The following is a 72,089-nucleotide window of genomic DNA, read 5'->3' on the forward strand; positions in this document are numbered from 1 at the left end:
CCAAATTAAGATAATTCTGGGAATTGATATTTTTCAAAAGCCAATTGACTATTTTTACCTATTTCTTTAGAACCGTTACTAACATGGAAAAGTAAATTAGAATAAATCATCTCTATAGATGTCATGACTTTTATAATATTGGTTTTATGCTTCCACAAATTTTTACATTAATATCTCTAACAATAAATTTAAATGGAAAGAGTAGAGTGATGGTATACTTTATCCAAACAGGGTTCACATTTTAAATTATGTAGCCCATTTGATTTGAAAGACCAAAGAAAATAACAACTACCTTAAAGCTATTACCTTGTCCTTGTTCTGGTGAAGGAAAGAACTTCATTTTCTTAGACTATGGATTAAGATAGAAAGAAGGAAGGGAGGGAATGAGGGAGGGAAGAAGTAAGAGAGGAGGAAAGGAAAGGAGAGGAAAGACATACTAGTGATTAGACAAGACGCCAGTTCTTGCCAAATGGTTTTCACAAAGACTAAGAAAGCTCTTCAAATTTGCTGGAATTAAGCATTCACTCACTCACTGAGTTTATGAATAATTTCAAAATGAACGTCTCCTTGAGGTAAAAGAGTAGAATTCAATATTGCATAAAGATATATTAAAGTAGTACATCATGAGAAACACTGGGCTGGATGAAGCACAAGCTGGAATCAAGATTGCCGGGAGAAATATCAATAACCTCAGACATGCAGATGACCACACCCTTATGGCAGAAAGTGAAGAAGAACTGAAGAGCCTCTTGATGAAAGTGAAAGAGGAGAGTGAAAAAGTTGGCTTAAAGCTCAACATTCAGAAAACTAAGATCATGGCATCCAGTCCCATCACTTCATGGCAAATAGATGGGGAAACAGTGGAAACAGTGACAGACTCTATTTTGGTGGGCTCCAAAATCACTGCTGATGGTTACTGCAGCCATGAAATTAAAAGATGCTTGCTCCTTGGAATAAAAGTTATGACCAACCTAAACAGCATATTAAAAAGCAGAGACATTACTTGCCAAAAAAGTTCTGTCTAGTCAAAGCTATGGTTTTTCCAGTAGTCATGTATGCGTGTGAGAGTTGAACTATAAAGAAAGCTGAACACCGAAGAACTGGTGCTTTTGAACTGTGGTATTGGAGAAACTCTTGAGAGTCCCTTGGACTATAAGAAGATCCAACCAGTCAATCCTAAAGGAAATCAGTCCTGAATGTTCATTGGAAGGACTGATGCTGAAGCTGAAACTCCAGTACTTTGGCCACCTGGTGGGAAGAACTGACTCATTTGAAAAGACCTTAATGCTGGAAAAGATTGAAGGTGGGAGAAGAAGGGGATGACAGAAGATGAGATGGTTGGATGGCATCACAGACTCAATGGACATGAGTTTGAGTAAACTCCCGGAGTTGGCGATGGACAGGGAGGCCTGGTGTGCTGCAGTCCATGGGCTCGCAAAGAGTTGGACACAACTGAGTGACTGAACTGAACGGAACTGATATTAAAGTAAATAAATTAAGATAAATATAGAATGGTAGAGTAGAAATGGAAGAAATAAAATTTAGAGACACAATATGTGAACAAATACAGCTTTGAAAGAGCTCCAGAACCAAGTTACCCAAAGGACAACAAACCGTACAAACACTAGAAATAAAGCACTACTACTAAGATTAGAATGATGGTATTAAAAAAAAAGAATGATCGTATCGATACAGTTTGTAAGGTTATCAGCCTTTACTTGAGCACAGAATTTAATCCATGTGATAGACTCCAATTTGAGAAGAATTACAGGAATGTAAAGAGGAGGGGTGGGAATTAAAAGTTGGAGGCTACCATACAGTGGTAGAAAGAACTCAGAATTTGGAATAAAGAATCTGGGTTTAATTAATCCCAGCTCTTCAATTTATTATCTGTGTGCCCTTGAACAAATCACTTCACATCTCTCAACCTCACTTACCCCCCACCCGAAAATGGGGAAAATAATATTTAGGAGGGGAAAAACACAGGCAGAAAGATAAGAACTGCTATTCAATGTGATAATATATGGCAAAGCCTTTTGTAAACTCTAAAGCCCAAATACAAGGCATATATATATATTTTTTTTTTTTTTTAAAGCAACACACACAGACTTAACAGCTCCAGCTAATTCCTCATCAATTGTCAACATTTATGTGCATCCTTATACTCAAGATCCTGCTTCATTAATTGAGTATATAGAAAGGCAGACACCCCTCTCCTCTAGTTTATAATCAAAACTCAAGATGAGATAAGGCACATTATAAAAAATAAAGACAGAGAAAAGAGATAAGTAAATAAATAGCAAAGGGAAGACAATGCAGGCCATATGCTCAATAAAAGGCATGAACACAAGTCACAGGAGGGCAGGATGATTGTGGATTAGGGAAGTCTAAGAGGACTTCAGAAGAAAGGCTGGGCTTCAGTGGGGCTTGAGGGATAGAGGCAGGCCCTTATGTAAGCAGAAAGGAGGAAGGAAAGCATTGCAGGCAGGAGGCATGGTGTAAGCAAAGGCCCTGAGATTGCCAATGGTTTTATGAGGAGGAAGCAGAGTGAACATAACACCAGGAGATAAGGTTGGAAAGGTGGTGTGTTGTAAAGTATGACACTGCGCCCCGCTGGAGCTACATAGGTTGGGCTTAGCCAGGCCCGGTCTGATTGGTTGGTACATGAGCCATCGTCAATATTAAATACCATCACCCTGGGGGTAGGCTGTGTAGACACAGAGGCCAGAGCAAGCTCAAGGCAGAGAATGCCAAGTGAAGGAGCTCAGATCTTACCTTCTCAACATTAGGGAGCCAGTGACGGGATCATAACATATGACTAGTTAGAGTGAGGCTGATCCAGCGGTGAGGTGAGAATGGATGGGGGAGAGACATAGAAGGCAAAATTAGTCAGGGGCCAGTATGGTAGATCATGGTGAAGGCATGATGCTCTAGGAGAAGGTGGGGGCAATAGGACTGGAACAGAGGCTGAAAATGAGCAATAATCATCTAGCAAAAGGCCCTGTCCTTTCTGCAAGCTCACGGCCTTGCAGAGGGCAATAAAAACAAACAGTAGAAATTGTCAGGCGTGTAGAGGTAAAATGGGAGACCTAAGCATTTTGGGGAAAAACAATATTAAAGACTGGAAGCATCTTTCAAGCTCTCTCTTGCAATCTCTGCCTTTTGAAGTTTTAGAATTTGGGGCTCAGAGAAGTTGCTGTCTGCTGTATGTTTGATGAACCTGCCTTGCCCACCTTGTCATCTCATTACTCCAAGAAGCCCCTAAGCGTTATTGTTGTTGTTTTGATTACAATTTCTGTTAATAAAAGCTTGCTATTTTACATTTGTTACACATGTGGGGGAAGTATGGAAAAGAAGCAAGAACTGGTCAAGAATAGATGTGAGAAGAGATGGGAGAAAGATTACTTCTATAAACTGGTTTGGAGGACTTTTCCCTAAAATCTTTGAAAAGGTAGGACTGTCACTTGGGGAAAAGGTAGTGATTCCATAGAGCAGATTTTTCTAAAGCAGAAAGAGGTGAGGCCTTTGTCTTTTCAGCATAGAGCAGGGTACAAAAACAACAGAGAGTCCTTAACCAGGATGTGTTTAGAATAGAATGGAATAGAATGAATAGAATAATTCATTGATCCAAAATGTTTGAAAGTCACTTCCTAATAAATATTTTTTTCTCAAAGTAAAGGAAAACCTTTCAAAATCAGTTGACAAAAAAACAGAATTCTATCATAAAAGAAGAAAAGACAAAAACATTGATTTATATATATATATATATATCTAGAAACTTCCTTTACTTCTCAACAGGTCTCTCCCCCTAGCTCCTACACTGAGTCTCAACCTCATCTTCCAACCTCTTAAATATTCTCTAAAGACTTTTCCTTCCTCTCTCTACAACCACCTATTAGTAAAGCCAGGCTATAGCACAATTATTGTCTTCATGCAGATAACTCTTAAATATGGCATTCATACAGTGTTGCCCTAGTAAACATTTAACAACCAGTTTTCCAAGGTAGGGGAAATCCTTTATTTGTATTTGCCACTTTTTGTGGGGCAAATACTCCAACCAGAGCCAATTTCAAGCTGCTTACATGACTTAGCTGAACACAAAACTGGAAAGAGATGTACATTCACATACATTACATAGTATTTCTGTGATGCAGATATAATAAAGATAAATAACCTCAAGAGCATACCTAGCAGTGAAATGAGGTAAAACAATTAGGAAATGATGAGTTTTGAATATGCATTACCTTTTAAAATCTATTTGATTGTAGGTTTATATAATTCGGGGCTTGATAATGTCTGTGTCTAACAGAAGGCTCCCAGTTTCCTCACAGCACACAACTGTCCCAGCTCAACCTCTCTCCTTCAGGCACAGACACCACACACCTGCTCAACAGTCCTACCCGGATCTCTTCCATGAGAAGCCACAAACTTAACATACTGAAATCTAAACTCACTTTCCTCTTTGAATCTCCTTAGTGCACACTTCTCTTCCCCTCTTGACTTCCCTATTTCTATTAATGGTGCCTCCAATAGCCATCCAATCAGTTGCTAAGTCTCGAAGGTTCTGCCTCTCAATGTTCTTCAAATCCACCCACTCCTTTCCATTCCAAATAGGGTTACTGTCCTAATCCAGCCCAATTAACTGGCCTCTCCTCGTACTCCTTCTCTCTCCAATCTATCTGTGATACTGTTAGGTTAGTCTTCCAAATGCACCACTCCGATAATGTAGATCTTCCATTCAAAACACATACAGTCTGCTCTGGCCTTCAGAGCTTTCCTTGCTCTGGGAAATCTGGCCAGCTCCTTATTCCCTGTGCTTGAAATACATCTTGTGGTTCACAATTGTGTGCTTTTGCTCACGATTCCTATACATTCCTCTGGAATATCCTTCTTTAATCACACAGAAAAACCCCTCACACCTTTTATTCCATCCTCAGTTCAAATGACAATGAAAATATGCAGGTTGGTTGTCATGGGAATACATATATAAGCTTATGAGAATCTGGAGGCTGACAACAAACAGGAAATGAATGACAACAAACAGGAAATCATTTAACAATAAAAATGTTCTGGTGGCCATCCTATATGGAGGCTCTATGAAGCATATTACATTAAGCACTTGCCCCATTGTTCTTACTAGAAGGTTTGTTGTGAACCAACATGAGATTTATCTCAAACCTATGGATTTCAATTATACATGTTACAGCTGTCACTCATTAGCTGAAATGATCAAGAATTGTCTGTACTTTACCATTTGGTGTTTACTGTAATTATTTCCCTCTTAATGCTCTGAACCAAATTGGGTTGAGGGGGTGGGAGAAGGTGGGTGGTTAGAGACACTGGGCCCCTGGGGCCTGGTCTGTCACCACCCTTGATAATCCTCATTCATCTTTGGGACACTGTTCACAAGTACTAAAGATCTACCATGGGCCCAGAGTTTCTTAGCAGTCAGAGCAAAAATGCTAGAATATACATCTTCTGTCAGCCCTTCTCCAATGTTTAGAGTAAAATAAAATGCTTTAAGGATTGGCTTTCTGGAGGCAGAGAATCATAATGATGATCAGTAAGCAATCAAGAGATTCTTTTTCTTTCAAGTTGCAAATATGAGGCTGAAGTTTAATAGCAAAGGAAGAAAGAATAGGATGCCGCAGCCCACTGGCACCAACGTTCCCATGGACCTAAGTCATCTTAGGTTTTCGAGAGTATTCTGATTTCTTAGCCCAGGAGAGGTGAAAGAGAATGAGATAGAGGAAGGCTGTGAGAAGCAATGGGCTGGGGACTGGGGTCGGGGGGTGCCGGGGGGAAAGTGTTTCGAAACAGCCTGCCTTCACTCTAATATTGAAATTGTCAATGACTGATCCAGAGACAGCTTCCATGAAAACAAAAAACAAACAGACAAAAAAACCCTTTGGATGCTTGTTTATTTATTTTTTTTTCTTAATATATATATTTTATTGAAGTATACTTACAATGTTTCAGGTGCACAGCAAGGTGATTCAGTTATACATACATATATACATAATTTTTCAGATTATTTTCCAGTATAGGTTATTAACAAGATATTGACTATATAGTTCCCTGTGCTGGATGCTTGTTTAAAACGAAGCTTCCTGGGCCCTGTCTCAAGCTTACTGAATCATCTGGTCTCTAAGTGGCTTGGCCTGGGACAATCGTTTTTCACGGGTACACACAGTGACTCGGATTCTAAAGGCTGAGGATCACTGGATTAGTAATTGCCAACTATGGTCTGTAGACTGGATATGGCCTTCAAGCTAAAGATGGTTTTTACATTTTTTTAAAGAGTTGTTAAAAAGAAAAAAAGGAAACTGGAAGAATAAGCAACACAACCAACAAAGTCTGAAACATTTATTATCTGGCCCTTTACAGAAAAGTTTGTTGACCCCTGTCTTCTTATTGTTTAGTTACCCAGTTCTGTCTGACTCTGCAACCCCATGGACTGTAGCCCACATTCCTCTGTCCATAGGATTCTCCAGGCAAGAATACTGGAGGGGGTGGCCGTGCCCTCCTCCAGGGGATCTTCCCTACTCAGGGATTGAACCCGCTCCTGCTACATGGGCAGGCAAATTCTTAAGCCGCCAAGGAAGCTCAACCCTTGTTTAGTACATTGCAAAAAAAGTCTGCATCTGAATTTTTAGCTCTAACCCAGGCCTGCCACAATAAAACCACTGATGCAGTACAACTTAAGAAAAAAAAAAAAAAAGACTTTGATACTAATGAAATATATAATGCTCTCATCTAAAAACGCATTTGTAATAAGTGAAGGAAGGAAATGTACAAATATAATTATAGTAAAAATTCTGCAATGTCTTTGAAAATATATTTTCATCCATACAAGAACTTATAACTCCATTTGAGTCCATCCTTTTATATACTTATCAGGTGGCAATATATCCCAAATTAGCCTAGTAAAATCATTGTGTGTATACTTTTTGTCAGACTATACTTGTCCCCATACATATTTTTGTCACACATATGAGGGAAAAAATGTAAACTTCAAAATGTCTGGGAAATGAAAATGTTATAAACTCTCAAAACAACATTTAGGAAAATGATGCACAAAGGGAATAAAGGAAATAAAATTGAATTTGGTGTTTTCATACTTAAGTGGAGTTAAAGAATCATAGAGCACTTCCATCTCCTAAGAATCTTGGAAAAGAGACTATGAGCTGACTTCCAGAAGGGTTCAGACACTCTTACTGTGCCAAAGAGCATTTGGGAATCATGTCAGTTAAATTCATAAAGTAATCCCAAAGACAGATGCAATTACTTTAAGGGTGGTTTCTAGATGTTTGATCTAGATTTTTTTTAATTGTTTATTTTTGATATGGAGAAAGAAATTTTATTATAGAATCTAGAAATGAATATTGTCTTCAAAAATATATTAACTTGTCTTTCAAGATTGTGACCTGAAGTATCTCACAATAATGTTGTTTCAGTGGTTGTTTTTTTCCCCATGGAGAAAGGAATGCTAAAATCTAACTAGAAACTAATACTTTTTGATAAGGTTTTAAACTATATTACAATGTTAAGAAACAATGTGTAAAACACCAGATAAAGTCTTGAAACCAAGCATGCTCACCATTTAATAAAATTATGACTCATATCAGTAAGAAAATGCTTTTTTAGTGAAAAAAAATGCTTTCTGAGCTAAGTTTGAACTGCCAGGGCACATGGGACACCCACAAAACCCAGTCAGCAGAAGTCTCAAACTCCTATAAGATTAAAGGAAAAATAAATTAGTGTGTACAGAGAATGAGAAAAAAAAAAAGTCCCCAATGGTACAAGTGTATAAACGGAAGTAAAACTAAAACTCCCCTAAAATCCCCCAATCATCGATCCTTATAAATTCAGCATTTATCTTCTCCCTTTAATTGTTTGGGAGCCTCTAGTTAAGTGAACACTAGTCTTCTCGTGATTTTTATCTGGTAAAACAAGAGTCCTAAAGTACCCTAAACGTGGGTGCCCATCTCCGTATCACAAACTGTTGAACTTTTAAAACCATGCAAGCACACGTGGGGCTTCCTGAGTTCTGCTGGGGGCTGCTGGGCGGTTTGGAACCCTGTGGATTTTGCAGGTGTGTAGTCCAGGGCGCGCGCGGCATTCTGCAGGGACAGAGGTGTGTGGTGGGCACCGCCTGGGCTGGGCAGGGTGGGTGGGGCCGGGCGTGTGCCCGGGTGAGACTGAGGGCATGTCACAAAGCGAAGGTGGCGAGTCGGCTCCAGGATCTGGGTGGAGAGTGAGAACTCCGCTGGGGTGCCCCATGTGTGAGCGGTGATAGCTCCAACCCCACTCGAACTTAAGTGTCTCTTGTTATCAAGTTAAATTAGAGATGTTATTTAAAAACAGAGCAGAACAACAACAACAAACTCAAAACAGCTAGCCAAACATCCTATGCAAACGTATGCTCCCATCCCCTACTACCGACCCCCCAACCCAACACTCCGCCGTCTCCAGGGAGCTGAGTTTACACCCTGTCTAAATCCGATCTCGAATGCGGGAGGCCCGGTCCCCCGCGACCCCGTTCCTTGCCGCCCCCGCGACCGTGAGGCAGAGGCTGGCGAGCTCAGTTCTGGGGCCCTGGAGCAAGCCGAGTGGGACGACGATAGTGCGGCCGCCGAGAAGGGGAGGCGGCATCAGTGGGACGCGGCGCGAGCCCGCGCAGCCGGCACCAGGGAGCGGGGTCTGCTCGGGGAAAGGCCCGCCGCGGCCCCCGCTCGCCCCTCCCTGGCCCCGGGCTCTCCGCCCGCGCGCCGCCCGGGCCTCGCAGCGCGCCAGGAGCCGCGCCGCGGCGCGAGAGCCGGAGGGGAGCCGCGGCCCCGCGGGCCAGGCAGCCGGGAGGGCGGCAGCCAAGGCGACCGCGGAGGCGGCAGACAGGGCGCGTGCGCACTGCAGGGGCGCCAGATTTGGCGGGAGGGGGAGTGTCCAAAGCTCTTTGTTTGATGGCATCTCTGTTTACAGAGTTTACACTTTAATATCAACCTGTTTCCTCCTCCTCCTTCTCCTCCTCCTCCGCGACCTCCTCCTCCTCCTCCTCCTCTTTCTCCTGAGAAACTTCGCCCCGGCGGTGCGGAGCGCCACTGCGCAGCCGGGGAGGGACGCAGGCGGGCAGCGGGAAGCGCAGCCCCGTGCGGTTCCCGCGGCTCCCAGCGGAGCCCCGCGCCCGCCGCGCCATGGCCCGGAGACCCCGGCACAGGTAACGGGGATCCCCGATGGGCGGCCGTGGGCGGGGGCGCGCTGGGCTCCAGGAGCTTCGGGAGCAGGTGGGAATTCGTTCCCGGATCTTCTGCGGGGCTGTCAGATACTGCGAGGACCCGGAGTCCCTGCCTCGGCAGCAGAAGCCACTCAAGGGACGGATGAATGGAAGAGTCGGTGCTGGAAATCCATTAGGACGTTGGGAAGCACGCCCTGCGGCTCATTTTGCAAGTTGCACGGGGTACCTTCTCTCTAGGGGGGAAAATAGCAGCACGCTCCAGCCAGGGGCAGAGCAGTGCCCACCAGCCCCGGGGAGCCCACTACGTTCCTGGCTTGATGCAGCGGGTGTCGGCGAGCGAGTCGCAGCGTAATTGCTAGATGCCTTGCGATATGTTTGGACATGGACGTGCAGAGCGTATGGCTGATATAGGGGAAATGCCGGATTGTTTAGTAGCTGCAGGTAGTTCATTTAAATTTCATTCATTCTTCATGGAGGCGAAGAAGAATGTCAGCTGACAGGCGGCTAGAGAGACGCTTGTAGGGGAGGAAAGGGTCTCTACCTTTGCAGATTGTTTTAAGTCCTGGTTTTGAAGGTTCGAATCCATATTCTCTGGGAGGCTCTTATTTCTAACGCAAACATTGTACATCCACCCCCACGCGCCCGCGCCGCACATGTCAAGTGCACTTGGGAAGGCTCGCAGGGTGTAGGGAGTGAAGTGCTGTTACATTTTGGCGGATCGAAGGGAAACAGGGAGAGGAGCGGGAAGAGACTGGTCCGAACTGTCACTTGCTGGAGCTCCTGCTTCGACCAGTCTGTGGACTTTCCGGACTGGACGCGGCGGCGCTCCCTGCGAGTGGCCGGGTGCGGGGGCTCGTTCGGCCGCAGCCAGGGTTGCAGCTCAACCGACAGGGACAGAGGCGGGCAGCACCCAAGGCCGCTGCCGCGCAACAGGGACGCAATCCCCGCGGGCGCTTCCCGTGTGCAGGAGGCCCCGGCGCGGCGCGCGCACGTGGACGCAGCCAGGGTCGCCGCTCCTCCCGGCGCCCCGCTTGCGCAGCCTTCGGTCGCCCCGGGCGGAGAAGGGGTCGCGGGGACAGACCCTGGCCGAGATGTTCTGGGGGAAAAAGTCCCCGGAGGCAAAGCGTGGGTTTGTTTTCCTCGGGTTGTTTGATTTTCTTTTACTTATTCGTTTTTGCACCGGAGGTCGCCTATCCTCTCGCAGAGCTAGGAAGTTGCAAAGAGCGTGGGTGTGGGCCCTGCAGCAGCACCCTCGGCCGGGCCTGGCCGGGCCCGGGCGCGGCGCCCAGGCAAGGCCGGGCGCTGGAGAAAAAAAGGGAGACGACTTGGGGGTGCCGCTGGTTCCCTCTGCCTCTCCCAGGTCCGGGCGCGCGGGGCGAGGGTGTTGCCTCTTGAGTGGTTTCACCTTCGCCTTTGGGACTTAACTGTAGAGCAGCCGGGGTCATCTTTTTTTTTTTTTTTTTTTTTCGGGAGCAGAAACTAGGAGGGAGCGGAGGAGGAGAAGGAGGGAGCTGGGAAGCGGTGCTGGGAGGAGGCGCGGGGCAAGCTCCGCGCGCGGAGATCTTGACCTTCCCCGCGGGGCGGGGCCGCGCAGGTTCCCGGCGGCTCCCAGGTCGCGGCGAGGGGAGGTGGCCGGGATGGGCGGGAGCCTTGAACCTGCCTCAGGGGGAAGAGAAACCGGGCTGTGGGCTCGAAGCCGTTTCTTGCGAGGCGAGCATCGACTCGGCAGGGATTATTAACCAGGTCAGCGAAATGAGTCTGAACCCTTTTTCTAGAATCACAGTAGCGGCCACAAGGCACTTCCTCCCGCTCCCCTCCCTTTTTCCCAACCCCCAACACTTCTTTTCTTTTTCGTTTCTTTGCACGGTTTGTTTCCTTGACAGAATGTAACATTCATAGTCGTACTCTTGTAACCACACCAGGTCTAGCAGGTGGGGAGCATCAAGCTTGAAATCAGCCTTTGAAAGTCTTCTGACTGTTGGGTCTGAGATCTTGTCAGAGCAGATAAAGGAAAAGTTATTTCAGGTCCTTAGTAGAAATTAATCATCCTACTTAGACGACCGGGACCATTCAGAGCGAGGAAATCGCATGCAAAGCTCCAAGGCAAGACCCGTGCCTCGCGTGCTAATGGACCCTGGAGCTGATAGTGTGACCAGCCCTGGGCTAGTAGCTCTGCTCCGCTCTGCAGGGGCCTCTTCAGGACCTGCGGAAGTCACACACCAAGTTTTCCCCAAGCCTTTGCTTGTACACATCTCTGATTTTGCACGTTTCTGCTTAATTTTTAGACTCAACGGAAGATCTGGAATGATCCTTTATTAGCACTGGAAAGTACCTTAGAAGTAGAATCCAAGCCCGTCTGTATAGGCGAGGAACTGAGGTCGTGAGAGAGGGGAAGTGATTTGTCCCAGTCACGCAGCGAGGTTGGGGCAGAGCTAGGACTGGCACCTTTCGCTCCAGAAGCCTAGTCCTATTTAGCGTCTGTGCTCGCTCACCTGATGTAGGCTGCCCCCTATGGGCGGCCGAATTTGTTGCTTACTCCTGAGTGTTCAGCTGTTGCCAAGACAGTGGTGTCGGATTACTGGTTTGGAACTGTAGTCCTCAGTTCTGAAAACGTGATCTCCAGATCCAGCGAGACCCCCAAAGTTAAATTCAGCTGAATCTGTTACTCCACTTGCAGATGACTCAGGCTTTCTTGGTATCCCGGATATTTCACAAGGGTGCCACTTCATCCGGGGGGGCTTTCCAAGGAGTTCTCTATGAATCTTTCAGAAGTCCTGGGATTATAATAACGTTTTTTTTTCATCTTAAGATGCTTGTGTTTTTCATTAAAGGAAAGCTACTGTAATTATTAATCAGAAGTTGTTTAGAGCCCTTTGTTGACAGTGTGAAACGGGATCAGGCTCTTCTTTAAAAGAAGGATAGCCCCTAAATGAAAGATGGTTATAGATTATAAATATAGTTAAGTGGTCTTTTTTTGTGTGTGATGGCATTTTAAGTTTGGATCACATCCTGCTTGACACCATGAATCCTGGACCTTAGCGTTGTTTCCCAGAATAATAGTTTTAAATTATAAGAACCTCAAATTCAGAATTTGGGGGAATTAATTTTGCTTGTTTGTAAGGGATGGGTAATATATACTTGTAAATTACTTCTGAAAGACCAGATATGAATATACATTTTATTTTTTAGAATAATGATTTGTATTACGATATTGCTTTATATAATTATTTTTATTCTTAATTTGATGGAATTATCAATATTGCAATGATAAATTTCTAGTAACTCTTTAAAGATAGTATAATTTTTCCTTCTAAATTAAGTTTTTTAAGTAAAATAATAACTAAAAGTAAACTGGCTTAAAATGACATATCTATTATAGGGATACATTCATCATTATATGCTTAATAAATATTAAGTATAGAGTTACTTCAAAGGACATCAAAATTTATAGTTTTGGTCAAGTAGGTAAAAGAAAAAGTTCTTTTGAAAACAGTAATGAGTTCCTTTTAAACTCATCTGGGGAAATCCCTCAGTTTTGAATTAGGTACATTTTAAGATCTTTCAAATACCATTCAGTCTGAGGTAGAAAAAACATGAGTAAGTAAGATTCTGACTATCATGTGGCCTAAATTATTCACTTGGTTACTCTGGAAACTGAGGATTGTAAACATGGCCACAAGTTGGATCAACCTGGCCTGGAGTTTTTAACTGTTTGATATTAATGTTATTTACAATGCAGTTTGATCACTTGATCACTTATCCTTTCTCAGGTTTTTAAATCTTTTCCTTTTAGATTCTCTTAATCTTCTAATCTTTAAGAGATGACTATAATTGTATTGTTGGGTGTATATTACTTCTTGAATTTTTTCCTCCTAATAAAATACCAGTCCCATTAAGATAACACAATTGAGTTGTTTATTGTATTTGGGAAATATCATTTAAACGATGTGACGTATGCCAAGGATTTTGAGTGTACTTATATAAAGGATGTGGGCGCTCGTTCTTTTCATTGTCTTTAACATTAAGTTTTAAACCTAAACCTTCATTGGTTGGAAGGTTGCCAATTGTGTAATTTGTCACTGGTCTAACATTAACAGCAGGTTTAAACATGCAGCACAATAGAAAGTGCCAGGTCCTTTGCCGTATCTGTGGATACCAATAACAGCAAAACTCTTTTACAATCCCAGAGCAACAAAGTGCCAAAAACACTCTTGTGCAACTTTTCAAAGTTTTATCTTTGTAACCTTTGAAATGATTGTTGAGGAGTTTTGGTGCGAGTTTTGGTGTAAGTCTTGCTTGGTGTAGATTGGATCCTCTTGTTTCAGTACACATCTTCCCATTTTTTATTTCTGCAGCATCTACAGTAGTGACGAGGATGATGAAGACATTGAGATGTGTGACCATGATTATGATGGATTGCTTCCCAAGTCTGGAAAGCGTCACTTGGGGAAAACTAGGTGGACCAGGGAAGAGGTAACTAATTATGTAATCAAAACATGGGGAAAAAACATGGAGTGCATCCACTTGTGAAAAACAAAATTTCAGCTAAACGACAGGTGTTCGAACGTATTAGCAGGCTCTCTGATTTCTTACCCTAGCCTGCATGTGCAGTGTGCTTACCCCTCACCACTTCCCTACGTGGACACCGTACCATCCTTTTTCAAACTTTTTGCAGTTGTTTGAATGTTCTTGTCTTCTCACTTTATCTGTTTTTCCTGTTCTGTTCTTCTCATTTTACTCCACAACTACTTCTTCATCACTTATGAGACATGGCTTCTTCTGTGAAGCGGTCCCTGGTTTCCCTAGACACGTTGGATGCATCCTCCAACCACTGGGTACATGTTTATATTTATTATTGCTGTAACATATATGCCTCTGCCTGTAGACTGTGAGTCTGCTCAGGGCAGGGCTAAATGTCTATTCATTTTTGTGTTCCTGAACCCAGAATTGATTTCCACAAGGTGGAATATTAATAAATGTTCCCTGAACCAATGAATGAATTGCTATTTCCAAAAACAAAACCAAAGAATAAAGCAACACCCATAGAACTTGTTGCAACAGGTTCATTTAACATTCTTGGCATATAATGTTACACAGAAAAATATACCTGGGTGTCTGTTCTGAAAGTGTTAGTCGCTCAGTCTGTTCTGAGAGCATTCAGAAATGGATGGAGATGTGTCTGCTTCTCACCTCTCTTTTTCTGTGAGCTCATCAAAAGCTTGATCTTTGTAGGAATGGGAAAATGCCTAGGGGGCAAAGTTATTAATGTAAGAGAAAAGTTGCTTTTTTCTTTAAAGTTCTCAAATTTTGCAACTGATTGTAGAGGATTTCATGTTAGAATAAATGATATTGACTCTTCTTCAGTTCCATTCTGCCCTCCTTTACTTAAACCAGATCTCTCATCGACAGGCAGGCAGGATTTCCAATGAAGTCCATAGGAGATGTACATTTTGCCTGTGGAACTTGTGCACATGGATTATTCTTAGAGATTCAGGAGTTCTGATGGTAACCCTGGTTTCCTGACTCCAATGCCTGTGTTATACCAGGAGAGTCACATCATGTGTGAAAGTTACCTGGGCAGCAACATGGGTATTCTCTTTTGCTTGAATATGTTTAGAAAAACACTTGTGAACAGAAAGATTTCACCCTGATGTCTAGTGTCTCCTGTGTTCGATAAGTTTGGTCTCATTTCAATTGTGAATATATTGATACAAAAACTAAATGATTTTCTTACATCATACCTTCAAGTTTAATTAAGAAAAGTGATCCTCCACTTTTTTAAATGAAGATATTGAACTTAGTAAACATTAGACTAGAACTTGAACTATTTCTTATTGAGATCCTATCTAATGCCATAGTTCAATGTCTATTAAATCAAACAGTGGAGTTCATATTTTTTCCATGAAGTAGGACTTTTCAAAGTTATCAGGTATTAAACATTAAATGTATTAGACATTATGCTAAATGTTTTGCCTAAGTAACTCATATAATTCTCAAATAATCCTGTTGGCAGACACTATCATTCCCATTGTACAGATGACAATATTAAGGCCCTGAAAAGCTAAATGATGTACCCAAGCTTATATAACTCAACAATAGTTGAGTCAAGATTCAAACTCTGATCTGAGTTTACAGTAAATGACTAATATCCTAGGATTACCTTTAAATATCTTAGGATGAAAAACTAAAGAAGCTGGTGGAACAGAATGGAACAGATGACTGGAAAGTTATCGCTAATTATCTCCCGGTAAGTTAGTAATTTTTTCTTTCTGTAAAAGGAAATCTTTTCCCAAAGATTTAAATAAGATATCCTAGGAGATGATATTAAAACATTACACATGTGTTTATATGTAAGAAGTAAGCGAGAAATGCCTTATCCATAACTTATATTTCTATTGTAATGCATATAATTAAGTTTCTAAAGATATTATTAATGGATTTTTTATAGTAGATCTTAAATGCTTCCTTTTTATTTTATCTTTTCATTTTTAGGATAATATAAATTAGCAATTTGATAATTTATTGTATGGTAGATGACTAAACTCATGATATTTCCCCCAAGTCTGCTTTTCTTCAATTTCGTATCTTTTCAATAGCCATAATTTTGGTATCCTGGTTTAAAATTTTGGAGCTGTTTTAGCCTTACCCGGCCTGCCATCCCCTACACAAAGCCGGGATTAAGGGATCTGGGATGCCTTTGTTCATTCTGCTCACTGTTTTACTTGTTCAGCCCCTTTCCCTCTTCTCTGGACAACTGCATTGCCTTCATAACTGGTTTTCCAGCTTGTAGCTTTTCACTTTCTCACATATCCCAGACACCATTGGTAGATGGAGCTTCATAAAATGCAGCTTTACCTTACTTTTCAAAACTAGCAACAGTGACTTCAAGTCTCACACATTAAGTAAACTGCCTAGACCTGGCACATGGAGGCTCTTCCATATGCCTCAACTTAATAGCCACAGTTCTGTTTCCTACTTCCTCTATGTAAGCAGGTTTGGTTGAATTCATTTCTGCTTCCCTCCTGAGAACTTGTGTCCCTGGTGATGCCACCTCTCAAAATGTTCCATCCGTCCTTCAAAGTCTATGCCCAGAGCTTTTTCAGACCTATTTCTAAGGAAACATAATTTCTCCTTCTCAGGAGACACTCCTTTTTTCCACCCCAATATAATTTTGCTGTGGTCTCTTCTTGCCTATGAATCAAATTTCACCTTCTTAGTTAACTACATGTTTGTCTTTTACTACTTACATGATTATAAGCTCTTATAAAATAGGGCTCATTTTTTTTTTTCATCTTTGTTTTTCTGCAATATTAACACTTTGGTCCTAAATTGAAGCACATCTCTTAGCCTGAATGAGAATCAAACTTATGCCATTTAGAGTGGTCCAACGTCAACATAAAGGTCCAACATCAGTATAAAATCTCTAAGAAGTCTTAATCCATGTGGGTACTTCCAAGGCAACACAGTGAGGTTAAGGTTAAGTTAAATGGACAGCCAAGTATGCTGTATGATGGTCCTTTAGATCACATAGCAGGACTGTTTCCCTCAGGAGGGAGAACTTCCAATCTTAGATACAACTTTGATGTATTCTTTTGTATGTTCTTTAGCCATAAGTAGTGGGCTCTCCAAACAGGCCCTAAAATGTTCTTGAATGTTTTCGTGGTGTATTGCCCACGTGGGATTTATATGACAACAGTATTCATGTGCTTATCACATCATGTCTGATGTGTCAGTGCATGCTTCATCTTATTTGCCTAGAATCGAACAGATGTGCAGTGCCAGCACCGATGGCAGAAAGTACTAAACCCTGAGCTCATCAAGGGTCCTTGGACCAAAGAGGAAGATCAGAGAGTAAGTTCTTTACTCGTTGGTATGTGAATCACAATTACGAGTAGCCCCCAACATTGTTGAATGTTTCCCAGCTTGAAGAAACAGGTAAAGTGTGCAAACAGGAAGTTGAGGTCTCCATTCCCATATTTCCCGTGAATGAAAGAAGATTTTTAGAAATTTTCTAAAGATAACATGAAGAATGATTACACTGACTCATTACATAACATTAAAACATAGGTTATTTTTGTGTGTTTATCTGAAGGTGATAGAGCTTGTACAGAAATACGGTCCGAAACGTTGGTCTGTTATTGCCAAGCACTTAAAGGGGAGAATTGGAAAACAATGTAGGGAGAGGTGGCATAACCACTTGAATCCAGAAGTTAAGAAAACCTCCTGGACAGAAGAGGAAGACAGAATTATTTACCAGGCACACAAGAGACTGGGGAACAGATGGGCAGAAATCGCAAAGCTACTGCCTGGACGGTAATAACATGTCAAAAAATACATTGATTGGGAAGAATGAGGGAACGGGTGTGGAACATTCTGTTTTAAAATGTATGGTGAGTGAATTATGTTTTATCGATGGTATATGTTTCACTAGATAGACCAGATCCATAGCTTTTAAAACTGGAAGAGACTTTAGAGGTTATCTGGTTCAGGACTTCCAGAATCCACCCAACCGTGAGCTTGAGCCAAGTTTCCTCAGCCTCAATTGACCCATTTGCAAAATGGGTTATAACCTACTTCTCGGGGCCAATGTTAGTACCAAATGAAATACATCAGGGCACTTTGTAAACTTCAAAACTCTAAACACGTAGAAGGAAACCAAGGGTTAACAGTTTGGTCTGAGTTCATACAGCTGGTTGTGACCAGAAGGAGTTCAGGTATCATTTTCCTGATACCATGTTCATTTCATTATACCACTTGGCTTAATTTTTTTTCTTTTGAATAAAGAAAGGCTGTATCTCTAGAATTATCATACTGCTTCCAGGTTTTTAAATCATGTTGTTATGCTTTCTTTTTCATGAACAAGGCATGAAAATGACCTCATTTTGAGGGATATCTTTGGAAGCTCATTTTTGTCCCACTTTCCCCATTTAAACAGTTTATAACAGATGTTTAGTTGGGGAGCTACTATTTATTATAAATCTTCTTAAAAATATCATAAGATACAAAATATTTTAAATACTTTTATTCTTCAGCTTCGTGACCCAAAGTGGAGAAAGGGTCGTTCAAAGAAGGCCTTGCCTCAGACGCCTTTTCAGTATTCTCCTGTCATGTTCTGAAGCATTTCCTCTCTCCTGGTCCAGTATAAGCTCAGAGAATTCAAGAGGTTGATAAAGGGAGGCCTTTTATCCCATATGGTTTCAGAGGATATGTTGTTGATTCTTTTAAAGTTTTAAGGGGCGATTGAACTTCCTCTTTCTTTAGCATGCATTCCCCCACCCCCACTGAAATAGTAAAAAAGAGGCTTAAAACGGTTGTTTTTTTTTTTTTTTTTGAATTGAGAAACTGTTTTCCTGAGAATTGAAAAACTTTAGTAAAAATGCTTTGCAGTTTAAAAATATATTGGAAGTTAGCCTCTTTCCTTTCTGGATGCCATTTTACAAATATCACCTCTGCCTGCTTTTGGAACAATTTTAGGTGTTTTCTGAAATGTGGGAGGATTTTTTTACTCAAAATCTCTAGCTAATACTGTTCTAGATAAAGAATAGACATTGAGGCAGCAGCAACATCATTATTGCTCACCAAACTTTACTGAGTGCCTATTGTGATGGGTATGTGGGTCCACAACTCAGAGGAGTAATTTTCTAGAACAACCAGGACGTTAAGTTGTATTAGAGTCTTGTACCACAATCAGAATAAGCATGAAAGGGATTGTATTGAAAATACACTTAACAAGGAAACAAATGGCTAAAAGATTTCAAAATTTGTATAAAACTATAGAATTTCCATATTAATGTAATTTAGAGAAAGCTCTGTGTTTTTAATTAGTTAATTGGGGCAGCATGCTTTAAAGAGGTAGAGAAGAGAGGAATACAAAAACACTAGTACTGGACCAAAAGAAAGGTCTCTGTTAGAAACAGTTTTCTGTCAATTAACTGTAATCTGAGTTGAAATTGTTGTTTGTAAAATGAATATGTGATATATTTCTGTGCAGAACTGATAATGCTATCAAGAACCACTGGAATTCTACAATGCGTCGTAAGGTTGAGCAGGAAGGTTATCTGCAGGAGTCTTCTAAAGCCAGCCAGCCACCAGTGACCACAAACTTTCAGAAGAACGGCCATTTGATGGGCTTTACGCATGCTCCACCTTCAGCTCAACTCCCTCCAGCTGGCCAACCCTCAGTTAACAGTGACTGTTCCTATTACCACATTTCTGAAGCACAAAACGTAAGCTGTTCCTGAAAATTCAGTTTAATGAGAGAGATGGTTATTTTGTTACTAGTTCCAGGTAATAATGATAATTTCTAGTGAATATTTAGTTTTCACAAACATGCTCATGATCAGCTGAGAAGGGTAGGTATTGTTATCCCTAATATGAATCCAGAAATGAGGATGTTAAGTGATTTGTCCAGGGTTACACAGCTCATAGAGATTGTCCAGACTAGAATCCAGGTTGTTTGGTTTTAACTTGCTGCTTCAAATCTAATTTGAAGTTAGCTTTTGAATGTAAATTTACTTAACAAGGTGTTGCTGAAGAAGTATAAGGGCATGGAGGTGCAGTTGTATCTAGTTCTTTTCTCTGCCAAAATAAAGAGTGTAATATTACATTTAAAAGGGAAATAGTTTGACATTGAAATTTAACAGATGATTGTAAGTTCAGCTCTGGTAGTGATCTAGCTGAAAGGTCTTAATTTATTCATTCAGTAAGTGTTTACCTTCTTACTGAGAATCCAGAGCAGTTTCATGACTGACATCTGATGTTTTTTATCCTCCTTTGAATCAGTGAGATTCTTTCTTCATTTCTTGATATTTATATTTATGGAAAGACATTTTCATAATGGGGAGGTAAAGAATAAAGAAAAAAATCAAGATTGCAAGACTTGAATCTTAAAATTAACAATAATAAATGGTGAAATTTATCCAAGAATTCAGAGCTCATAAGCAAATTCTATGCAAAACATATTCCCAAGTAGTTTTTACTTTTTCTGTCTAGCCTGTAAATTTGACTGCAGACTTTCCTAAAAAGTCTCAGATGAATGAACTATCCTTAAAGCTGCTGTACTCTTTGCTAAAACTCATAATAATTCACAGAAAAATATTTTTATTTATAAACAGCTAGTGGCAGCCGTTTTTGGCATCAAAACTTCTTTCATACACTCATGAATGTATTTTAGATTATATTTTTCTTCCTGGTTTTCTCTAAGGAATGCTTCCTGTCAGAATTGATGAACATTTTAAATTTGTTTCACTGTGTCGCTTTAATATTATTAAATGTTGCACTAAAATTTCAAATTAGAGTTGGATTTTATTTATTTTGCTTTGTGAATTTTATCAGAAAAGTGCTTTTTTTTCCTTAGTCTTAGAGTGAAACTTGAGGAAGCCACCAAGTCCCCTGAAGCATGTAACCATGAATGACTCGGCCTTTGTTTTCATTTTTGACGTAGGTCTCCAGTCACGTCCCATATCCTGTAGCATTACATGTAAATATAGTCAATGTCCCTCAGCCAGCTGCTGCGGCTATTCAGGTAAGCCCACTGTAAGATCATTTCATAAAGAAGCTCATTAGTTGCTCAAGGCACCGCTCTGGTTCTTTCATCCAAACACTTATTTCCACCTGATCCACTGAAGTTAAAAAAATGGGGGGCAGTGAAAAGACGGGCGGAGTTCTGGCCAGCAGCCTACACTTCCTGATTGAATTATCGCCGGAACCTCTGGTTCTCTGATGTTAGAAGTTGAAACAACCCCTCTGTCAGCATCTCCTTGAGCCTCACGGTTCGCATCGCTCCCTTATGTCTGGGATAACACTCACAGAGATTTCTATAGTGGCCAGATTCGGTTGGCGTTGGTTCCATGCCAGGGTTCTTTGGGTTCTGTGTGGTCCCTTGTGAACCGCAGGCCATGACCATTGTATTTACAGCTACCAACCAGGCCTTTGTGTTTTTTTCTTGCTTAACTTTTCATTTCAGAGACACTATAATGATGAAGACCCTGAGAAAGAAAAGCGAATAAAGGAGTTAGAGTTGCTTCTAATGTCAACTGAGAATGAACTCAAAGGACAGCAGGCTCTTCCAGTAAGCTGTCTCTGCGTGCTTGATCCGAGCGGTGGATAATGGGTTGACCCCAGGGTTCTTCTATATCTTTCCCTTTATCTCTAACTATCACACTAATCAAGACTCCCTATATCGGTATCACAATATGTGTTGACTGACTTGGAAGTCGTCCTTTTGTGTTGCCGTAGAAACTCAATATCCATTTGTGAGTCTCTTACTCAATTTATTTTTTCTTCAGAAGGACTGTAATCAGTTTAGTGAGTAGCAGAGAAAAAACTGAACATTTGCAATTTTTTTTTACAAAGCTGTGTGTCTGGTGCCTATTCATTGAGTTTTTTTCTATTATTTTTCTTAAGCTAGATTTTCATTTTTATCATTTCAAACATGATTTGGTGTATGCCCAGTATATCCATGTAAAATATATGTATATGTATATATCAAATCTCTCCATAAATAAGTGACCCTCTTTTGTTTGCATGCACAAAAGCCGTGTGGACCATTATTGAACTTTGACATCTTTTCTAGTGACTGGACGGCAAACTGGGAAAGCAGCTTGTACTTTGTAACATATGTAGTTAACCAACAAAGAGAATAAAAGATACGATACCCAGTAGGTATCCTCAGGAGTAGATTTCTTTTTGGTTAAATAATAAAATGATTATGTGCCTTTGATAGTTCGACCACTTTTTAACTTTAGTTAATGTTTTGCAATTTCTCCTGTTGCGTGGTCATGCTGAAAGGAGACTTCTGTTAATTTGCTCTTCTGCTTTTGTAACCACGTTGATTTGGCAGCTCTTTACTGCATTGGTGCAATCTGTAGCATTAAAAAGGAATAGAAGCCACAAGGATATACGCAGATAAAAGAAACTCTAACTTTTGAATCTTCCTTCTAGCCCTTGTGTAGGTTAGGGTGAGAAGAATAGCCCACTTAATTCATAACAAACATTCATGGTCCTTTTGGAAATTATGTTCGAGTAGATCTTTAAGACAGTCCATGTGAGAGTTGTTCCTTGTAACAGAGTCCCTCTGTTTGCAGTTTTAACAAAATGATGACAATGAAGGTCGTCCATAGATGACAGCCTATATACCACTACTAAAAAGTGGGGTCTTGCATTGATAAAAGGAAACATCTTGACAACTGTTTCATGGGCGCAAGTTCTGGATGATGCAATGGCTTTTATCTTTCCTCTAACAGCATCTGATACCTTATGCAACTTCATTGCTAAGTTCCTTCTCCCTTTCTTCTCCCCGCTCTTTCTTTATTCCCCCACCCCCCTCCTTAGACACAGAACCACACATGCAACTACACCGGCTGGCACAGCACCACCATTGGCGACCACACCAGACCTCATGGAGACAGTGCACCTGTTTCCTGTTTGGAAGAGCACCACTCCACTCCATCTCTGCCCGCGGATCCCGGCTCCCTACCTGAAGAAAGCGCCTCTCCTGCCAGGTGCATGATCGTCCACCAAGGCACCATCCTGGACAATGTTAAGAACCTCTTAGAATTTGCAGAAACACTTCAATTTATAGATTCTGTAAGTAGAATTTTTAAGCAAGTTAATGTTTTGGGAAGAGGAATTAGGAAACCCACTTCTCAAATCGTGGCCATTTTCTGTAGCGAATATTGTGTTATTAGCATATAGTCATGTAAACGTGTAAGTGTGACTTTAGTTTTCGTGTGTTTCTTCAATATCTGGTTTCTTAGGCTACCCGCATAAAAGGTAGCTTTTCACACATTTCCTTCAAAATGTATTTTTATAAAAATAGTAAAGTCAGTGACCTTTAAGTAGAGCTTGGGCTATAGGAATATTTGGATTATTTTAAACTCTTTTTTTTTAAACTTTGTTTATTCCTTTGTGTTTTCCTAGAACTGTGCTTTGCTTTTGGATAGCTCATTAAGAATTACGTTAAGAAATATTTTGGAGAAGGAAATGGCAACCCACTCCAATATTCTTGCCTGGAGAAATCCCATGGACAGAGGAGCCTGGTGGGCTACGGTCCATGGGGTCACAAAGAGTTGGACACGACTGAGCGACTTCACTTCACTTCACTTCACTTAAGAAATATTTAGAACTTAAAGCAATCTTCCAATGTATTTGAAGTGGTAATAAGTTCTCTGGTGGTACATGGCTTTCTCCACAAACATTGATTACTGATTACTGGTCCCAACTAGCTCACTGACACAAACCATCCCCGGTGAAACAAACTTGAATTCAGCATCAGAAAAGCTGACAATTCGTTTTCTTTGTTTCCCAGTTGATTAAAACGCATTTACTGCATCCCCATCAGACAGAGGATGAACATTGCCAAGAAGTGCCACCCAAGAGGTTTTCTTTTTGCTTTGAACTGCATGCAAATGATAGAGTACTGGGAGCTCCCTGCAGCGCCCGGGAGGGCCAGCCTCGAGGCAGCATGTGGGACACACCATGCTCTGTGCCAGAACAACTGTTTCAATCTCCAGGCTGTTTCACAGGAAGTCTAGCAAGGGGGCCAGGTGTTTTCTTTGCATTCAGCATCTTTCTCAGTGCTGTGTTTCAGGTGATGGCACACACCACGCACACACTGTCTCAAAGTTCTGTGCCTCCCACATTGTTTCAGGATGCTTCATCGTGGGGTGATCTCAGCAGTTTTGAATTCTTTGAAGAAGCAGATTTTTCACCTAGCCAACACGATGCAGGCAAAGCCCTCCAGCTTCAGCAGAGAGAAGGCAGTGTGAATAGACCTGCAGGAGAGCCTAGCGCAAGGGCGAGCAGACGCAAGTTGAGTGAGGGTTCACTTGACCTGCCCAAGCCCTTCCCTCCTGCGAGGCCCAGCACAATTCCACGGGTCATCCTTCAAAAAAAGCGGGGCCAGGCCAGCCCCTTAGCCTCTGGACACTCTAGTTCCTTGGTACTTGCTGACGTCAGCAGTTCAACTCCCAAGCGTTCCCCTGTCAAAAGCCTACCATTCTCCCCCTCGCAGGTAGAGCACAATTTCTGCACAGCTGTTACTAATTTTCAACAGACACCTGAGCCTTAATAATCTAGAAACTAATCCTTTGGAACAAATGACTAATTACTGTTGTCTTCACTGATTTCGTTCCATCGTTGCCTCTAGCTGCTGCTAAGTCATACTGCCTCCGAGAGTTTAGGCTATCTGTAGACTGACTGATGATTTTGTCATAGTTCTCTCTCTGACTTTCTGGTGATTTGAAGGATGGTTAGTTGCATGGAATGTGCGTTTATTTCCTTCCACACTGGAGTTTAACATTTCTATTTCTTCATTGTCTCCCATCCCTTCCCTCCCTTTAAAAGCTTTAACAGATTTTCTGTCTCTTTGTTCACTTATTATTACATGATTCACTGACCCAGGGGAGGAGGGGACCAAATGTTTAGATAACATTTGAAGTGCAACTAGAAAATTTAAAGGTTCCAATCCATCTTCAAGTGAAAAAATTTTGGAAGAAAATGAGGAACAAATGCTTAAGAAAAATAACGTACGTTTTAATTTCACTTTCCCAACATTGGCTCTTCTGAGTCATGCCATAATATTTTATTAGCACATTTTTTTTGCCAATGAATGTTCTTGTTTCATATACATTTTTAAGGCATAGAAATTATAATTCTTATCAAAGATTGTGTTCCTTAACTATGTAAACATTTGAAGTTAATTTGGCACTTTAAAACATTTTTCCAGTTATGTCTGTTGAGTCTGTTTTAAGAACAACTCTAAGTGTGAGCAAATGATATGCCCACTAAAAAACTGATCTTATTTTTCACTTGTATTTTCCAGATTCTGTTCTGGAGTATATTAGTTCTGTAAGACTTTAATGATATTCCAGAAAAATACCTAAATATACAGGTATATAAGTTTGGGAAACACTGAATTGAACAAAATTAAGGCAGTTTCTTTACTGCAGGATCTCTCAAAGTTTTTAATACACTAATGTGCATTGTGAATTTCCAAGAGATTACAATATGTTTTCCAAATTTGTTTTACCTTAAAACCATTTGAGGAACACCTATTACTTTCCCAGAACATCAGTGTTTTGAGAGATACAGGTTATCACTTAAGAATTTTCTACATAATGTCAATTTTATACAATGATGTTTCCTAGATGACTAAAGAGAAAAAAAAGTATGAAAGAAAAACGATTACTTTCCAAAAGAAGTCACTTCAACACTTTTAGCATTAATAAAAAGTGCATCTCATTCTCCTTAATGACAAGTGTCATTTATTGAGAATGTTTTCTTAGGATTTTGGAAGTTTTTTTGCAAATTGTATTCCAAATCTTGGGTGCTAAATTGAAATAAAACGCTATGTGCTTGTTAACATCATTATTTCATATAGTGGGTCAGTAAAACATACCTACTTGTTAACATTGATTTTTAAATTGGGCTGAGTAAAGAATCACTGTTTAACTTAAGTATTTTTTTCTTTCTTCTCGTATTTAGTTCTTAAACACTTCCAATAACCATGAAAACTTAGACTTGGAAATGCCTTCTTTAACTTCCACCCCACTAAATGGTCACAAATTGACTGTTACAACTCCATTTCATAGAGACCAGACTGTGAAAATTCAAAAGGAAAATACTATGTAAGTCGTTGTTTCAAGAAAAAAATTATTTGTTTTATTTACTTATAGTTAATTAATAGAAAATAGTCCCCAAGTGTCTGATCTACTTATATGTGCATAATTTACTGATCCACTTTTATGTTCATAATCGTGTGTATTTCCACATTGAATATGTCTGTCCTGGGCATGTTAGAGCTACCTAGAGGTGGAAATGGGGGAGAATAAACTATCTTTTGTAGTTCACTTCACAGTTTCCTATATATCTAGAGGAAGTTTTAATATAACTTTTCCATTCAGTTTTTCTGTTTGTTCAGTAAGTCTTTTTCATTGAAAACAAGATTTTCAACATTCTTTCCTCTCTAATTATAAACTTTGGAATGAGTATGGTTCTTTACCTAGTTTATATTTTTAAATCTTATTTTTTCTTTCTGAAATTTATCTATAGATTGGACCTGTTTTGCCATCCCCAGGAAAAGTATATGATTAAAAGTCAAGGAATGATTAAGCCATTGTTTATATTCAGTAAAGGCTTAACCAATTCCAAGAAATGCCAGCGAACATCAATATAAATTATAATAAACCTTTTAAAAATGCAATTTTATTATTTCTGATACCATAAATACATTTTAAAAACAGTTTTAAAAACCTTTTAGTTTTCAAAGGTTAGCATGTTTTCTGTTGTGAATAGTTAAAGATATTGAATAGATAAAGTTGATTTGTAAATGACATCAGATCTTCATAATGCTTATGCTCATTTTAAAGGCTTAGAGTCACTACATGTATTTTCAGAATGATTAAAGAAAGATGAGAAATATTTTAATGCTCTTAGTTTTGGGGTATGATATTTTGAAATATTTGGAAATACATGATAGCCATATTATCTTTTCCTTAATAATACATACGTGATCCATCAGCAGACCCTATTCTATATCAATAAGAGTTTATTGTATTTAGTAGAAGAATATTACATTTAATAGGTAGAGAAACATAAGGGACATATGATCTTTCATATTGAACCAATTCTTGTTTTCTTTTTAAAGCTTCAGAACTCCAGCTATCAAAAGGTCAATTCTAGAAAGCTCTCCAAGAACTCCTACACCATTCAAACATGCACTCACAGCTCAAGAAATTAAATATGGTCCCCTGAAGATGCTAGTAAGTTCTAGTAAATTTCATGGGTTAGTTGGTTTATTAATACAGATAGAAAATTTCCTCTGATGCAAATGTACCCAATCTTTCCTTCAGCCTCAGACACCGTCTCATCTAGTAGAAGACCTACAGGATGTGATCAAACAGGAATCTGATGAATCTGGGATTGTTGCTGAGTTTCAAGAAAATGGGCAGCCTTTACTGAAGAAGATCAAACAAGAGGTAAACATGGGATCCTTTGAAAAGAACAACCCTGCTCCCCTTGTTCCTTGTGGGCGGCTTGACGTGTCTGGTGTGGGCACTGTGGAACATCATGTTTCATGCAATATTTTCATATGAGATGCTGTTAAGAGGTACCACCAGGCTTGGCAGCATATGCATGCCACCTTGTAATTGGGAAGCCAAGCCACTTCTATTTCCTTCCTGTTTGAACAGAAAAGATGCTAGAAAGGATAGAGGAAAGAGAAGGAAGCCGCTTTGTATTGTACTTTTTAAAATTACTGATATAGAGATGGATAGATGACTGACTGATACATAGATGTTTAATTGTTGGCTATCATGGAGAGTTGAAACTAATAAAATAATGGTTTCTTTAATTCATAGTGTAAAAGAAAGGGAATCTCACTTGCCAAGATCAAAGTTTTAGCTTGGTGTCAGGAAGCATTTCCAGCAGGTTAGATACCGGGCCTTTTGAATTTATTTTCATATGAGGATAAGAGGTTGAGAGATTGGCCAGAGATTGACTTTTTCTTCAGCTTTACTGAGATATAATTGACAAAATTATAAGACATTTAAAGTGTACAATGTGGTGTTTTGATATACATGTACTTTGTGAAAGGATTCTCCCCCATTGAGATAATTAGTATATCTATTACCTCACATATTTACCTTTTTTCCAGTGATGACGTTTAAGTTCTACTGTCTTAGCAAATTTCAACTATACAATATTGTGTTATCAGCTATAGTCACCATGTTCCCCATTAGATCCTCAGACTTTTTTCATCTTACTGATACTGACTCTTGAGTGTAACTGTTTCTTGGGACGTTCTAGCTCTAGAGAGAACAAAGCGCTTCCTGTTTGCTTTTAGGTGGAATCTCCAACCGATAAAGCAGCGAACTTCTTCTGCTCAAACCACTGGGAAGGGGAGAGGCTGAACACTCAGCTGTTCACGCAGGCGTCGCCTGTGGCAGACGTGCCAGTAAGTACACCCCGTGTTGTAAGATGTTGGTGGCTCACAGAATTCTGTGTGTGGCACGTGGGGCCACTGTGGTTTCGGCACTCTTTCGTGCATCATACTTCTCAGTATTCGCTCACATTATTTTCTTATGGTCATCAGTGTTGAACATATAGTGAGATTTTGTCCACGTGTTGGAAATAGATTCTGTTCTACTGCAAACTTGTTTGTTGTTTATTCACTCATGAGTTAAGAGTCCTGGCTACTTAAAAAAATCTATGGCATGTAAATACATATTTCCATGAAAACAATGCTAATTTTTACATTATCTTTTAATTTACTTGTCTTTCTTCTAAAAGTAGTACAAGTTTCTCCTGCGATCTGAAAGTAGAGCATTCCTGTGAAACCTTTGGTGGTGGTTTAGTCACAAAGTCATGTCCGACTCTGGTGACCACATGGACTTTAGTCCACCAGGCTCCTCTATCCATGGGATTTCCCAGCCAAGAATACTGGAGTGGGTTGCCATTTCCTTCTGCAAGGGATCTTCCCAACCCAGGGACCGAACCCAGGTCTCCTGCATGGCATGCGGATTCTTTACCACTGAGCCACCATAAAGCAAAGAAGTGGTTTACCTTAGGACTTACCTTACTAACAGGTGCAAAAAGTAAATCGAATTTTAGAAAACAAAACAAAGAAACAAATAAAAACAGACTCACAGATGCAGAGTACAAGCTAGTGGTTGCTGAGGGAAAAGGGGTGGGGAGAAGGATGAAATAGGTGAAGAGGTTTAAGAGGTACAGGCTCCCAGGTATAAAATAAATATTACAGGGATATAATGTATAGCACCTAGAGAATCCCATGGACAGAGGAGCCTGGCAGGCTACAGTCCACGGGGTCACTAAGAGTCGGACATGACTGAGTGACTAGCACTTTCGTTTTTCGCTTTCAATGTGTAGCATGAGAAAGATAGTATTTTATAATAACTGTGTATGATGTGTAATGTATAAAAATATCGTGTTGTACATGTTGTACACCAGAAACTAATATAATATTTTAAAGCAACTATGCTTCAGTCAAAAATGAGTGAAAATAAGTAAATTGAGATGAAGATGCTCATACCAGTTCTAAACTGTGGCACCTGATGCTGAGATGCTGAGAGGACCGCCTGGGAGGGAACGGGGTGTCGCCGCTCACCGCTCAGGGTGTGTGTTGCCTCTGTAATAGTTGGCTGCAAAACAAGAGCAAAAATTCTCTTTGGATTTCTATTGGTTAGCCGTTCATGAAAATAAATACTAACGTAGGGCTTTCATCAGAGTGAAGTGGTGTGAAGTGAACTTTTGAATAGCAGGGGATACCTGTATTTCCTCCTTGGTAAGTTGTCTCCTGTTTGGTTTTATGTAGCATCTGAGTGTGTGCGTGCATGCTCAGTCCTGTCAGACTCTTTGTATGGGGCATAGTGCTAATCATAGTGTATGTAGCAAATGCCCTTTATCATACACAATGTTGCATTGCTTTGGTTATGACCATTTTTTAAAACAGACTATTTTTCAGAGCAGTCTTAAGTTAGTAGCAAAGTTGAGCAAAAGATAACAGAGATTTTCCACGTATCCTCACCCTCACATATGCACAGCCTCCCCCTTGGCAACATCACCCACCAGGGGGTTACATTTGTTACAACCGATGAGCCCACATTGGCACATCGTCACCCTAAACCCACAGTTTACCCCAGAGTTGACTCTTGGTGTTATACACTCTATGTATTTGGACAAATTTATACTGACATTTATCCACAGTTATACTATAATAGGGCATAGTTTCACAGCCCCGAAGGTCCTCCATGTTCTGTCTAGTTGTCCTGCCCTCTCCCTCAACTTCTGGCACCCACTGATCTTTTTAGTCTCTATAATTTTGCATCTTCCATAATGTTATATAGTTGAAATCATACAGTATGAAGCTTCCTGACTAGCTTCTTTCACTTAGTAATATGCTCTTAAATGTTTTCTGTGTCTTTTCATAGCTTGGTAGTTGTTGTTTTGTTTTCCTCTTAGTTAACCATTATTTTAAAAGATTGTAATTTGTGAATGATGACCCTTTTCTCTTATGAAGAATCAGAGGTAATAGCAATTGCTAATATTTATTCAGTGTGTACAGAGTGGTGATTAATATTCTCAGAGCTTTAGATGCATTAACTCAGATATCTAACCCTCACAAGCGCCCTACAAGGCTGGTAACATTGTCATTTCCATTATACTAGTAGGGAAACTGAGGCATGAGGAAGCTTAGTCACTGCTTAAGAGTGTATAGCTTATAAGGGGTGGTTCTGGGTTAGAACTTTGGTTCTAAATTCCATTCTTTTCACCTTTAAACTATACTACCATTTAATCTGTAACTCGGAAAGATTTCTTACCATTATATGAAATGAACAGTTCTCTCACCAGAGCTTAGTAAATCTTTCATTTTAAAGATGTGTCTTTATCAACTCATTTAGCAGATGTTTTTGAGTGCCCTGCCTCATTCCTGGAACTGTGTGGGACCTCAAAGCTTTTTGTTTTAGTGATGTTTGCCCCAGTGGGATTAGGGTTAGTGCAGAATTGAGTTCTCCATTTAGCTCATTGGGCAGAGAATTTCTGGCAGATACCTGCATTTTTTTCCTGCTAATGTGTGTCAACTCATAGTAATCTACTCTTTCAAGTGTTAGAATTCTGTCAGTCCCCTTATTATCCTACCTCATTTCAATTTCAAATTATTCTCTTTCCCTTTAGAATATTCTTACAAGTTCCGTTTTAATGACGCCAGTATCAGAAGATGAAGACAATGTTCTCAAAGCATTTACAGTACCTAAAAACAGGTCCCTGGCAAGTCCCTTGCAGGTAATTACTATTCCAGCATTGGTATCTAAAAAGTCATTCACTATAAAACTTTTTTTTAAAAAAGACATTTTAGATGTAGTGCGGTGATGCTTTTAAATAATTCCCAATGTCTAAAAGACTCCTAAGATTCCTTGTTGCCACTCATATGAGACTCACTGAAAATTTTTTTATTAGAGCAAGCTTCCAAAGAATGATGAAGTGAAGCATTTCTTACTGTGACTGAGACTAAGATTGTTAATCACATATGACAGTATCTCTTTCTTCTGCTTTTAAAGGTTTTCTTAAATAATTGGTATAGTTTACTTTTAGTTTCAAAATTTTTACTTTTTCTATTCCCTCACTAAGCCATCAAAGCTCAGACCTTGTTTAGATTTTCAATGAAGTTTGAAATTAGATAGCTAGAAAAGAATTACAACATATTTGACTATCAGAATGAGAAAGTCAACTGTCAGTGTTATGTGGCTAATCTCTGGTTGAACATCTGCTCTCAGGTTTTAATATCAAAAGAGATTTCCCTTTTTCTGAAGTAGGTGTATGTTGATGAAATACAACAAATTCCAAATTAATCCTGAACCAAATGTAAATAAGAATGCAAATTTGCTCCCTTAAATTATTTACAGCGGTTCCCAGCATTAAATAACACAGTACCCAGCCACCTGCAAAGCACCCCCCTTCATCTCCCCCTTGCCACACTGAGGGAAAAACCATAAACCCTGGAGCATATAGAGAACCTGGATTCGGAAGTGAAAAGTCATATTTGTCCTGTGAGGGAAGGTACAGTATGAGACGGTGTGATCTGAAAGAGTGTCCTGTTCCGGGATGGGCTTTCTTGTCACTGTGGTGGGCCTGCACTCTCCAAATTAGGAGAATCTTAAAACTACCCCCTTTAAAGCATTTGTGATACTTAGCATTATTTTTAAGAAATGCAAATACAGCTAGAAGGGCTGTAGGCACACTCCGTGTCTTAATTCCATCAGATTGCTCTCCTTGGACTGATCCTACTGCGCTGATAAAAGGTGACTATTGACTAGACTGTGGGCTAGGGAAAGACAGTCCTTGAGGGGATCCGGAGTCTTTCCTGAGTTGATCAGGCCTGGGTAGAAGTGTGAAGAAGACTCAGAATATGGCACAGAATGGGGAGATGAGGAAAAGAACAAACTCTGCATAAGGGGGAATCCAGAAAGGAGATTAGAAGAAAGCAAAGGTCACCCATTACAAAATTTTACCTAGAGCTGCTCCTAGATCCAGAATGAAAATGCTTTTTTTCTTCGTTTTTCTTGCCTTCTTCCTCCATGAATTTTTTGGCCCTGGGTTTCCAGAGGATAGGATTTGGCTAGTGCTATTAGTGCATTAATTAAGCTTTATTATTAAGCTTTTAATTAATTAAGTTTTATGTAATTTTGTAACCTAGGCTAGGATCTGACTTATGTTTATAGTAGTAAGAAAAAGTGCATTCTAAGTGCTAAATTGCAACATGTAAATATATTTGGGGACAGTTATCATTATGAAGTTGAAAACCCCTGGTTCTTTCCCTAAAACTAAATCCTAAAGCTTTTGGCCTAACCAGATAGTGTTCAGCAAAACCTAAATCTAAACTTTTATGCAAAGATAAAATATATTAAGCCAAACGCAGTACAGATATCAAATATGTATTATATAAAACTTGGCAACAATATCAGTGTTTATAAAAATAGGTTGGCTAATTCTTACCTTAAATGTTTTAATGCTATTGAATTAAAAAACTAATCAATATGGAACTTTATTATCATTATATTTTATTTAATGAGACTATTGGGTTGGCCAAAAGGTTTATTCAGGTTTTTCTATAGCATCTTATAAGCAAACTTCTTGGCCAATCCAATATTCCTCATCCTTGAAGCTCAGTATTAAGTAGTCACTTGTTTTTATTAATCTGTATTTTCTAGCATATCAATGAGTCATGTTTGGTACTCTTCAAATTCTATCATTGTATCCTGAGATTAAGCCACCTACATACATCAAACGGTGAAGGTAGCAGTTGTCAACTCCACCCACCTAAATAATTGACACCACAAGCTGATTTTGGAGTCAATGCTTTCATGTACACTATATGGTTTTACTGATGTACACTACTAAACTATATTTTAATAACTTGCTATAATAGATAACTAATTCATTTTAAGAGTGAATGGCACCTACCAAGTATCTCCTTCATTTTGTGTCATGGAAACCTAGCTTCTAGTACCATAGAAATATATGATTTCTAAAATGTTTCAAATTTTTGTGATAAATATTAGAAAATGCATCAGGTCATTCATTCTAAGTATTTAAGCATATATTGCCTATATTTCATATAAACCTGGCTCAATAATATTTATATAGATTTTTAAGCAATTTAGTAATCTTTTTGTTAAAACCATTATGATTTATCATATATTTCCATTGATAATTCAATTTGACCTAATTGAACAGATTTTTCATGCCATGGCACTGTTGAACATATTGTGCATTTGTTAACTGACCTGGCTATTCAACTTGAGTACTTTATATAATCTAGAAATTTTATAATTTGTACTTTTAATAAATGTATCAGTTTAAATGGGATTTTATCCAAACAACCTAGACATTTCATTAGAGTACATTTAATTAAAACAACTAAATTTGACTCCTAAAATATTTTAAAATTCTGATACTTCTAAAATATGAAATGTTTGTCAGTTGAATACTGCAGATGATTGTCCATCTAACTGACTAAATACACTTGCTTCGGTACAGGAGAAGTTTATTGACAACTACACCAACCCTGCAATTCTGTGTTCTGTCATTTCAGTGTTAATGGTTCCTGACTTAATTACACCCACAACACTTTAAGCAGAGCAGTTATTGTTTTGAGGCCCCAAATATTGGGATTTTATAGTTCAGATTCTAATGCACATGTAAATGCATATGCCACAAGTCACTTCAGCCATGTTCAACTCTGTGACTTCATGGACTGTAGCCTGCCAGGCTTCTCTGTCTGTGGGATTCTCCAGGCAAGAATACTGGAGTGGGTTGCAAGGCCCTCTTCCAGGGGATCTTCCTGACCCAGGGATTGAACCTGTGTCTCTTATGTCTCTTGCATTGGCAGGAGGGTTCTTTACCACTAGCGCCACCTGGGAAGCCCTGCTTAGACACGAATACATGTAATAGCTACATTTCCTTCCTCTCTGCTTGGAACCAGCCATTTCCCCAAGTGCCATGATCTTTTAGTGGGAAAGGGTATGTAGAGACCAAACTCAGGCTGCTAGGTATGCCCATTTGTTATATGGATTGTCATTGAGAAGCAAAGAATTTTAATAGCTTGAGCTTTCCATGTATCCCCTAGTCCATAAGCTATAATATTTAGAGGCAAGTATAAGCCATTATGCACAAACAATGTTATATTTGTTTTTGAAATTATTTATGCTTGATCTTTTTTAAAAAGGAATTTGCAGCAGCTGCATAATAGTATAGTTGGATTTCTTCTTTTTTTTTTAGTTGCCTTAACTTTAAAAACAAACAGGGACAGGACTCAATAAAAATGTTCTGAGACATTTTTGATATTTGTGTCTTTCAGGTAGCTCAGAATATGTGAGCTTTTCAGATCATTGTGCCAGTTTCTCCATGTTGTATGGTGGTAGAGAATAGTCTAGAAGGTTATAAAATGATCACAAATGAGGAAATAGATACTCAGCTTAGAAAACTTGCAGTTTGGGATGGAAAAGGCAGGTTCACTGTGGAACCCTTCTGGATCCTGCTATTTGAAAGTTACTCTGAAAGGGGCCAAGACTGGCAGACAGACAGACAGTCAGACACACACACACACACACACACACATGTGCCGTGCACAGAACTCCCTCAGTAAGGAGAAAAGAACTGCCTGTGCTTTTGATTTGCTTTACATTTTGAAATAAATAACATTTTGCCAATAAACATTCCCTAAGGGAGACATTTTCATTGGTAGATCCGGAACTACACTTAAGTTAAAAGCCTCTGAACTTGTGTATTTTTCTCTTAAATTATAATTTTCTTTTATTCCTGTTTAAAACCCAAATGTAAAAGATGTGTTCATATGCTTTTTACTCACTCTCTTTCCTCTTTTTTGTAACCACAGAGTGACAGCCTTAAATTTTAATTTCCTGACTTGGCTTGTCTTCGCCTTACTTTTTTAAAAGTGAGTTTAATTTAAGTAAATTTCTCAAGCTATTAATACTTAAACACATTTGCACAGCATCAAAGAATCTTACAGTATTATTGCAAGCAGCTAAAACTCACTTTTCCAGTTCCATGTGCTTTGGATTGCTCCTAACTTTAATATGAATTGTTTATGAATTTTTCAAACAATGAGGCAAACCCTTTTTGCTTGATCGGCATGGCTAAGAAGTGTGATACAACTAGCATGCACACAACAGGCACCTGGGTTCTAATCCAGACTTTACCAATTTCCAATTGCATGTTTTTAATTCATGAACTTCTTCAAACGAAAATGCTCATCGGTATACTGGGGACTATAGTTTGTCCTCCATTTATCATACAGGGTTGCTGTGAAGATCAAATGGATATAATATTACTTTCAGAATGACAGCACTCCCACCAGCGTGCATTGGTGGGGCCTCTTTTAGATGGTCCCTGTCCTTAGAAACGTACGCAGGGAGGCTTCACCAGCAGCCAGGTCCGCTTGCACTGAGGTGCGTCATTTCTTCTCACATGTTCTTTCTCCTTCCTTCTTCCACTCTGGCAGAACTGTGTCAGTGGGTCACCAAAAGAGATTGCTGATTCAACTGATTCCTGAAAAAAAGGTAGTCAGATCTCTTCGGTATTATGGAGATCAAACAACTGACTTACTGGTCTTCTCATTTTTCTGCTGCCTGTGTTGGCATGTCAACAGACTTAGAAACAGTCCGTCTCCATGTGACATAGATCTTTCCGGGCATTTCTTAGTGTTGGTATGCTGTTGTTGACCTGCTTCCCTGGATACCTCTGTGTTCACTTAGTTCTCCCTTGGGTCACTTTTTTTCCACTTGCCCTGGCAAGGTTTCATATAGCTGTTAGTAATATTTCAGCAGCCTTCTTTCAATATATTTTATAAAATAACTTTGCCATGTATAGTTTTGGGATGAACTGGAAAGGCTAAATGAGTGAGGAAGGAAAGTTGAGCTCAAATTCAGAGTGCCTTACCCCAGAGAGTACAAGACCTGGATTTTTTTTGTTTGGTTGGGTTTGGTAAACACTGTGATATTGGATTTTCCTTGGGCCAACAGAGGTATAATTGCTTTAATTGGCACTTGCTTTAATCTTAATAGTTAAAACCAACACGTTACTAAGGAAAGAGGTTTTCTTCCAAAAAATTGTGACACCTGAGGTTATGTGATTAAAACTGTTGGGGAATCTATCAACAAGTAAGATGAAAATATCCCCAGAGACACTGGGGACAACTCCAAATTTGGAGAAAGACCATTCTTCATAGTAATTGTTAACTTAGGTCTGGGTGGCATGTGGAAGCACTGGTGGATGGGGCACCCCACAGCACCATCTGCACCTTTGATCCCTTAACTTTTAGGGCTCTTTTCTATGAAAAGTTATCAATCCTGAAGTTGGGCACATTTGATTGTTTTGTGCAGCATTTATGCACAGGAAAAGTTTGATAACAACTAACCTTACCTCAGTGACCCTTCATCTCAGGTTTATTCTTGACTTTGAAGATACAACTAAAGATTTCTACATTATCTTTTATAACAAATACATTTTAAAAGATGCCTCTTTGAGACTGAGTTCTGATTTTTAGACTTTTAGTTCTGGGCTTCCATGATAGCTCAGTTGGTAAAGAATCCTCCTGCAAGGCAGGAGGGTTCAATCCCTGGGTTGGAAAGATCCCCTGGAGAAGGGAAAGGCTGCCCACTCCAATATTCTGGCCTAGAGAATTCCATGGACTGTATAGTCCATGGAGTTGCAAAGAGTCAGACACGACTGAGCGACTTTCACTTCACTTTCACTTTAAAAGTCTTTTCTATGGATAGATTAAATGGAATAATCACATAATTCTTAAGTCTTTTGGACACCATTTATATCTGCTATTATTTTAAAAAATGAAACAGAAAAATGTAAAACCATCTCATAAGTTGCTTTGGTTTTACAAAGTCATTCTTTTATGACTTCCATAGGTTTCTTATGAGCTCTGTAAATTGTACAACACATACCCTGCCAAGGCTGTTGATATCAGCAGTTATTGTGTGAAGTTGCTCTATGAATGTCACAACAATAGTGGTTCTTGTTCAGCGTGATGAAAAAAACCATTCATATTCTTAGTGAAAAATATGAAGATAATCTAATTCCGACAGAAAATCACCTGTGGACATGGTTTTGTCTCATTTGATTTCTTCTGTTTTCTGCCGAGGATCAGAGTATTTATTTAAAGTGCTTCAGCAGGATATCCCAGTTAGAGCTCTGACAGCCTGTTTACAGTTCATCTCTGCCCAGGGGCGGTCAAAGATACATCGTGGATAAGTGAGATGACTTGCGGGCAAGAGGAGGAGGATGTGTGGCAGGATTATTAACTTTGAAATGAATTAGGGTAGAGTGACATGTCTGTAACAGCCCCATGGGTTAGTCATTTAACAAGGATTCATGTGCAGAAATTCTTACCAATTCTTTAAGTGAAACTAACCTTTATGGAGAGGGAATAAGGAGGATACACAAGGATCTACTTGACAGTATTAAAAAAAAAAATCCTTCTAGCATGAAGACATTTAAATCTTCCTTTGTTAAACTATTCTGTCTGCTTGAAAAGTTGGCCTAGGACCCTAAGGCTTCAAGGTAAGGAGGGAGAAAGAAATTGCAAGAAGAGGCAGCTGCCCTTTCGGCTGGTGGACGTCAACATTTCTTTTCTTACCCAGTACTTGACCTTCTGCTCTTACTTTGCTTTCGTGAAGTAGGTATGTGACTGCTCTGACCAGTTTTTCCATTCTTGGTTGTAAAAAGTATTAGCTTTATACTTTCAAGATGCAGAAAAGGAGCTGTCCTCTCAATGCTCTCCTTTTTGTTCCGGTCTGTTTTTCTTGCACAAAGTGGGTACTGTGCCCTGCTGTCTGTCTACACTGGGAGATTTAGGTGTTCCAAGTCATCTTGTCCGCTCTCGGCTATGAGCCTCAGGACTTGGGTGTCCCTGAAATGCGCTGCTTTCTGAAATTTGGATATTTCAGTTAACTTGATATATTTCTTCATAAATTTCATTTCTACTTGGGAGAGGCTGATTGAATTTTTTTCAAAAAATTAATTTAAAATATAGGGTACATTCTTTGTATTGATCTTGTTTTAAATATCTGGTCCTGGAGGAAAAGCCAAACATGAATAAAATGATGAGCCATCTGAGAGATCCAACAAAACACGACGCTCAAGTTGAAAATATACTAGGGGGTGATAATTGTTTTAGCTTCTCCTGAACAGACATTGGGAATTCTGAATTAAGTATCATATTGTCAAGTGTCAGAACTTGACTTTTACTAAGAGACATTGTAAAAGCAAGCATGTTTTTATTTAGTCGCTAAGTCGTATCCAACTCTTTGCCACCCCATGGACTGTAGCCTGCTAGGCTTCTCTGTCCACTGGATTTCCCAGACAAGAAACTGGAGCGGGTTGCCATTTCCATCTCCAGGGGATCTTCCCAACCCAAGGATTGAACCTGGGTCTCCTGCATTGGCAGGCAGATTCCTTACCATGCAGCCAACCTGAAAAGTCCAAAAGCAAGCATTAGATTCTTTTAATATGGTACTTTAAGATACTTAATTTCATTTAATATAGAAACTTATTTTGTATTAATTGAAGCATAGCTAAGTAGAAAAATTCTTAGCTAGAGAAAAACATAAACCATCCTCTCTTCCTTGCCCCTCACTTTTACCTCCATTTTCACTTTTTTTCTCCTTTCCCTCTTATTTGTTTGTCTGTATTCTTTCAAAACATACATTTTTTAGTTTTGTGTGTATCTTTATGTTTACATATAAGATTAGTATATTAAAATATTCTGCATCTTCTTTAGTCATCTGATTTTATTATCAGTGTACTTTGTTCTGTGTTCATCATTGATTCTAAGCCCTGCATAGTACTCATGGTGGACAGCCATCATCTTTAATTATTCACTCTCAAATGGTAGTTATTATATGTCATATTGTTATTTTGTCTCACATTGTCATATGTTACGATGTCACATTCTTATATGTCACATTATCATATATGTTCTATGTGTGTTACTACAAACACAAGCTCAATAATTACAATGATTCCATTAAATTTTATTTTGTTAATTGGGTTTCTTGTGTCATTTTGGTATTCCAGTGCTGCACTGAAAAATGTTAGCAACAACATGTGAGCAATCAACTAAACTAAAATATGGGATTTGAATGGACAGATTTACACCAGAGAGATATGTATATTTAATCCACTTCCTTCAAACTAGAGTTCATTGTTGTTTAGTCGCTAAGTCATGTCCAACTCTTTGCAAGCCCATTGACGGCAGCACACCAGGCTCCTCTGTCCTTCACTGTCTCCTGGAGTTTGCACAAATTCATGTCCATTGAGTCAGAGGTGCTATCTAACCATCTCATCCTCTGTTGCCCCCTTCTTTTGCCTTCAGTCTTTCCCAGCATCAGGGTCTTTTCCAATGAGTCAAACTACAGAAATACCATTTATTCAGAACTGTATCATAGAATGCTTAAACTACCCTGGTGATTTTATTTAGAAAACATTAAATGTGACTCAGTGGCAGAAGTCAGCCCAGAACAGATGTCATCTTTGTCCTGTTGTTTTGTGATTCACAGTTCCAGGAAAATATTATAATCAATCTTGCTTATGTAGTATTTCAAGTTATGTATTCAGCCTCTGAGCCTTGAGAGTAAACATGTGTAAACTTGGATGGTGCTTTTACGTTGACAGTGAGCTGGCACAACAGATTGGGCAGAAACTGGGAAATCTAGTTTGTGTCCTGTGAAAGTTTACAAGTTAGAAACATGGCACTGTAAATCTTATGCCGCTGAAACCTTGTTCCAGACCCTAGGCAAAGAAGTCCCATCACCGCACAAACACCATATTCGTTCAGAATTATCCTACCTCTTTGTTAAATAGCCTGATGACTTTAACACCTCATCTCAGTGTTTCTTCCTGCATTCTGAGGCCCTGCTGACCAGACCACACATTTCCCATTCATAAGAACTCTGAACGAAGCAGCAACTTATACATACTCATTAGAGCCTGGATTCACACTCCTACTTCATCACTTCTTAGCTGGATGACTTTAAGGATGTTGCCCATGTTCTCTCTTCCTGTAAAATTGCCTGCTCTCTAAAACAGAGGTAATGAGCCATGCCTAATCCACGGGTGTTTGTGAGAATTAAATGAGATGATACATGCAAAATACTTAGAAACATGAGTGGTACTCATGTTTAATCCTCTTATTCCTTCCTCTCTGTCTCCCTGTCCCTCCCACAAGCAATGTACAAATTGCAGCTTCCTGCCTCTTTCATGTTATTTTGCCACCTGGGTTACCCTCTTTACCACCTGTCGATCTCAATCCTGCCTATTCATGCCCTCTGCCTAGAGCATGGCCCTGGCTGTTCCTGGGCGTCCTATCTCCTCTTCTTCTGGCTGTGGTGCCACAAACCTTTCATCTGCCTGCCATCACTTCACCGGCGTCAGGGGCTCGTTTCGTCTCTAAAGCAGGGGTCTCTACCTCCGGGATCTCATGCTTGATGATCCGAGGTGGAGCTGTTGTAATAATAATAGAAGTAAAGTGCACAGTAACTGTAATGTGCTTGAGTTATCCTGAAACCATCCTCCCACCCTTGGTCCATGGAAAAATTGTCTTCCATGAAACTGATCTCTGGTGCCAAAAAGGTCAGGGACCACTGTTCTGAGGGACACTTGAGGCTCTAAAGAGCAGAAGCCTTTTCTTTTCTTGTTCTTCTTCTGTCCATGAGAAACATCCCACTTGGATATAAATACTAGGAATAGCTGTGCTTTTTCTAAACCACTGACTTACTTTTGAGCTTATGGACAGCAAATCTTACAACTGCTTGTGTTTCTGTGTTTCTCTTTGCATTGACTGCTAGAGAGCTCAGAGTTAGTTTTGAGATTGACATCTTGTTGGTGCATTATAGTTCATGGCAAGTATTTTGAATCCAAATCTCAGCTCTTTGTATTGTTTATTTTTTCCACATTTCTTGGTGACCCACCCTTATCTATGTTTTAAATCCTGTTCATTTATATTCATTTTGTAAGCATCTTCAGTACTCTTGGGAGCTAAGTAGGGCAGACTTAATGCTCTAAAGAGCAGAGGCCTTGCACAAATCTTAGATATTTTGGTTTGAAGCGACATGGAGGGCAGACGGCTTCCCTGGTGGCTCAGCGGTAAAGAATCTGCTTAGGATGCAGGAGACGCAGGAGACCGGGGTTAGATCCCTAGGTCGGAAAGATCCTCTGGAGGAGGAAATGGCAATCCACTACAGTATTCTTGCTGGAAAAGTCCCATGGGTAGAGGACCCCTGTGGGCTATAGTCCATGGGGTCAAAAAGAGTCGCACATGACTGAACACGCACACGTGGAGAGCAGATAGGAGGGGGGCTAGGCAGAAAGCAGACACAGGTTCAAAACCATTCCACAGCTTCCCCACTGATTGGCTTTGGGCAAGTTATCTGCATTTTCTGAGTCTCCATTTCCTGCTCAATTAAAAGAGAGAATGAACCCCCACCCAGGGTGGCTGTGCTGTGTAAATGAGATCATGTGTGTGAAGAATCTGGATCCGGATGCTGCCTGTGAGATATTAGTTCCATCCTGTATCTTTCAATGCATCTTTAAAAAGTAAGCTATTCTAATAAATAGAAATTACTTAATTAATTGGTATTTCATTGATCAATATCCATTTGAGTTGATACATTTAAATGTAATTAACTTGATTAAAAATATGTACTATGTTTAGTAAGGGTTGATCAATTCTGGCACCTATGGGAGCTGCTTCCGTGGGCAGCTCAAGCACTCACCAGTTTGCTCAAAGAGTCAATGCCCACAGCTCACCTTAGGTATGTGGGGGACTGGACTCATTCCTGTCTCTACGTCTGTAAAATCTGCTAATAGACAAAAAGCACTCAAACATGAAGATACAGCTGGATCTTATCATACTGCTTGGAGTGGGTTTTCTCTCTTCACGACAAACAATTTCTGATAATTAATATCACTTAAGAATGCTGAATTCCTGGTTGTCAGAGTGAAGATTTTATCTGACTAAGGCTCCCCCGTGTCTCCCACTTGCTGTCTGGAGGTCAGCATTTTTTTCTGCTGGGCCAGGTGGGGTTGGGAGTCCATCCGTGGGCTAAAGCATGTGCTTCGCGCTCTGACCTTGCCCTTACCCTCTCTCTGCCCACCCCTGTTAGCCTTGTAGCGGTGCTTGGGAATCCGCATCCTGTGGGAAGACAGACGATCAGATGACAGCTTCCGGTCAGCCTCGGAAATACGTGAATGCCTTCTCAACCCGGACTCTGGTCATGTGAGACGTTTGCAGACAAGCATTATGGTTTTCAGAACACTTCAAGTTGACTTGGAATATAGCATTCCTCTACATGAAACTTTTCATGAATGGGAGAAGAGCCTATTTTTGTTGTGGTACAACAGTTGAGAGAAGCACCAAGTGCATTTAGGTGGGTGAAATCGTGTGAGATTTCACCCACCTAAACGGATTTTTTAAAAAATTAATAAGTGTAACAGTTTTACCTAAATTATTAGGTCATGGATTGTAGTCAGTGGTTAGTATCTTAATGGAGATTTTTTTTAAAAAAACATAAAATGATTTATCTGTATTTTAAGAGGATCCAACAGACCAGTATTTTTTCTGTGATGAGGTTTTTGAAATTTAACACAAAAAAATGGTACTCCAATATCACTTTTCTCAATCACTAAACACAATGCATTACTATAAATGTTGGCTTCACTCCGTGGAATAAGTAATCAATATTGTAAATGCTCATTTATGGTCAATAACATTGGAGGTACGTTTATTGTACCAAACCATTTTATGAGGGTTTTTTTGTTGTTGTTAGCTTGCTTTAAAAATTATTACTGTATGAAATAGTTTTATAAAAAATTATATTTTTATTCAGTAATTTAATTTTGTACATGCCAAATGGGAAAAAAATGTGTTTTGCTGCTATGGATTTAGCCTGTAGACATGCTGCTAGTTATCAGAAGGGCAGTAGTGCTTGGGAGGGAGAGAAAAGAAACTTGGTGTTAGGTAATTGACTATGCACTAGTATTGTCAAACGTTTTTATTTTATATATATATATATATACATATATATATATACTTTTTTCCTTTTGTAATACATTGGAAAACTTATTTGGGAGATTTTGCATTTGTGGTTGTTTCTTGTTTTCTTTTTTTTTTTTGTTCTTGTTGGTTTATAAGAGGGTGCATTGCACTTCCTTATTGGGAGATCTGTGTTGTTGATGTCCTGTGTTTTGTTTTGAGTTCAGCCTGACTGTTCTTTAATTCAGGGCTTATGTGTTTAATCAGCATTCTCCAGAGTCCTTAAGTGTATGCTCTCAGAACTGCCACACACAACCTGTGTGTTTGCAGCTGGGGTCAATAGCCAGTTGCTGCCTTAAGAACCTTTGGTGCAAGATGGCCGGTACTGAACTTTTGATATGACAGTGTACTTACTGCCTTGTAGTGAAATAAAGCTGTGCCCTTATTTTACTTACTTTTGACTTCTGTCTTACTTCTGATTGTGGACAGTAGTTACACTTTTAGGAAAATGAAGTGAATGCAGAGCACTCTCCTCTGTTAATAATTGACACACCATCTGAACTTGAAGAATTCAAGAATTGTAACTTTGGAGAAAGAAGAACAGGCAAGCCAAGTTAGTTCACAAATGATCATGTGCAGAATGACAGCTGGGAGGAATCTTCCAGAATCTAGTTCAGAATCTTCTAGCATCAGTCAAGGCTCCAGAAGCATTTAAATTGGGGTAAGGCAAAGAGGGTTGATTTACAAGGGTACCAATACCACGGATGTGGGCAGTGCGTAGGAGGACACCATGGGTGGGGCCCGCACACGAATGCAGGCCTGAAGGATGATGTCATGTGGGGGGCGCAGTCGTGGAAAACAGGAGCCCTTCTTAAAAAATGTATTACTTATTTATTTGGCCATGTCACACGGCATGTGGTATCTTAGTTCCCCAACCAGAGGTCAAACCCAGGCCCTTGGCAGTGAAAAAAAAAGTCCTAACCACTGGACCACCAGGGAATTTCTGTAAGCAGGAGCCTTTAAGAGGAGCAGTGACCTTTGGAATCCTCACAGGAGGAGAACCAAGGGTAAGCCTTAACGTTATATCCCCATATCCCTCCCATCAGACTTCCCTGGTAGCTCAGCAGATAAAGAATCCACTTGCGGTGCAGGAGACCCTGGTTCAGTTCCTGGGTCAGGAAGTTCCCCTGGAGAAGGGATAGGCTACCCACTCCAGTATTCTTGAGCTTTCCTGGTGGCTCAGATTGGTAAAGAATCTGCCTGCAATGCGAGAGACCTGGATTTAATCCCTGGGTGGGGAAGATCCCCTGGAGGAGGGCATGGCAACCCACTCCAGTATTCTTGCCTGGAGAATCCCATGGACAGAGGAGCCTGGTGGGCCACAGTCCGTGGGGGCAGACACGACTGAGTGACTAAGCACAGCATAGCACATCCCTCCCATCTCTGCCAAGGGTCCGCATTGGTAGAACCAGCCAGAAGCCAGAAGGCATGGGAGCATCTGGACGTAACAGCTGGTCAGTCACCTAGGGCAGAACCAGAGGACATTTTCCTGTTGGGATAAGGACAAGGCCACCCAACTGAGTCATCCATTCTGGGCAACTTCCTGTTTTATGGATGAATTTCCACTGGCTTCCGCCTCTCAGTTCAGTCTTCTCACTGTGGTACCACATCCCTTTCATATATGTTCCCTGCAATTTCCTTTAGTCACTCCTTTTCAACTCAGATTTTGAGTTCTCATAGGAAGTGATGCAGTTGGTATTCCTAGAGCCAAGGATTTGTTGCCCCTAATTACTAGTCTTTAAGACTACTTAGTATTCTTTGGTTCTATTTCTAATAAATGATAACACATCATCCCAGTGTTAGGAAGCTTATTATAGTCATGCACCCTCAGAGCATTTCCAGGTGCTAACTCTGCCACTTACTAGGAGCTTGAACTTAGACAAGTCACTAACCTCTCTGAGCCTTTTTTCTCCATCTGTAAAATGAGTTCATTCCTACATGCACTCTTGTTAAATAATGCACTATATAAAAGTTTGTTATTACATAAGCTTTCCATAATTAAGTGATGCATGCTGTGTGATGTGTCAAATGTTCATTTGGTCCATAATGTGCATTGGCAGTTGTAAAGTTCAACTTAGGGGTCAGTGGATATCTGTTGAAATAAATTAGTGGCAAGATTGAACTCAGCATTATATAGAATTAAAATAAATATTTACTTTTGCAATAAGTACTTAACCTAATAACTAGAGACTAAAAATCTAAACTAATGAAAAGAAGTATAAATTCAGGTTTTATGAACAAATAATACCCATTTTGCAAGTATCTCTAAAACCTTTATCTATCCTGGACATTTTTGAAATCCTCTTGTTCTCTATAGCAGAGATTCCAGTAGTAAAATAAATGGAAGCAGCATTACTTACTGTCCAAAAAGTGGTTGTCCCTTTGAGCCACTACGTGTAAAGCTTGGATCCACATCTGGAGAGTAGGAAAAACACTGAGAATATTCTAAACTATCTCCCGGCCACTAGTGGGGCTGCTAATTCAAGGTAAGTAAGATGTACAAGAGAAACTTCTTTTTCTCTTTAGAAGTTATGCAAAATTAGAACTGCAAGCAACCTTTAACATCATAAGGGGCTTCCAATATGGGATTCTCCACATTACATTTTTGAACAAAAATCAGTTTTGGAGCCAACCAATCTTGGCTTAAGTTCAGACTCTGCCCTTTAACAGCTCTGTGACTTGGTAAGAGTTTTACTTTAGCTCTCTAAACTTTATTTTACATATATTGAAAATAAAAATACACTCAAGGTTGAGGAGTATTGTGAAGATTATGTGAGATAGTAAATGTATTCTTGCATCTTTGTAAAATATTGCCATTCTTATTGATGAGGTACCAGTGAGGCCCACATCGTTGATTGTGTGTTGAATCTGTCCTTTGCATTAAGTGAAAGTGAAAGTCGCTCAGTCATGTCCGACTCTTTGCGACCCCATGGACTATACAGTTCATGGAATTCTCTAGACCAGAATACTGGAGTGGGTAGCCTTTCCCTTCTCCAGGGGGTCTTCCCAACCCAGGGATCGAACCCAGGTCTCCCGCCTTACAGGTGGTTTATTTACCAGCTGAGCCACAAGGGAAATAAAAGGTATATTTAAAGGGAAACTTTAAATATATATTATACCCTTTTCAAAATATTCCTAATCATTCAAAATATTCCTAAACATATTTAAATATATGTTTATCCTTCTTGTACAAATTATGTGGGAAATATAAGGTATATTTCCCTTAAACATGTAGGTTTCTAATTTGAAAAAGAAAACTAGCAGATAAAATGTGGTGGGCAGATCTGTTACACTACACTTAAAATATAAGTTTAGTGCTTATTTTTCACCTTTCATCTTGCTATTATAAAATAAAGTCTTCCTTATTCACCATTTTAGAAGGCAAAGGAAAGGAATCAGCTAAAAGGCAAAACTTCTTCTGGGAAATAAACTTGTATACAATTATAATACTAACTTTGGAAACTGAAGCAAGAAGAAGCTGGATTGTAAATCTTAGGAAACTTGTCACTATTTTAGCAATAAATAGGTGAGAATTCTTTCTGATTAACATTCAACAAAAATGTTCTTGGTGCTAATGTGGAAACTGCAGAGACTGATATCTGTCTTATGGACTGTATTTCTCTTATTCAACTAGTATACGTTCGCCACCTATCATGTGCTAAGTGCTGTGTTTGAAGTTGAGGTTAGAACAACATAGGTTAAAAAATATCTGCCTTCTGTGAGCTTATGTTCAGATGGGAGGTACAGATGCATAAATATGTTCGTAATAGAGGTAAATAACAGAGACCGTTAGAGAGCACCTGATCGAGACTTGGAGGAGCCACGTGGATTTCCACAGAAGAATCTAGCAGGACTGACAAAGCCAAGCTAAGGAGGGCCAGCCGGGTGAGGGTAGCATCTGAAGATTACCTCTGAAGCTTGGGTATTTGGGGGAGAAAAACACCCAAATATATGACTTGTCTTACTTTAAATTCATGAGGACAAATTGCAGATGGGCACTTAGGCAGTGGTACTGCCTGAGGATATTCTCTAGTATGTATTCTTCCCTTCCTCTGGACAACCATTTCATACCACTTTCTTGCAGATGTCTCCATCTATCACATCTCCATCCAATTCCCAATTCCCAGCTGATACCTTGACTCATACATCAGTGACGAAATAGAAGTATTCTTCCCACACCAAAGCCATCCACAGACCTGCTCATTTCCTTCCTTCTTGTTAACATGGATGAACACTCCTGGCTGCAAACATGACCTGGTCCTTCTATCTGGTCTCTGTAACCCTTGTATCCTCCAGGTCTCATCCTGCAGATACTGTCTTTCACCTATATGCTAGTGTCTTCTCACTCCTGAATCATTCTTACTGCATTAACATGGTGTATATCTACTAGCAGTAAAAATTAACACTCCTTTTATCCTGCATCATCATCACACAGCCCCGTTTATCTGCTCCTCTTCTCAGCAAAACTGTTTCAGTTCAGTTCAGTTGCTCAGTCATGTCCTACTCTTTGCGACCCCATGAACTGCAGCATGCTAGGCCTCCCTGTCCATCACGAGCTCCTGGAGCTTACTCAGACCCATGTCCATTGAGTCGGTGATGTCATCCAACCATCTCATCCTCTGTCATCCCCTTCTCCTCCCGCCTTCAATCTTTCCCACCATCAGGGTCTTTTCCAATGAGTTACATCTTCACATCAGGTGGTCAAAGTATTGGAGTTTCAGCTTCAGCATCAGTCCTTCCAATGAATATTCAGGATTGATTTCCTTTAGGATGGCCTGGTTGGATCTCCTTGCTGTCCGAGGACTCTCAGAGAGTCTTCTCCAACACCACAGTTCAAAAGCATCAATTCTTCAGTGCTCAGCTTTCTTTACAGACCAGCTCTCACATCCATACATGAGCACTGGAAAAACCACAGCCTTGACTAGACGGACCTTTCTTCCAAGGAGCAAGCAAGACTGCTTAAGGGATCTTATATGGTTTTGGTCACCACTTCCTCTTGTTGCCTTTTCCCGTAGCCCAGGCAGCATGAATGTTTGTCGCCCCTACTCCCCTACTCCTGTTCATTGTCACCAATGGCCTGCATGTAGCCGAATCCAGAGGTCACTTAAGTCTCATTTTACTCTGCTTACTGGCAGTCTTCAACAGAATCGACACCCCCACTCTCTTGAACCACTTGCCTCCCCTCACTCTCGGGTACCACTCTTCTGGCTTTCTTCCTTCCCCACTGGCTTCCTCGGCTGCTATTCCTCCTCCGCTTGGGCTTGAAGTGGCCCTTTCCACCTCTCTCTACATCACTCTCTCCAAGGGGTTTCTTTATTGCTGTTGCTTTTTTTCCCCTTTGGGTTCTCTGTGTGGCATGCAGGATGCAGGATCTTAGTTCCCTTACCAGGGATCAAACACGTACCCTCTACATGGGGAGCATGGAGTCCTAACCACTGGCCTACCAGGAAGTCCCAGTACTGCTGTTGCTTTAAATACCTTTAAATACATCTTTAAATACATCCCATTATTGCTGTTGCTTTCACTACATCTCTATCTTCAACTCTTACTGCTTCTGGAAGTCCAGACTCCTGATTTCCATTCCATGTTATCATCTCTCCCCCCCAACCCATGAGTGTCTTAAATTTAGCATGAATAAAACAAAATGTGTAATCACTCAGGGCTTCTTTTTTTTCCTCATATGCAGCAATTAGCCTTAACTTTTAAATTAATTTCTTCATTCCTCAAGGTAAAAATTTAAGCATCATCCCAGATGTCTCTCTATACCTTCTCACCCCTCTTAAACCCATGGGCCCAGAAAGACCAGTTTACCTTGAAAATATATCTTAACATGTGCACTTTTCTTCATTGTCAGTAACGATATTATTAGTAATAATACAGTATGTGTTAAATGCTCACTACATGCTAGAGAAGAAGGGAGAAAAAGGGAATGTTGCTGGCAGCAAGAAGAAGAATGGTGATCTGAGAAGATCTGAGAGGTCAGAATGAGCAGAAACTGAAAGGGGAACCCTGGGGGGGAAGACATAAGACTGGAGAAGGAAGTCCTATGAATATTCTTCAAGGCTTTGAACTTTGTCCTTAGAGATATGCGGGGTCATCGAATGATTTTAGTCAGGGAAATAAGGTGATTAATTTACACCTGATTTACAGAAATCATTCTGTTCAGATCCCTTTTTCATACATGGTATAAACTTAAACCTCAGGTTTGCTGGGGCCAAATGATAACAGAGTCTGAATTTTATACCCAGTTAATTGGATTTTACATAGTACATTTCCTACTGCTTCTTAATTTCAAAGGAATGTGCTTTAATCCCAGAAAATCTTATTGAAAAATATCCTTTGATCTGAAGTGTATAAAAGGGGTTTTCATATTTTATCATACAAAAAGTAGTTCAAAAGAATTGTTTACATAAAACACTTTTCTCCTTTAAGAGCAGAATGTTTTCAACCAACCAATGTTTCCCTGCTGTTTTCAAACATCAAAACTTCAATCGACTTTTTAAAAAAATACTTGTTTTACTTATTTACCCACTTGGCTGTGACGGGTCTTAGCGGTGGTACATGGGGTCTTCGATCCTCATGTCAGCATGCCAGGTCTTGTGGTTGCAGCACAAGGGATCTTCAGCTGTGGTATATGAACCCCCAGCTGCGGCATGTGGGATCTAGTTCCCTGACCAGGGATCAAACCGGGCCCCCCCCGCATTGGGAGTGTGGAGTCCCAGCCACTGGACCATCAACAAAGTCCCCAGTGACTTTTAAAAATAAGGCATAGTCCTTGATTTACCTGATATTTTTGCCCATTAAGGAATCCTGCCAATATTCTCTTGAGGGCGTCTTCAGTTCACTTTTATAATTCTTTTATTACACTCTTTAATCTAGAACATATTCTTTAAAAAAAAAAAAAAAGTTTATTTATTTATATCCCACCACACACTTTACAGGATCCTTAGTTCCCCAACCAGGGATTGAGCCGGGGTCCTCAGCAGCGAGAGTGCTGACTCCTAACTACTGGACCACCAGGGAATTCCCTATTCTTACAATCCAGTGGTTTTCAAACTTTGGGGGTTTCAGAAACACACTGAGAACTTATTTAAAATAAAGATTCTTGACCTCACCCAAAGGGATTCTGATTCATGAGTCAGGTGTAGGCCTAGAAATATTTCAACAAGCTTCCAGGTGATTCTAAGGCAGGTAGTCTGAGGGGTTCATACTAAAAACCCCACCTTAGGAAAAGCCTTCTACTCCCCCAAACCTGTGCTTTCCTTCTAACCCTCCCCATAGCTTTCAATTCCAGTGGAGTCCATAATTCTTCATTAAGATTCCCACTGGTCTATAGAATATTAGAAAAATATTAAGCCCATAACTTTGAGAGTTTCTTAAATCCAGAGAATTACTTTGTGATAGATATTGTTAATTAAGGCTAACTTTGGCCTTCAAGATCCATCTTTTGTTTGATTTTTACAACATGTAGGAAAGCATAATTTTATACACAGTGTATCTGAATCTCTTTAATAATATGATTCTATTGCATGTAATCTATCAAAAGGAATTTTATAGTTCAAGAAGTTTAGCACATTAATAAAACAAAACAACAACACTATTCTAAACCAGTCTCCAATCAACTTACTGAAAACTCTTGTTCAAGTCACTTTACACCTCTGTGCTTTGGGATTTCTGTATAAATGGAGGAAGTATTTAATCCTGTATATAGTTACAAAACACACAGAGGTCCTCAGATCAAAGACAGATACAATTCAAAGAAAGCTTTAGTCACCCAAAGACTCTGGAGCACTTAGGATAGAATTGTTAGGCTTTCCTGCTAGAAAACATCCTCTGAATTGAATCTGAAAGTTAATAAATCACCTTTAACCTGTTTCTGGGAGTGGATGTTAAGGACAGAGCTAAGATTTTTTTCACCTAAAGAATCTAACCTAACAAAAGGAAGCCTCTCTTGCTTTCCCTTCCTTGGTCAGTTTCTGAGTCAGTGCAAGCAGTGACGGATGACCAGCCTGAAGCACGCCGTAAAAATAGTTATTATGTAAGGTAGTAGCCACTTGGCTTTACTCAGATCACCCCAAACCCATTTCCCTCCCCTGTTTCAAATCTTCCAGAATAAAAAGACACTAGAAACATGTGTTCTGGTTAAATACATTGCACTGAAGGCCTGAATTAATGACTCCCCACCAGGAAGCTCCACCAAATGACAATGAGTGTCGAAACAGGGGCATAAATATACAAGTCAGAGAGGAATAAAAAACAACAGGTATGAGACATTCACCAACAATCTAAGTCACTTATTCAATAATTATTTATGGAACTTCTCAGGCAAGACACAGTTCAAAATTATACATAATTTTATATATATAATTTTCAAGCTACTGGCAGGGCAATATCATCTTGGATATCCCCAAAGTACTAAGAAAATGGCCTGTTTCAGACTCTTCTCTGAATCTTCATAAACATAATCTTATTTCTCTAAATCTAAAATGTCCTTTTTTCATGTTTTAACATTTTACATCAGGATACATCTTTCACAATGTCTGATTGTTTTTTTTCTTTGAGAATTGCTTTTAAATCCATATAGCCATATAGTTGATGATATAATAAAATAAAGGAAGAAAACAAAAGAAAAAGAACTCCCTAGCTTTAGAGTTGAAATTAGAGATGAAACAACAGGTGTTGAACATCCTCACAAACTTCGTCCACTTTTCACAGGCACTTCAGCAGCACATGCTTGACTGTGGCTCACGGGTGGGTACGTGTCTAAACCAATCCATGGTGGGAACTCCCTTTATCTCTAGCATCTAACCCAATGCCCAGCATGTGGTAGGTGCTCAAGAAATACTTGGAAAATCCATGTCAGAACATGAATCAGCATCCTGACACGATCTTACCTCTGGCCCCTTGGTATGACTATGGTCACCCACTGCACATCTCTGGGTTTGTTTGCTTAGCTACAAAATGAGTTTGGATAAGCTCAGCTGTAGGCTCCTTCCATCTGTAACTATCTCTGAGTAGGACATCACTAGGATGTGGCAGATGGGAAACTACAGTGATTTTTTCTTAAACTTTTTATTTTGTATTGTTGTATAGCCAGTTAATGATGCTGTGATAGTTTCAGATGAACAGAGACGGGACTCAGCCATACATACATGTAGCCATTCTCCCACAAACCCCTTCCCATCCAGGCCGCACATAACCCTGAGCAGAGTTCCATGTACTATACAGTAGGCTGTTCATCCATTTAAAATACAGCCGTGTGTATATGACCATCCCAAGCTCCCTAACTATCTCCTTCCCTGGCAACCATCAGTTCATTCTCTAAGCCTGTGAGTCTCTTTCTGTTTTGTAAGTAAGTTCATTTTTATAATTTCTTTTCAGATTCCACATATAAGAGATGTCATACGATGTTTCTCCTTCTCTGACTTACTTCTCTCAGTATGACACTGTCTAGAGACTACAGTGATTTTAGAGGAGAGCTTACTTGACATGTGTATTAGTCGTGAAGGTAATGCATGTGATAAATGTTATGGGCTGAACATATGCCTCCCCTCCCATTTATGTGCTGAGCTCCTAACTCTCAGTGCCTCAGGATGTGTCTATATTTGTAAACAGAAACTTTAAAGGGATAACTAAGGTTAAATGAGGTCATCCCAGTAGATACTAATCCAATAGCATCTGTGTCTCTATAAGAAGAAGAGATGAGGACACACACACACACACAGATCATGTGAAGACCCAGGCAGAAGATGGCCAGCTACAAGCCAAGGTCTTAGAAGGAACCAACCTTGCCAACACCTGGTTCTCAGACTTCCAGCCTCCAGAATTGTGAGAAAATTAATTTTTGATGTTTAACACAATCCGTGGCTCTTTGTTACAGTGACCCTAGCAAACTAATACAGTAATATTTGCTAAACATTAATTGTATAGGAAGGGAAAAGTGCTTCCCACACTTTGGGACTTCCTCCATCTCTGTCCCAACACCTCACAACTGCTGCTTAAATGGGAGTCCTTCTATTCCAAGGAGCTCAACAACACTCCATTGTGGCACTTGAAAACTACTTGACATATGGAGGTTCTCTTTGTGTCTTATAGCTAATTTGTATAACTTTACTTAAGTCAATAGGCAGCTGTTTCATCATGCAAAAGTCTTAGACAACTTTTATCTAACACTGTTATAGAAAATTCATAACATAGAACTGGAGGTGGCAAATTATGGCCCCTGGTCAAATCTGCCTGTTTTAGTAAATACAGTTTTCTTGGAACACAGCTGTGCCCTTTTGTTTACATACTGTCTCTGACTGATTTCCTACTACAATGGCAGAATTTAGGAGAGGTAAGAGACACCATGTGGCCTGCAAATCCTAAAATATTTATTATTAAGTCCTTTGCAGAAAAGTTCAGCTCTTGAGAAAAGTAATCAAAAATCACAGTAGCAGTTCCTTTTTTTTTTTTTTTGCTGCGCCACACAGCTTGTAGAATTTAGTTCCTCTGACCAGGGATCAAACCCAGGCCCCAGAAGTGAAAATGCAGAGTCCTAACCACTGGACCAGCAGGGAATTCTCAGTAATTCTATTATTAGTGGTGAAGATAGTGGATTTTGCTTCAGTTGAACAAATTAAGTTTATAATAATTTCTTTATTTCTGGACCCTTTGGTTGGGTGTGCCAAGACTGCTTTTGTTTGGGGGTTGAGAACATTCAATAGGTTAAACACATATAATTGCCAATATTTGACTGAGTTTGACCTATAACTATGGCAACTCATGTGACTCAATCTAAAACTTCAACCTTCTTCAGTGTGCTCAGTTTCAATTCCTCTTTCCCTTCCTAGTCTTCCAACTATTTCAGTGGTTCTCAAGCTTGACTACATATTACAATCACCTGGAGGACTTTTAAAACATTATTGCCTAGGTCACAGGCAGAACTGATTGAAGCAGAGCTTCTAAAAGAGGAGCCCGGTGTTCAGTACCTTTGGGACACCCCAGCATGACTCCAATGTGCCTGAGCACATTGAGTTAGGCTTTAGCAGCTCAGAGTTACTAAGGGCTGTTGGGAATACCCAGGTGCTGGGCATTAAGGACTTCTTCCACTGAGATAGAAGAATGGGGGCAATGGAATGAACGACTGATGTCACCACTACTACAAACCTGAACCTGCGTTAAATCACCTGAAGTGCTTGTGAAAAAACAGATGCTATGCCCAACACCCAGAGTTTCTGATTTCTAGGTCTGGGGCCAGGCCCAAGAATTTGTATTTCTAACAAGGTCCCAGATGATATTGATGCTTTGGGTTCAGGATTCACACTTTGAGAACCACTAGACCATTACAGGGGCTTCCTTGGTGGCTCAGCGGTAAAGAACTCGCCTGCCGACTCAGGAGATGCAGGTTCAACCCTTGGGTTGGGAAGATCCCCTGCAGAAGGAAATGGCAACCCACTCTAGTATTCTTGCCTGGAGAATCACACAGACAGAGGAGCCTGGAGAGCTACAGTCCATAGGGTCACAAAGAGTCAGACAAGACGGAGGTGACTGAGCACATACTGTTACTATCTACCGTGACACAAAGTCTGAGTTGTAGTAAGTCCTTCGTGAATGCTTGCTAAACCGGATAAATGGGAGAATGGTGACAGAAGGTACAGTTGATGATTTTTCTCTGTGCTAGAGGCTAGAGATATAGCAATGAACAAGTCAAAAGGCCTCTGTCCTCATGGAGCTTCCGCTCTAGGGAAAATACAGATCTTCAAGAGCAAAGATGAGTACTACAAAGAAAAACACGGGCTACTGTAGCACCACACAGGAATTCTCTGCGTAATGGTTTCTGGACCTCTGAAAAACCCCTGTTAAATTCCATGTTGCCAAGTTCTGTCATCCCGAGGTCAGCTGGAAGAGATACAAGAACACAACACTCACTTGGGAAAACAGATGGAGAGAGGGAGAAAGTCAGAGAAAGAGAACAAAAATGAAAGAGAACTGGTGAATAAATTTTTTAAAAGAGCAAAACAATGTATTTGACCAGGAGTCAGATCTAGGTTCCTACTTTGGTCTTGTTCCCACTGTATTAGTCAGCTCAGCCTGCCATAACAAAACGCCACAGACGAGATGGCTTAACAGAAATTTATTTTGTTTGAAGTCTAGAGGCTCCTCACAGTCTGGAGGCTGAAAGTCTGAGATCAGGGTGCCAGCATGGTCAGGATCTGGAGAAGGTCCTCTTCCTGACTTGTCAGTGGCCACCTTCTCATGGATCCTTCCAAGGCCTTTCAGTGTATGCACAGGAAGAGAACAAGAGTTCTCTTTATCTTCCTCTTCTGAAAAGGCCACCAATCCTGTCAGATTAGGACCCTATTCTGATGACTTCATTTGGCCTTAATTCACTCCTAAGAACTCTGTCTGCAAATACAGTCACAAGGGGGTTTAGGGCTTCAACAGATAAATTTTATATAAACTTTGAGTGGACATGATTCAGTCTATAGCAACCACTGACTACAAATACAGGTTTATAATAAACCATAAAATTATATTATCTCTAATATATCTGAGATCCTAATACTTCCTAGGAGGAAAAACACAGAGGTATGAGTGATACGGCTCATTTCTCTGCTCCTCTCACACACAAAGATCTTCTGGAATGCTTAGAATGAGAGATGGTCATCATTTTTCAGTTGTCTGAGCTGCTTAAGACTATAAAGACTAGAGATTACCTTCGCTGGTGGTCCAGGAGCTAAGACTCTGCACTTCCAATGCAGGGGACCTGGGTCTGATCCCTGGTCAGGAAACTAGATCCCCCGAGCTACAACTAAGACCTGGTGTAGCCAAATAAATAAATAAATAAATATTTTTTAAAATACACATTCAGACTCAGATGCTTCAGAGAGCTAGATGGTTATGGGACGGCAAGGCAGTTGTGATGGCCCAATTGCCCTAAGTAGCCTTCCATTCCAAGGTTCAGTGTCTATTCTCTCCCAGCCACTCTGGTTCTATAGCCCTTCCTACCATGAATGTCTCTCCAAGCCCTGGTCCACTTTTCTCACAACAGATAGAGCCTCATATTATCTCTAACAATAAAATGACATGATTTTTTTGTCCTAAGCTTAATTTTTGAATTGTTTTCTGCTGTTAGTGGAAACACTCATTTTACAAGCTAGGGTCCAAGTAATCTTGTGCTTGGTGAAATCCTTAAATAACAACCACATCTATGATAACCTTAGGTCAAGAAGGATTTTCCTTACTCTTCATGCTATAGGACAGTTGCTTGAGTTCCTCCAGAATTCCCTCTTTCTAGTCCTCTCAACACTCCCCTCTGACTGCTCCCTTGGTAAGCAGTGACATTTACTTATCTGTTTATCCCCCGAAAGGATGGTTGTGGTTTCAGTCGCGGGGGGAGTCAGTGGGCTTCACGGTGGAGAAGTTCCCAGCAGCCAGGGTCACGCAGCCACAAAACTTCCCACAAGATTTACAAAAACACTCTGCATACACTGGAATTTCTGGGCCTCCCAAAGCCAGAGATTTCAAATCCATTTGTAAGACGGGTTCCCTTTGGTTCAATACTTGTATTTAGTGAATGGAACAAAGCATAAATAGCATGTTCCAGGAACAACAACAAAAAATCAGTTACCAGCCTATGTGGGCATTATGGTTTTAAAACAGTAATGGATGAAGTATTTCTAGGGCCCTTCATCCAGTCTCCTGGCAGCACGTATTGACCACTTTTCCTTAACCTCCAGCTCTGTCACTCTTCTGGAGTTGCCTCTCCTCTTTTCTCCAACACTGTGCATGGTTTTTTTTTTTTTCAGCTTTCTGTGTTCAGCGATCTTTACCCTTCATCTCAGGGACCTGGCCCATTTGGCAGAGTCAGGTGCTCTCCTGTCCTTCTATATCCTGTGATTCCATGATTCCTTCCATGGCTTTTTATTTTTGTTTCTATCACTCTTGAGAAGAAGGTCCCAATGGGTAAGAAGAAAGAAAGACAAAAAAGAAGAAAAGAAGGAAATAAAGGGAAAGAGCCAACATATGACTGAGGATTAGAGCTGCAGTGAAAAAAACATCTTCTACGCCAATGGGTAGGAGTTGCATTCTTGCCAACTCTTCCTATTAGTGGGCAGGCAAGGCCTCCATTCAGACCACGTAAGTCATTTTGAAACTGACTGCAGTTGGCTCTTTTATTGGCAGCCTTCCTTCGAAGTTGGCTTTCAGATCATCAGTGGTTTTGTCTGCAGAACTTGGTGCCAAGGTGAGATGACAAACCTTTGCTCACAAAGCAATGTTCTTAACAGTGTTTTGTTCTGGGCTCCAGAACCATCCTTTTAAAGGGGAATACACAAAGATTGGTTGGAGGATGGATAAGAAAGGATAACTGAGTAGATGACATAGTAAAGCAAGCATTATAAAATGTAAATTATAGAATCAAAATGGGTGATTCCTTTAAAATGTTTTCAACTTTTCTGAATGTCTAAAATATTCACAAATCAGAAGTTGTGGGTGGGAAAATGAACACAATGTTAGCAGTGAGGTTAGCTGCAAGATTGTAGAGGCGGTTTTTAAATTAAATGTTATATTGTTATAACAGTTATTTCTCTATTCAATATTTTCCAAATGAAAACATGGATGTTATGGAAGAAGAAAAGTTATTAACATTTTAAAGATCTTAAGTGAAACATACTGTCAAATTTCAAACCACTAATCATTTATTGGGCTTCCCAAGTGGCTCAGTGGTAAAGAATCCAATGCAGTAGACACAGGTTCTATCCCTGGGTCAGTAAGATCCCCTGGAGAAGGAAATGGCAACCCACTCCAGTATTCTTGCCTGGAAATCCCATGGAGAGAGGAGCCTGGTGGGCTACAATACATGGGTTGCAAAAGAGTCAGACATGACTGAAGCAACTAAACTACAAAACAACAGCGATCATTTATTAACATGTGGGGAAAGCTTGGCTTTGGGTGTCAGATGGTAGTGGGAAAATAACATACCGGTATCATTAAGCCAAGTGACTTAATTTCTCAGAGCCTTATATCCTTGTGCATAAAATGAGCTGGGAGGGCAGGAGTGAAGAATAGTGCCCACATCTTATAATTTAAAAGTTATAAATGTTACTTAGAAAAAGAAATCCACTATTAGCATCACAAAAACTAAAGTGACATTCATGTTTTTCAGATGTTTCAGACACCATCCCTCCCCTTCCCCTCCTGACCACTCAGTTTGGCTAATGCCATGTAATGTAATAGCCCTGCTGGAGCCTTTGGGAAGCTTAGACATTCAGGAGACTTTTAATTAAACACTTCATTTTTCTTCTGAAGTACCTGGAGCTTACTACACATTTAATGTTTTTTTTCCCCCACTTTTAGAGAAAAAAAGAGGGAAATAAAATATTGTGATGTTTAGCTGTAGTTCTTAAGTAAATTACCCAGAATCTATGTGTATCTATCATAGAAAGAAAATTTGCACATTATTGAAACAAATGAAATATTTTTGCAAAGCTCCTGAAAGAAATCTTTGTCCCAGATCCCTATGTAATATTGCTACTAAAGAACAGGGAGTGACTTGCCCTTTTAACCTGCCTCAGAAGAGAAATGGAACTATGATAGTATAACAAAGGAACTCCAAACTTAGTGTCTTTAAATAACAGCCACTATTTTTTTTCTTGGGAACCTACACTTCTGCTGATCTCAGCTGTGCTTCCTCAAGCACCTGAAATCCAGCTCTGTTTCTGAATTTGGCTGCATGGGGTACAGGGCTTGTTTACTTGTGGTTCCAGAAAGTTCCAGAAGAGCAGACCAGCAGGCACCTTCTCTGGAGAGCAGGCACGATGTCACCTCTTTCACATTCTATTGATCAAAGTAGGTCACAAGTTCAGCTGAGAGTCAGGGAGAGGGAAAATAGGCCCCCCATCTAGATGGGAAGAGCTACAAAGTCACATTGCAAAGGGAGCCAAATAATTGTAGCCACATTTGCAATCTTTCAAAGCGACCAACACATCCATCACTTTTACCCCGAAAGATGCTGCTGAAAGGGTCAACATATCTTCATTTTTAAAGAGGATGTGCAGTCATGAACCAAATCCTCTGCTTCAGGACTGACAATCAAAACATGAGAGCCCTGAGCTATGAAAAATCAGTGTGCTCACACCTGCCAGAATGGCTACTGTCAGAAAGACAAGGAATAAGTGTTGGCAAGAATGTGGAGAATAGAGAACTCAAGTGCGCTGTTGGTGGGAATGTAAATTGGTGAAACCACTGTAAAAAAAAAAACCAGCATGGAAGTTCCTCACAAAATTAAAAGTAAAACTATCATATGATCCAGCAATTTTACTCTTGGATATAAATCCCAAGAAAATGGAAACACTAATATGAAGATACATGTCCCATCACTTCATAGGAAATAGATGGGGAAACAGTGGAAACAGTGTCAGACTTTATTTTTTTTGTGCTCCAAAATCACTGCAGATGGTACCTGCAGCCATGAAATTAAAAGATGCTTACTCCTTGGAAGGAAAGTTATGACCAACCTAGACAGCATATTAAAAAGCAGAGACATTACTTTACCAACAAAGGTCTGTCTAGTGAAGGTTATGGTTTTTCCAGTGGTCATGTATGGATGTGAGAGTTGGACAGTGAAGAAAGCTGAGCACCAAAAAATTGATGTTTTTGAACTGTGGTGTTGGAGAAGACTCTTGAGGGTCCCTTGGACTGCCAGGAGATCCAACCAGTCCATCCTAAAGGAGATCAGTCCTGGGTGTTCATTGGAAGGACTGATGCTGAAGCTGAAACTCCAATACTTTGGCCACCTCATGCGAAGAGTCGACTCGTTGGAAAAGACCCTGATGCTGGGAGGGATTGGGGGCAGGAGGAGAAGGGGATGACAGAGGATGAGATGGCTGGATGGCATCACCGACTCGATGGACATGATTTTGAGTAAACTCTGGGAGTTTGTGATGGACAGGGAGGCCTGGCGTGCTGTGATTCATGGGGTTGCAAAGAGTCAGACACGACTGAGCGGCTGAACTGAACTGAACTGAACTGAACTCCAGTATTCACAGCAGCATTACGCAGTTATCAAGATATGAAAGAAAGTTAACTGTCCATGAACCAATGAATGGATAAAGAAGATGTGGTGTGTGTGTGTATATATATATATAAAGTGGAATTTTACTCAGCCATAAAAGAGAATGAAATTTTACCATTTGTGACAACATAGATAGACCTGGAGAGTATTATGTTTAGTGAAACAAGTCAGACAGAAAAAGACAAATACTGTGTTTTTCTCTTGTATGTAGGATCTGAAAAATAAAACAAATGTACAAATATAGCAAAACAGAAGCAGACATAGAGATCAAACTAGCTGTTACCAGAGGGGAGAGGACTAGGGGGACAGGTAAGATTGGTGAAAGGGATTAAGAGATACAAACTACTTTGTGTAAAATGAGTAAGATACAAGGATATAATGTATACCCCAAGAACAATAGACAATATTTTATAATTACATTATATTGAATATAACCTATAGAAATATCAAATCACTATGTTGTACACCTAAAACTATGATACTATTGAAAGTCAACTATACTTCAATTAAAAAACAATGTGATGATATCTGGATATTTTATATTACTTTAGACAGAGATTAATAAGCAATAGATAGCCTTATGGCTAGTCTCTGAGTCTCCTGATGTCACAAAATCGATGTCTTATTGTCATGGTTTATCTTTTAATAATCAAAATTAGATCTAATGCAGAAAATAGGATTATACCTGCATCAGACACAAAAGTTATCTTTAATAGCTTGCCAGCACAAACATTAACATATATGTTATAGGGGTACTCCATCAGGGTCTTGAAAAATGGTTTTTCCCTAGGTGAGATTGTGAAAGGCCTGGGATGCCTGTTTTCCACAGGCCTCATCTCATGAGCAGTGTTCTCATGGAATCTTCTGGATTGCTTTAGCTGGAAACAATCTTTCTCCCCTCCCACGCAAAGCATTTTATTTTTATCTCCCTTTTAAGACAAATTTTTCTATTATCTTTTACATACATAGTTCTTCCTCACGAGACTTGTCACATCTTTTTGTATTCATCTTTGAGTCTCTCACAGCACTTTATAACATACCTCCTTGATATTAGAGCATATGCGTGCACTCCATTGCTTCATTCATGTCTGACTCCTGCGACCCTATGTAGCACACCAGGTTCCTCTGTCCATGGGATTCTCCAGACAAGAATACTGGAGTGGATTGCCCTGCCCTTCTCCAGGGGGTCTTCCTGACCTAGGGATTGAACCCATGTTTCCTGCCTTGCGGGCGGGTTCTTTACCCACAGAGCCACCATAGCAAGACTGTTATTTAGTTGTTGTACTGGGCATTCATGTCTGGTATCCATTCTGATTGCTCAGTAGCCATGCTGTATCATTGATACACACACACATTTAATTAAAGAATCTGTGGGCATTGAATGCATCATTATAAGGGATTATCTACTCCAAAATGTCTTTCTATTAAAACATAACTAGATCCTATATAAATTTATACAAACATAACTTTTAAAGAATTTTTTAGCCTCACAAGAACGTAAATAAAATCTCTAAACCTTCCGCAAAACACAAAGAAGACATAAATAAGATGAAGAAGCATAGCAGACAAAAATCCAGTGAGCCACAAATAAACTCCAAAAGCTGAGGCTGTCCTATGAGAAACTACACATCCCAGCTACGAAAGTTTCCACGTTAATCCAAGACCCTCAAAGAGGCTAAAGTGCTTCTAAGTCGGTAGCCATGGCGGACAGAATTCCAAAGACGACCTCTCCCTCAGGACATCTGTGCCCTAGCTGTTCAATCGAACGTTCACCTAGGTGTTCCTCTGAAAGGATTTTGCAGGCTGCCATTAAAGCCCCAAGTCAGAGATTGGTGGGCTGGACCCAGACAGGTAAGCCTTTTAAAAGCAGAGAATTTTCTCCAGAAAGTAGCAAAAGAGGAAGTCAGAAAATGTGATAGGGATTTACACTCCTTGTTGGCCTTGCAGATAGAGCAGGGCCTCACGCCAGGAGAGAGAAGTCGCTAGAAGCTGAGAAAGGCCTCCACCTGACAGCCAGCAAGGAAATGAGGACCCCCAAGCAACTGAATCCTGCCAACAGCCTGGATGTGCTTGGAAGCAGATTCTTCCCCAGAACCCCCAGATAAAGCTGAGTTGGGTGGACACCTTGACTTCAGCCTGTGTGTGAGGCCCTAAGCAGAGAACTCAGTCAGAACCTCCTCAACTGCTGACCGCATAACTGTGAGCTAATAATTAGGCGTTGCTTGAGGTTGCTAAGCTTGTGGTAATCTGTTGTGCAGCAACATATGACTCTGTCGTTTAAAGGTGTGAAGTTTAAAGAGGACAGGGAATATGAGTACTCTATTCTTGAGAACTGGTTATAAGGAACACTGTCATCAGGCAAAACCAAGTTTCAGTTAAGGCGCAGAGGTGGAGGCAACCTTAACGTTTGCCATATGCGTGTCAAAATGAGAAGATGATGTGTTCAACAGAAAGATGCTGACGGGCACCATTATCAAGTGTAGGGTCTGACTTGCTCTCCTTTCTTTTTTTTTCTCTTTCTTCCTTTTGTAAAATCGAGGGATAGGCAAATATAAGTATGCTTATTATAAAGATAGTTTTCTTTCTTTTTTTTTTAAAGGGCTTACCTGTCTGGGTCCAGCCCACCAATAGAATCTCTGACTCAGGGCTTTAATGGCAGCCTGCAAAAGTTTTTCTTTTTTTACCCTTTCAGTTTTATTGAGATGTAATTGACATACAGCACTTCAGCATAGCAATTTGACTTCCATACATCATGAAATGATACCTCAATAAGTTCAGTGAACACCCATTATCTCATATAGATATATAAAAGAAAAATAAAATATTTTTTCTTATGGTAAGAATGCCTAGGATTTACTCTCAACAATTTTCCCACATAACATACAGCATATTATAATATTTAATATGTTGCACATGACATCCTTAGTACCTATTTATCTCCTAAATGGAAGTCTGTACATTTTGGCTGCCTTCATCCAATTCACCCTCTCTACCACTCCAAAGATGGGTTTTCATAAAGCAGAAGATAACACAGTCAGAGGGAAATAAAGTTTCCCAGGTCCCCAGAAGTTCCCCAACTTTTGTTGGGAAACAATTTAGGGACATTTACCTATAGCTGTAGAAGATGACTGCCATCTTAGAGTGAAGATTCTGCCAGGCATGAAGAACTCCTTTGTCCCCTCTCCTGCCTGGCCCAGCTTACCAAGGTCAAGAAACGAAGGCAAAATGATCCCAGAACATTCTTGAGTGTTTTCTGTAAGACGATGGGATTTCAAGGGAAACGTCCCAAGGGAACGCCTTCGTAGACTCAGCTTCCGGCTGATCTGACATCCACACCCAGAGGGGCTCCTGTAACAGAGGGGTGCCTTGGAGGGCTCAGAGAAAAGAGCATGAGGGGCATCTGAGCACAGGGCCAGGACTGAAACTAACCTGGAGGTATTTCCTGGATGCTGCCACTATGGGCCTGAGAATGTTGGGCTACTTCCTCTTCCTAACACATTGCACTGTGTGTAGCATGGGGACAGGGCTGCTGAAGGGCGCAGAGCAGGGAGAAGACGGGAGCTTGCCCAACTGTCCTGAGAAGAATATTTTTTTCATTTGGACACATGGCAGAACTGGTAAAATATGCAAAATCAGGTAAGTGAATTATGGAGCATAAGTTGTAATTTCACTGATCTTGCAGCAGCATAAAATTCTATCAGAGAAGTACTATAATTACTTAGGTAATGCTCAGGGTAAGATGATAGTTCAATGATACCATCTTTCTCTGTTCTGCCCACTTGTTTTCATGACCCCTCTGTTCATGGGGACATTTGCACACAGCTACGAGTAGGTGCTCCACTTGGCACATACTATTTCTTTTTTGCTTCCTTATTTATTGACCTTATAAGCTGTGATTTCTATATTTATATATGTGTTTACTTGGGGAAAAATCCAAACAGAAGAGTCCTGGTTATTGTTTTTCTCACACATGTCTAAAGGATTATCCATCAAGGCAAGCACTATTGCCAGGAGGAGTAATAAACAACCTGTGAGCATTTAACTTTCATAAACTCAGAAGTGCACGGATGACGCTGATAGAAGGTGGGGTTGAGCCATAAAGAATTCATGACTGTGGCTGTGAACCCCTGAAATTATGTATGATGCTTAGAGTAACTGTTGCTTCCCATGGAGAGGGGCTTTAGCCTTTGAGGGTTCTTCTGTCTGGATGATATTAGTTGAGATTTTCTTTGTGCAAATGGCAAGGGTGGAATAAATGATCTGAACCACAGCTTCTATCTCAAACACACCTTGGAAGTTTCTGAGATGCCTCCAGGACACCTGGCGGTGGAGACTGTAGCCTTTCAGGGTTGTCTTCCCAGCTTTCCGTGGGTCAGTGTCAGGCTTATCCTGACAAACTTCCTACCTCCCAACCCCATGTGTGAACATCTCAGGGAGAGAAACTCATGGATCCCATGGGAGTCCATGCTGACTTGGGCCAGGTTTGCTAGGAGCAGAGCCTGTGAAGGGGCTCTATGTTCAAGTCATTTATAATGAAAGTGCCCTCAGGACAAAAGGATGGAGGGAGCAGGACAGGGAAGAGGAAGGAAGCCAAACAAGGGTATAATTTCAGACAAAATTCCAGCTTTAGCCAGATCCTAAGGGGAACCTCTGGAGTGCAAATGGCATTCAAGGTTTATCCAGACATAGGGCAAGTTTGTGGCTCTTTTCAACTCACACAACAGCTGGTCATTGGCTAAAAGCCACCCCATTCCAGATGCTTCTGACTCTCTGCACTTGCTTGCAGATGTATGAAAGCAAAGTATCTCCAGTAGCCCCATACAGGCCTTAGAAGAGAATCACAGATGCAAGCTCTCAGAGGCAACGTGCACCAAAGCCAGGGCATAGGTACACAAAAATAGATTCCAGAGAGGATCGGTGCAAAGTCCCAAGAATTTCCGCTACACGTGGCTTTCCCAGCATGAAGCACTGCACTCAGTATCTTGGGATTCGATGCATCTTCGTTTGATTCAGGGACTTTCTCTTAAGCAGTCACTGTGGTCACATGTATGAGGTTACATAAATGCTGTCTGCTGCTATTTAGAGCTCGTGAGCAGAGATGGGGGAAAGAACATGTGTGCGTACTAAGTTGCTTCAGTCATGTCCACCTCTTGGCGACCCCATGGATTGTAGCCCACCAGGCTCCTCTGTCCACAGGGATTCTCCTGGCAAGAATACTGGAGTGGGTTGCCATGCCCTCCTCCAGGGGATATTTCCAACCCAGGGATCGAACCCAGGTCTCCCGCATTGCAGGCAGATTCTTTACCATCTGAGCCACCAGGTAAGCCCGAGAAGATGGTATTATAAAGGATGCAACAATCTTTTCTTTATAATACTTGCTCCTTTAAATAACAATTACTTGTAGAGATGTCATTTAGAATGAAGAGTTTCTAATGGAAAGAAAAAGCTCTGGAAATTGTCAAAAACATTCATAAATAAAATGTATTTAAACTCATAGTGATGTTTGAATGAAGACAGATTTCTGGAGACTTGACCTGGCATATTATTTTCATTATCTTGACCTATGTTTCAGGAAATAAAACATGCCTGAAATTTGTTGCTGAGGGTATTTTATTTCTTAGAAAATGATGTTTGTAGCTAAGACGGTATCACCGCCTTTCTGATTTTAAAAAAGGCAATTTTGAAGTTGGAAAATAAAGGCCACTATTAGGACTTATCCCTGGTAGCTTGGATGGTAAAGCATCCGCCTACAATGCAGGAGACCTGGGTTCGTTCCCTGGGTTGGGAAGATCCCCTGGAGAAGGAAATGGCAACCCACTCCAGTATTCATGCCTGGAAAATCCCATGGATCGAGGAGCCTGGTGGGCTACAGTCCATGGGGTAGCAGAGTCGGACACAACTGAGTGACTTATCTTCCTCTCTTCTATTATGACTTACTACCGATTTCAAGAGTATACATTTCAAAACAAAATATTGCAGAATATCACAAAGTAAGTGTTTCTTCAGCTTATTTAAAAATCTGTACTAAGGCAACTGCAATGAAAAAGATTCATTGAGAAGTTGTGTAAGATACCTGCAGAACACATCAAACCCTCTGGAAATCTGACAGATGCTTGGTTTTATTGACAGTTTTCACAGGATTATATAAGCTTCTTTTTAGTTTATAAAATGCAAGGCCAGGCTCAGGATGACACTGCTGACACAAAGGAAAACTCAATGAACTTGTAGAAAAATACCAAGATCCAAGAGTCTGGTTAGGTACCCATGGTTCGGCTAAGTCTGTTTACTGGTTTATTCTTGGTCTCCTGGATCCTAGATTTGTCAGTGCCCTTTCTACTTTTCAAGGCTAACTCAGTGCCCTTGGACCTGATTCTTTACATTTTCCTTGAATATGGATCTGGAATCCTCTCCTTAACTGTACTTTATATCAGCTTCTTAGTTCATGTCTTCTTCAGTTTGTTCAGAGTAAATATATTCCCTTAACCCAGTTTAATTCAGGTCATCTGTTACTAAAATACCCCAGTCGTCACATGCCACTTTATCTCAAGGATTGCAAGAAAGAATTTCTCAGGTGTAAAGAAATTCCAGCATGATGATTTTAAGTCTGATAATATAATTTTATTTTTGGTTGTCCTGGGTCTTCATTGCTATGAGGGCTTTTCTCTAGTTACAGCGAGCTGGGGCCACTCTCTAGTTGTAGTGCACAGGCTTCCGATTATGGTGGCGTCTTTTGTTGCCAAGAATGGGCTCTAGGGCGCACAGGCTTTCATAGCTGCGGGTCCTGGGCTCTAGAGCACAGGCTCAATAATTGTGGCACAGGGCCTTAGTTGCCCCATGGCATGTGGATTCTTCCCGGACCGGGGACCGAACCTGAGTCTCCTATATTGGCAGGCAGATTCTCTGCCACTGAGCCACCAGAGAAGTCCTGATAATACATTTTAAACTTTTCTTTCAAAGAAGGGCCAGGTAAAAGTATCAGAGAAAATTATACAAAAGAAAAAGACTAAGAAAGGGAGCAGCACTGCTCTATATTAGTCACAGTAAATACATGTGTTAAACTGGGCTGCAATAGCTTCACGGCAGTAAGAATTTAATATGTTACAAGGCAGGTCTCATGAAGTAACCAAGAAGGAAACAGATAGTGGTTAGTGGGTAGTGAATGGAGCATAAAATCCTATTATATCTGAATTGTGCACTCAATAATACAGTAAAAAACTAAATATTTTAGTTTATGGAAAAAGTTTAATATTTATCAAATATCTAAATGTTGGACTGCTTTTGTAAAATATTTATTTATTTAGCTGCTCTGGGTCTTAGTTGCAGCATGCAAATCTTAGCTATGGCATGTGGGATCTAGTTCCCTGACCAGGGTTTGAACCCAGGCCCCTTGCATCTTAGCCAATGGACCACTAGGAAAGTCCCTGGATTACTTTTGATTACCTTCGAAGTAAAAGATGGAATCAAAAAACTGGAAGTCTATAGATTAAGCTAAAGAGATGTTGCAAATCTTTACATCTTCATTAAAAACACCTTCCTCAAGAAAGAGCTGTGAAAAGGTGTATAGAGCACATGTGATAAATACAGCATATTCTTTATGATTGAAAGACTTCATACAAATTGACAAGAAAAGCAAGCAAAAACTCCCAGTAGATAAATTACTGAACAAAAGGAAGCATAATTAGCAAACAAAAAGACTTAAATTATGAACCTTGCTAAAAATTTTAAAATATACATAAAAGTAACAATTTGGATTTTCGAACAATTTAAACATACTAAGAAGAGAAGCTTATGGAATTTGATACACTTATCTGGCAGTGTGAATTGCTACAACCATCTTGGAAAATAAGTTAGCGCTATATATAAAGAACAATAAAAGTTAACATTTGCCTTCACATAGTAATCACATTTCTGGAAACTCGGTATAAAAAAAGACTAAATAAATAAGAAGCGATGGGACTTGTGATAGGTAGAAAGGAAAGAGGAAAGAGAGTAGGAAGTTAAGCTGGAAAGAAGGAAAGGAAGAAAACACTAGGGCCTTAATTAAATTATGGAACAATGTGGCCTATGAAGTTCTATGTAACCTACAAAAGATAAGTAAAATGCTTACTATGCAATGTTCAGTAAAAGAAAGTAGGGTATATTCTTTGGCACATATTAAACTAACAACCATGCAAAAACAGAGCATGCGTAAAGTATCATTAGCATTAGAAGGGAATTTTACAAAGTGAAAATGTTTGGGATTTGCTCTGTCTTTCAAATTTTCTTTACTGTTACTTTTTATTTCCTTAACAATAGTACTAAAGCATAGGTAATGTTGAGGAGAAAGCTGTTGCAATCACCAACTCTTCATTGTTCATAGAACAACTTTCAATTGATCCTAGAAATTTCTGGAATAGGGATAACAAAGAAAAAAATAGGAAAAAATAAAAAGAAATAGATTGTTTTATTTACTTTTTTTTTTTAAGCTAGGAGATGCCTAAGTGCATGGATTTTCTATATGCATATGAAAGAAAATTATTCAGGTAAATAATTGTTCACATCTCTCTGCAAGCTTCAGGAAAGCACTTCATAAAATCTTCTGAATAGAGACTGAGAATTGAGTCACTTATTGGCACTTTGTTGTATTAATCATCACCATCAAATAATAAACTATTTCTTAGTCACTCCATTGTACATGTTGCTTCACTAGCCTTTATCTGATAACAATGTACTTCACCCTAGTTACAAAGATACTTTTTCTAGAGTATGGGAAAATCTGGTGTTTTGGACAGACTTCCTCCCACCTCTCATCCATCTTTAGATTCCTCTGACTGCTTTGGTTCCCCAGTATGGTCAGAGGGGAGGGGGCAAAGGGAATGACTGCCCTGTTGTAGGTTTTTCCAGCTGGTATCAGGGAACCGGCTTTCCTTTTGCATGATTAATAGCAACATGGTGGAATTTTTCTATTGTTCAGTTGTCATTTCTAAGCTTTCCATTGCTGTCAGCCTGGCAGCCAACAAAAACCCCCTCAAACAACCCCAGAAACCGCTGCTCTGGCTTGGGATCAATGGGCTGCAGTGTTTCTGAGCTGACAACTTTAGATGGAAGAGATGTCATTCACAACCATGCCTGCTTTTGCCTCCTCCACTGTGAAAACTACAAGTGCCTGTTTCCTTTTAATACCTAAGTCCAAAACTACAGCACAAGAAAGAGATTTCTATTTCCTGCCTCCCACTCCCACAGTCGCAAAGCTGTCTTTTTGACGGCTTATTAAAATCTTTATAATGGAGATGTGGGTTGTTTTTCTAAGCACTCACGTTCATGGTTTTAGTATACCTTGAAAGGCCAGGTACAGTTTAGCTTTCTGACGAGAGCAAAGCTCCGGCTCTGATCTCCCAGAATGTGCTGGGCTCTGAGGGGGTGATTCTAGCAAGGAGCCCTGGGGAAAGCAGTGGTTGTTTGCTAGCAAGGTGTGATTTGCAGTTAGACTTTCATATAAATAACTACCTATGGACCTCAGTGCAGTTCTTACCTAAGACTGACAGATCATTCGCTGTTCTGCACTAAAGAGCTGATATGATTTGGCTCTTGGTAAAGAATTCACTCCCCTAATGAAACTGATATGGATAATAAACTTAGGGCAAGAATGCTGACTGTAAGTACTGTGCTGCACCCAGGATTGATTAAAATCCACATAGGCAATCAGTCAAAAAAGATGAAAAGTTGTGTTTCATGTATGGAATACTGAATGCAATTTCTTACCTGCCTCACCAGGGCAGTTTGTTTTGTTTTTAATAAAAATGCTTTCTTTCCCTTATTCTAGTTGTTTTTACCTTATTTTATTTGTAAACATATCATAACATACCAAGTATTATAGGAAACAAGAAAAATTGCCAAATGGAATCATGACACTGAAGAGAATTAAAAGCAGTTTTAAGAAATCTTAATAAATATTGCTGCAATTTTATGATGATTAAAAACAATTTTTTTTCATGTGGACCATTTTTAAAGTCTGTTGAGTTTGTTACAATATTATTTCTGTTTTTTTGTTTTAGTTTTTTGGCTATGAGGTATGTGGCATCTTAGTCTCCCTATCAGGGATCGAATCCTCACCTCCTACATTAGAAGGCGAAGTCTTAACCACTGGACAGCCAGGGAAGTCCCTACTGTTGCCATTTTAGAAAAAAAAGAAGTTCAGTTTGCAGGGACTGACGGCAGGATGTGCTTATGATGTCTTGGCAGGTTTTACTGGTGGGCTCTTCGGCAAGGGCTGCTGAGGCTCATCTTCATTTGAGACTCTGATAGTTGATCCGTGGGCTCTCTATGTTCCAAACTCCTGTGCTCAGAGTGATCATATTTCTACCATGCTTCCCATAAGAGAACATTAGAGAAGGGGCCACAAAAGGCAAGGATCCCCAGGATCTGCTCAGTGTTAGGGCCCATTTCATGATGGATTTAGTTCCTTTCTTGTTTATGCTTTTTCCTTGATGTAACTGGGCCTCAGTTTCCTCTTCTGTAAAATGGAAATCATAACCCCTCATGTGATTGCTTGGAGAAATAAAGAGCTTCCAATGAATGAATAAAATACCTGGCACAGTTTATGGCCAGTGCAGAGGACTAAACAGATGACAGATAAAACATAATGAAAGATTTAAGATATTATAATCTGGTTGTAATGAAACTGTGCAATGAGAAAATCTGCTTATTTCCTACATGTGATAGATACCCTTTTAGAAATCTTGAATCTATTGTAGTAGGTTCTAATACATGAATTTATTTTTACTTCATCTACCTAAATCTAAGAGCCCTTGAAATAATATGAAAAATATTGAACTATATTTTATTACCAGAGCCCAAATCTCTTTTTATTTTTTAAAACTAGAATGACAGATTCCAGGAAAGCTTAAAAATACACAGAATCCTATTCATTTACTCATACATATATTCTATTTCTTCCAATTCTATCCCACAATAGTCATACTACTTTTGTGTGACTGAAGAAATAAGCGATCATCTTCCCTGATAATCTCCCTCATGTATGGTCTTGGCTCTGAATTATGAAAATTCTTTGCCAGTAAGTTTGACCTCTTTCCTCCCCTCTCGTTCTGCTAACCAAAGCTTAGTCTGTATCCTCACTCGTGATTTGCAAATTTGACAGAGCCTCTGACATTTAGAATATCTGACTCTTTGATGATCATCTTGATATCAAGGCTAAGCCAGATTTAAAGTAAATAACATTTGTAATTAGTGGTTCTGTGTTTTATTCTATTTTCTCCAGAAAACATGTTCTTTGGTTCACTGTCTTTACATCTGACTTTGCATTCAAATTCTCTCAATAGTTAAAACTTAACAGACAAAACTGATATAGCCACTAGGGGGAATAGTACAGAGAGCTCTTAAAAAACTAGGAGTGAAACCTCCCTGTGACCCAGCAATCCCACTATGGGGCATACGCCCTCAGGAAATCACAATTGAAAAAGACACATGTACCCCAATGTTCACTGCAGCACTATTTACAATAGCTAGGACACAGAAGCAACCTAGAAGTCCATTGACAGATGAATGGATAAAGAAGTTGTGGTATGTGTACACAATGGAATATTACTCAGCTATAAAAGGGATGCATTTGAGTCAGTTCTAATGAGGTGGATAAACCTAGAGCCTATTATACAGAATGAAGT

The 72,089-nt window shown here is 40.1% G+C and overlaps 1 protein-coding gene across 3 annotated transcripts; it reads left to right on the forward strand.

The window, feature by feature from the left end:
- Positions 1–9,061: 9,061 nt before the first annotated feature.
- Positions 9,062–43,767, forward strand: MYB (MYB proto-oncogene, transcription factor). 3 transcript variants are annotated; one of them, XM_061130476.1, is made up of 16 exons: positions 9,062–9,214; positions 13,588–13,705; positions 15,408–15,479; positions 16,991–17,083; positions 17,325–17,545; positions 19,224–19,458; positions 20,676–20,756; positions 21,198–21,302; positions 22,565–22,819; positions 23,883–24,245; positions 25,718–25,860; positions 26,880–26,994; positions 27,085–27,210; positions 28,077–28,187; positions 30,926–31,033; positions 42,445–43,767. In XM_061130476.1, exons 1-16 carry the CDS (start codon positions 9,192–9,194, stop codon positions 42,559–42,561), a joined length of 2,286 nt encoding a protein of 761 aa, XP_060986459.1. In that variant the 5' UTR covers positions 9,062–9,191; the 3' UTR covers positions 42,562–43,767. The 3 variants fall into 3 exon arrangements, with proteins under 3 accessions (XP_060986459.1, XP_060986460.1, XP_060986461.1); XM_061130477.1 differs by lacking the exon at positions 30,926–31,033; XM_061130478.1 differs by lacking the exon at positions 23,883–24,245 and having other exon boundaries at positions 9,063–9,214.
- Positions 43,768–72,089: the final 28,322 nt, after the last annotated feature.

Source organism: Dama dama, chromosome 26 (genome assembly GCF_033118175.1).
Source record: "Dama dama isolate Ldn47 chromosome 26, ASM3311817v1, whole genome shotgun sequence".
NCBI lineage: Eukaryota > Metazoa > Chordata > Mammalia > Artiodactyla > Cervidae > Dama > Dama dama.

What these genes read in the sequence shown, in the direction of transcription:
- MYB (XM_061130476.1), top strand. Translation starts at nt 9,192, where the DNA reads ATGGCCCGGAGACCCCGGCACAG. An exon ending in CCAAAGAGGAAGATCAGAGA is followed by an intron (nt 17,084 to 17,324) that starts GTAAGTTCTTTA and finishes GTTTATCTGAAG; the next exon opens with GTGATAGAGCTTGTACAGAA. An exon ending in CGCCTGTGGCAGACGTGCCA is followed by an intron (nt 28,188 to 30,925) that starts GTAAGTACACCC and finishes CTTTCCCTTTAG; the next exon opens with AATATTCTTACAAGTTCCGT.